This window comes from Salmo salar, chromosome ssa20 (genome assembly GCF_905237065.1).
Source record: "Salmo salar chromosome ssa20, Ssal_v3.1, whole genome shotgun sequence".
NCBI lineage: Eukaryota > Metazoa > Chordata > Actinopteri > Salmoniformes > Salmonidae > Salmo > Salmo salar.
This window is the reverse complement of record NC_059461.1, coordinates 57,560,973-57,633,061: the sequence shown is the minus strand read 5'-3', so window position 1 is coordinate 57,633,061 and position 72,089 is coordinate 57,560,973. Positions and strand designations below refer to the sequence as shown.

Below are 72,089 nucleotides of genomic sequence, written 5' to 3'. Positions count from 1 at the left end.
AGGCTGGTTGCATTTGTGTTAGCTAGATATCCCAGAAGTTGCTAATAACATATTTGCAAACATTTTAGAACCTGATCTCATTTCAAATGCTCACACAGACGTGTTTCCATTCGGTCAAACAAATAATGCCTTATTACCAGCGCGGTACTGTACAGCTTTGACAGTGATCGTAATGGTGGCGCTTTGCTTACACGTGCAAATTCAGCACACACAACATTATATAATATAATTGTGTTATTTGACATGTCAAATAGTGTTATTTGAAATTTATCTTTTTTGACACGCAAAGATCCAAACGGCGTTTTATAGAACGTGTCGAAAGTAACCACTGAGCTATGCCGCCGCAGTATTTTGTGTGGGAAATCTGTTTATTATCCAAATAAGCATCTTATATGCTCCAGGCGGTCAGCTGACCTGTTTGTTGGGGTAGGTAGTGCATTCAGGAGAGGATATTCCATAGTGACATGAATACCACAGGCCATAGCAGGGTGGGAGCTTGATGCAACATCAACCCCATGGTAGAGCAAGCTTTGATGTGTTCTGGGGAGAGGAAGGTTATTGTGTTCATTAACATGTACAAAGTCATCCACTTGAGGAAAATTGTCAGGATGATTTCTCTCTGCAGCAGTGGGCCTAATCTTTGTTCTTTTTACAATGACGATTTTAGCATGTAAATCTTGGTGGGGCAAAAAAAAAAAACATGTTATAGATGCATGCCAGCAAAGCCACTACACAACACAACACTAAACAATACATTAATTGGACTATAACGTTGACAAACGGTGCCCACAAACTGTTAGAGCCTACATAAAGCTGTCCTAACAGTAGAGTCCCAATTGTAGTCCCACATCTTAGCACTGTCTGGCAGCGAAACAGTTCATTTAGCCTCATTTACTGCCTTTAAAAAAAACATAGATGATATGGCTGACTTGCTTTAACAAATATGGTTTATACTGACAATTACAAACTATGGCATAAGGGGACGATGAGCGGATAAGAGGCAATCCGTAATTTCGATTAAGACAGTAATGAGCGAGTTAGGACGGACATAGTCAATATAACTATTTGTTCAGCACTTTTGAAATGTACAGAGACAGAATTCAGAACATGGGCCGTTCTTACAGTATTCTCCCTGTACACCAAGTCAGAACTGTAGGATAAATAAAGGCAGCATATAAGCAGACAATGAAAGCTCATATAATATTAAATTATGAAATTTCTCTAAAACAGACTATAGGCTACATGTGCACCACCAAGTCAGAACAGTAGGCTAAGTCAAGAGGGGAAAAAGGACAAAATTAGTAGGGTGAGGCACATGGGCTACTAACAGCTTACTACACAATGTACACTGAGTATTACTTTCTTGGCTACAGTATACATATCTCCCTGGCATATTGGAAAACTTGGAAAAAATATGGTCGAACCATGACGTTAGTGATCTTCAGGTCAGAGCTTTAGATAGAGGCCCAAGTTCCCGACTTGGATTTCCGAGTTGGATGACAGTTCAAAACGTATTTTCTCAGTCAGAGATCATTTTTTGCCGAGTTCCCAGTTGTCTTGAACTTACTGAAGTTGGAAATTTCCCAGTTCCGAGTTTCCAGTTGTTTTGAAAGCGGCAGAAGTCATGCTGGACTAACAGCATGGCCAATGTTGAATGTTTATCCTTTTAAACTTGGAAAAGAGACCCTTAAACCCAGACTTGGACCACACATTCACTCCACTGAATAGCAGGCTAGTGTTGCTTTGCAATGTAACTCTTTGGCAGCACCCAAGGGGCCAGAATTTTCAAGCTCTCCTCGTAGATTCTGCGGTGATGTGGTTTCCCCATGAGTGACAGAACACTGAGCCAATCACGGCGCAACTAGAGAACATTACCAACCCCTACTCTCCGTATTTTCTGCTGGCTGCCCCACCACCACAGAAAGCACTGAGTTAGGCTGAAACACCTGCATTTTGGAGCTGCCTTACTCAAGAAAGAAAAAAAGAGACCATCTTTGTATGCAGCCTAATTAACTCAGTGATTATTATTTTTTTTTTTACATTGTTTGCAAACTGATATGTGACACGTATTAATGCTAAAATAACATGCAAAACAGGAACAACAAAAAAGTTATATATACACCTTTTTTTAAAGCTAAACTGCCCTGAATGATGTGTCACTGCTGTCCTGTTATGTGGTGGACATTTGTATTTTTTCCACTCAGCTAACACTATTTGTTTTTATTCAACTCATTTCATCAAACTTTTATGGCTGCATTGCAACTTTCCCCAGTCATATGTGCTTTTTGCCAAAGAACAGGTCCCCATTCTCTGCGGTGAGGATGTCACAATTAAAGGACACGGACCGGGGACATGCTGGGTACGTGCAATTCAACCTGAGACTGTTGTCTTCATTGATACAGGCAGTCAGTTTTCCAAAATTCCATTTCTTTGCTGAACAGGTGACTGAAACTACAAGACAAACAAAAACGTATAATATTGCTTCATTTGTTTTTTACAACAACGCCATGTATTGATACAGTAATAAGTCAAAGCGACATTTCACTCATAAATGAAAGTTTGTCAGATGTTTTTAGACTTCAAAAGTAGGCTAATGTGGAAATACAGTACATATGTCAACACCCCAGCCATCTGTTCTGTGGATCAATATATATGCCTCAATCCCAAATGAATGGAAAAGATGAACACCATCTAATTCCATGGTTTTATTCAGTGCTTATACAGTGCCTTGCGAAAGTATTCAGCCCCCTTGAACTTTTCGACCTTTTGCCACATTTCAGGCTTCAAACATAAAGATATAAAACTGTAATTTTTTGTGAAGAATCAACAACAAGTGGGACACAATTATGAAGTGGAACGAAATTTATTGGATATTTCAAACTTTTTTAACAAATAAAAAACTGAAAAATTGGCCGTGCAAAATTATTTACAAATGGAAATAGATATCCATGAGTTGTATTTATGACTTGTACAGCATCTCTGAAAAGCATGTTTTCCATAATATGATGCCAAAGAGTACGTTTGAACGTATTGTCTTGAATTTGGCCGGAGTGTTTCCAAGAGTTCCTCCATTCAACCGGTTTAAAGCCATGCTATATTTCAGGTGGGAAATGTATTGTCTTACCGTTGTCACTGACTGTATTTCAGGGTTGTCTTCGATGTTCTAGCTTCAGCAATGCAATACGTACAGTATATTGTAATATAAGAGCCCAGATATCTGAGAGTCACTGTTGTAGGCTGAGCAGGGCAAAAATGAAGAGAGCAAGAGGAAGAATGAGTTGGAAGGGGGTTTAAAGAGCTACTGTCCAATCAAGTGGGCTTCTTATCTTCTCTGAGCAAAAAAAACAGGATGTATTGACATCTGAAGTGGAGTGTGATTGAATACTCTTTCTTGATATCAGATCAATATGTACACTTGTCAACCCATAACAAGGACGTCTTTCATTTCCCTTTGCTAAGTCATAAGTCTTGCTGCTCTTCAAAAGTAGTGTTTTTCACAGCATACTCATATGTTCATAATTCTCATGTTTTGATATTTAATATACTGTGATATCTAATATACTGTATTTAGTGAGCTGTGCTGTCAACAACAGAGCTCTATAGTATCTGTTATCTAAATTGTTCTGTTACTCTTAATCTAAATGGATTTGTGAGGTGTTTTCATCTACTGCTTTGTCCACACCATTATCTTAATACGTTATTGACATAATGCATTAGGAGATATTCATAATGGAGATTAAAGCCAGGACTCATTATGGGTATGATCAGGACAGGACACATCCCCTTGTAAATTGTTTGTTGATGGGATTTAGAGTGGATTTCCTGGAAATCATTCCCTGATGAGAAATAAAAGAGAACCACGCCTTGATTATTACTACAGGGGGCCCATGATGATTACAGATGGAGGAAGAAAAAAGCTGAGAACCAAAAGCTTTGAGCAAAATTGAGAGAACATTTGCACACCTTCGTACAGTTGGCAACACCGATTAACAGCACGTTGCAGCTTAACAAATACAATCATTTGTTCCAGAAGGTATAGTGTTTTTGCCCTTTGATGTGGTCTAGAACAGTGCTTCGCAACCTTTTTTTGTTTACTCTACCCCCAATCACATATTGCTCTGCTCATAAGTCTTCCCAAGTATCCCCTGTGGATAGGCCATGTACCCCTATGGGTACTAGTACCCCAGGAGGAGATACACTGTCTTACATAAAGCATTTCACTATTCACCTTGTCTTCTGAGCCTACACCTTGGAACTCATTTCTTGCCACAGTGTGACGTCAAAACCTACACGCAAAACAATCTGGAAAAAATGCTAAAGAATTTAGTTTACTAAAAAAACTTTAATTCCAGTTACATAGTTTACTTTAGTGCTTGAAGGATGTCTCAGGGGTTGCAGGTGTGACCTCTGTGAATGTAATTGTCTTCTTTCATCTGCAGAGGGGCATATACAATGATAGATAGATATGTAAGGAATGAACGCTTTTAACTGAACGGCATTTAGGTAAACGGAATGAAGGAATATTGACTCAGTTCAATAAAATAATTTAAATTACATGTATAGAGTGTACATGTATAGCATATGGGTCAGTTATAAAAAATGACCAATAATTTGAGATTTAAAACAGCTCATTAGTTTGTAACCCCTACTTGCAAGGGAAGACATATTCTTTCTCAATTTGGTCACCTGAATAAAGCCATACGACACATCAGTCTCAGTAAATTAACACAAGTTAGCCAAATGTTACTAAAAACAAGAGGGAAAATACTTTTGGGGGAAGGTTAGACCTAAACTTACATGGCTGGTTGTAGATCTTGACCACCGTTGGCTTTAGATTCTGTACTGGGAGCTCCTGTATGATGTCCAGGGTGTGGTTGAAAGTTAGGAATAGTGATGGGAACTTTTGGGAGAAAAAAACTGATAAAAGGATTTATATGTCTGAGGTTTTGACTAAAGTAGTCCACTCTGAAACCATATAACTTTGTGAAATGTATTAGAATTATAAGTATTATTAATGTGTTAAAAACTATAATCCAATACTGTGTGTGAGTAGACTGTTTAAGACTAAGACACTGTTACTATTTCAAAATGAACAGGGCATAGTTGATAAGACAACCTTGTGAAAGGAACAGGAAAACGGGCCTCCCTAAGTTAGGGAGGGGAACAACTGCCCGAAAATGGCTAGGCTGGCAAAAGATAAGGAGACAGGTGGTCTGGGTACTGTGGAAAAATACAGCCGCCTAAAGCGGGGTGGAGTTCTCTACTGATGTAAGTTCATTTGTGTGTGTGTGTGGTAATATAAAAGGCTGTGTGCATTGTATGAATTTTAGAGCTCTCGTAAATAAAGATTCTGATCATTGTAGGCTGGGTCTCAGTCTGTTTCTTTCAACCGAAACCTTACACCTTCCGGTATACAAACTGAGTAGTTAAATTGAAGTTCGGTTTAAGAACATTGATAACTTAATTCCCGTAACAAAAACATATTGGGCACAATTATTTAAACGCTCTAATCAGAAGTGTAATTTCAGCTTTGCTGATTGAAGGACATTCTACACAAATAATAGAGTAGAGATATTGAGAGGACAGACGCTGGGAGACAAGCAGCAAGTACAGGGAGTGAAAATGTAATGAATAACGGACATGAAACGAAAGAAGGACAGCGTCTGACAAGGGAAACATAATGACAATAATCCTGACACAGGGATGAAACCGAGGAATAGACACATATAGGGGAGGGAATCAAAAACGTGCAGGAGTCCAGGTGAGTCCAATGAAGCGCTGATGCGCGTAAAAATGGTAACACGCGTGTGTAATGATGGGCAGCCTGGTGCCCTCGAGCGCCGGAGAGGGAGCAGGTGTGACAGTACCCCCCCCCTAGGGGCGCCACCCGGCGTCCCACCTGGGCAAGCCTGACGAGCCGGCCGAGGCATGGGAGCCCGACAAGCCGGCTGAGGCATGACGGGGGGTGGGAGCCTGCCGAGCAAACCGAGGCAGGGAAAACGTGAAGGAGTCCAGGTGAGTCCAATGAAGCGCTGATGCACGTAACGATGGTGACAGGTGTGCGTAATGATGGGTAGCCTGGCGCCCTCGAGCCCCAGAAAGGGGGAGCGGGAGCAGGCATGACAGTATCCCCCCCTCTAGGGGCGCCACCCGGCGTTCAACCTGGGCAAGCCTGACGGACTGACCGAAGCATGGGAGCCGGCCGAGGCGTGGGAGCCCGGCGAGCCGGCTGAGGCATGACGTGGGGTGGGAGCCTGCCGAGGCAAGGAAAATGTGAAGGAGTCCAGGTGAGTCCAATGAAGCGCTGATGTGCGTAACTATGGTGACAGGTGTGCGTAATGATGCCTTCGAGCCCCAGAGAGGGGGAGTGGGAGCAGGCATGACAGTATCCCCCCTGTAGGGGCACCACCTGGCGTCCCACCTGGGTAGGACTGACGGGCCGGCGGAGGCATGGGAGCCGGATGAGCCGGCTAAAGCTTGGGAGCCCGACGAGCCAGCTGAGGCGTGGGAGCCCAACGAGCCGGCTGAGGCGTGGGAACCCAACGAGCCGGCTGAGACATGACATGGGGTGGGAGCCTGCCGAGCTAACCGAGGCAAGGAAACCACTGAAGCCAGCTGAGGCACCACCGGTTCCTTCGGCAGCGGCACCTGGACCCGACGTCACCAACCAAAACAAAACTCCCTGATGCTTCCAATATTGGTGTCAGAATTCTGAGAGGACAGACGCTGGGAGATGAGAAGCAAGTACAGGGAGTGAACATTTGAATGAATAACAGACATGAAACGAAACAAGGACAGCGTCTGGACAGATATAGGGGAGGCAATCAAAAACGTGAAGGAGTCCAGGTGAGTCCAATGAAGCGCTGATGCGCATAACGATGTTGACATGTGTGTGTAATGATATGCAGCATGGCACCCTTGAGCACCAGAGAGGAAGAGCGGGAGCAGGCGTGACAGATATGTTACCACAAGTACATCAAAATACATACACTACCAGTCAAAAGTTTTAGAACACCTACTCATTCAAGGGTTTTTCTTTATTTTTACTATTTTCTACATTGTAAAACAATAGTGAAGACATCAAAACTATGAAATAACACATATGGAATTATGTAGTAAACAAATAGCCACCCTTTTCCTTGATGACAGCTTTGCACACCACTGGTCATCTTTAGTATTAACACGATCCACTAAAAGTAAACCCCTCAGCTGTGAAGAAAACCAATTCAACGATTATTCATAATGCATGGACAAAAACGTTTCAGAAAGGTTCACAGATGAAAGAGGCAAGAGCTAAACTCAGCATAAAAAGAAACATCCTCTCACTGTCAACTTCATTTATTTTCAGCAAACTTAACGTGTAAATATTTGTATGAACATAAGATTCAACAACTGAGACATAAACGGAAGAAGTTCCACAGACATGTGACTAACAGAAATGGAATAATGTGTCCCTGAACAAAGAGGGGGTCAAAATCAAAAGTAACAGTCAGTATCTTGTGTGGCCACCAGCTGCATTAAGTACTGCAGTACATCTCCTCCTCATGGACTGCACCAGATTTGCCAGTTCTTGCTCTGAGATGTTACCCCACTCTTCCACCAAGGAACCTGCAAGTTCCCAGACATTTTTCGGGGGAATGGCTCTAGCCCTCACCCTCCGAACCAACAGATCCCAGACGTGCTCAATGGGATTGAGATCCAAGCTCTTCACTGGCCATGGCAGAACACTGACATTCCTGTCTTGCTGGAAATCACGCACAGAACGAGCAGTATGGCTGGTGGCATTGTCATGCTGGAGGGTCATATCAGGATGAGCCTGCAGGAAGGGCACACCGCTGCCTCGTTTTGTATCACACTACATTGATAAAACACAATTTCAGAATGTGTGGGGGACATGTGGGGGACCAGTACAAAAAAAAGTATGTAAATGTATGCGCTCTACTGTAAGTCGCTCTGGATAAGATCCTCTGCTAAATTACTAAAATGTAGAAAGTTGCGCCTCTGATGCCATCTATAGTGTAGCTCTGTCATTTACATGATAGCAGGGTCATAGTCACTGTGATGAAACGTTTTCAAAGGTTCTTCAATGGAAAACAAAAACAAAGGACTCCTATTGGACAAATCCAGCCCTGTATGACCCATATTTTTAGGACCTCTCATACCACTAGTGAGGAACTTGGTGGCCGTGTCTCGGATGGCTGGGGTGAGCTGCTCTGTGTTCCTGAGGTACTCCAGGATGTAGATATTTTGGGGCGAGGAGGGCCATATTCTTCTCTCCACACCCATACGGCATCAGCAACAGTCCATCCAGGTTCTTGAGGGCCCGACCCAGGACGTGACCTACAGGTAAACATGGGACTTCTTTAGCGAACAGCAGCATTATCATTGGATAACGGCTGCTTTTCCCACCACTACGCCTTTCTAAACTCACCACGCCTCTCTAAACAATATAATGATTGATTATACCCAGGACTGAGAGAGAAATTCCATCTGATCAATCCACCACATTATTGGGGACTTGCAGTTCAGGTCCACCTCCTCTGTCAGAGCTTCTGCTGTAGACGTACAGATGATAAGATGAATGAAGAGTATCAGTTCAATCAAAGTGAACATTCGATGTGTCCTCTATCCAGTACGTTCACAATCTCATTGTCACACACAGCGTGGGACTGGACAGCCTCTGCAATAATGGACACATTCAAAACCCCTTCACACACATTGAAAGACCGAGTGCAGCACAGGTTACTCAAAATCCAAAATGGTACCAGAGTACACAACTCAGGCTGACATCCATTCTGCTGTTTGAATGGTTGAATGAAGACTGGTGATTTACCCAGGATAGAGGGTGCCATCGTCCAACTGAAGGTCTTTCGTCCATTGGCACACAAGCACGATGAGTACTGCACATCCTTCAAGGGTGTGAGAGTGTAGTCTAAGGAGTGAGCTGGAGTCACAGAAACCTGCCAAATAGGAACACTTGTAAGATAACATGGAAAACCCAAGACTGATACATTGGGTGTAAAAAATAAATACAAAATAAACACTGACTAGACAAACTGCAACAAAACAAAATGCAAGAGTTTAAGAACAACTCAAGAAACAGTTGAACACAGTGGCCTTTAGCTCAAAGTGCTCTCCACGGATGATGGAGTAGGGCAGGGTTAGTTCCAAATTCATGCTGTGGGCGATGACAGTCTCACTGGGTAGCATACTGTACACAAGCACCTGTACCACAGGCGCCATCTCTGGAACCACTGCCAACTTCAAAGTAACTTCACCCTCAGTTGCTGTAATGCAAGAGCATGTCACACTGTCATTGTCATCAAGCACCTTCAAGTACGTTCATAATTAATTAATGAAACTCCCTCACCAGGACTCCCGTGCTGCACGGTAACCTTCATGTGTCCATGCTGAACTATCACTCCTCTGGATAAGGCCTGGAGGAGGGAAAGGGAAAAACACTTGTCCCGGTTATCCCATCAAGTCAGCAAGAAGGAGATGATGAGAAGTACTGGTTTTGTATAGAGACATCCTTCCTTTGAAGATGAGATGTTGGGACTGTCTGAAATGACCCTGGTCAAAAGTAGCACACAAGAGAATAGGGTGCCATTTTGGACCCCCCCTGGGTTTGCATGTTGTCACAACTTGTTCCTGGTTCTACTCACCAGGTAGATGCCATCCACGGAGCCCTTTGGGACGGTCTCCCCTACGATGGCGTACTGGATGGTGATTGACACTTCCTCCCCACGTGTCAGTGGGTTCTCCATCTTCTGAATAGCCAGAGAGCTGGATGTTTTACTGTGAGGGGCAGTGGGCTGTGAGAGTTTGTGTTGCCCTCTTTTGAAATAGGGGACCCTGTATCTAATGTTCTCCACTTGAGGTGTGTCACTAACCTGGAAAGCAACAGAAGAGAGAGAGAGTACAACTAAAGACCCAATCCAAATTCGACCCTTAGAGCTCCACCTTGCACTCTGATAGGCTAGGTGGAAGTTTCACCATATTACTTATTATACCAATGGAATCTTCTCAGATCTCCACAAGAGCATGATAGACCCTAGGGCGTAGGGTCAAGGGGGTAATTTGGGATTGAGCATAAAGAATCTTTAGAGTCTCAGAGTCTTTCAAAACCTAGAAGGACTTTCAAAACCTCATACTTACTATGAGGTTAATATTCTCTTTGGGCATACTGGTTGTGTTGAGGGAGAAACTGGCAGTACCGTGACTGTCCATTGGACTCCTCTCCAACCACAGACACATGATGATCATAAAGAAAGTGATGGAATACAGAATATTAAAAAGACACAAAGTAGACTGACATTTCAGAGCCAGGTGTCTTGTTGAAGTGAACATAGTTTCTTCATGAAAGCATACAGACCTCTATTGACTCTTTATGGCAGGAAGTCCTTCTGGATTTTTCTCATCAGTTCTTATTGGTATCAATACATTGTGCACTACGGGTTGGCACAACTCTACCTCTGCTTTACCAGGCCCATAAGTGTATCTGATTTTATTTCATAATAAAACACATAAAAAACATCAAACCTACATTTCCTATAGAAAGCATACTGCTCAAAAAAATAAAGGGAACACTTAAACAACACATCCTAGATCTGAATGAAAGAAATAATCTTATTAAATACTTTTTTCTTTACATAGTTGAATGTGCTGACAACAAAATCACATAAAAATAATCAATGGAAATCCAATTTATCAACCCATGGAGGTCTGGATTTGGAGTCACACTCAAAATTAAAGTGGAAAACCACACTACAGGCTGATCCAACTTTGATGTAATGTCCTTAAAACAAGTCAAAATGAGGCTCAGTAGTGTGTGTGGCCTCCACGTGCCTGTTTGACCTCCCTACAACGCCTGGGCATGCTCCTGATTAGGTGGCAGATGGTCTCCTGAGGGATCTCCTCCCAGACCTGGACTAAAGCATCCGCCAACTCCTGGACAGTCTGTGGTGCAACGTGGCGTTGGTGGATGGAGCGAGACATGATGTCCCAGATGTGCTCAATTGGATTCAGGTCTGGGGAACGGGCGGGCCAGTCCATAGCATCAATGCCTTCCTCTTGCAGGAACTGCTGACACACTCCAGCCACATGAGGTCTACCATTGTCTTGCAATAGGAGAAACCCAGGGCCAACCGCACCAGCATATGGTCTCACAAGGGGTCTGAGGATCTCATCTCGGTACCTAATGGCAGTCAGGCTACCTCTGGCGAGCACATGGAGGGCTGTGCGGCCCCCCCAAGGAAATGCCACCCCACACCATGACTGACCCACCGCCAAACCGGTCATGCTGGAGGATGTTGCAGGCAGCAGAACGTTCTCCACCGTGTCTCCAGACTCTGTCACATCTGTCACGTGCTCAGTGTGAACCTGCTTTCATCTGTGAAGAGCACCGTGCGCCAGTGGCGAATTTGCCAATCTTGGTGTTCTCTGGCAAATGCCAAACGTCCTGCACGGTGTTGGGCTGTAAGCACAACCCCCACCTGTGGACGTCGGGCCCTCATACCACCCTCATGGAGTCTGTTTCTGACCGTTTGAGCAGACACATGCACATTTGTGGCCTGCTGGAGGTCATTTTGCAGGGCTCTGGCAGTGCTTCTCCTGCTCCTCCTTGCACAAAGGCGGAGGTAGCGGTCCTGCTGCTGGGTTGTTGCCCTCCTACGGCCTCCTCCACATCTCCTGATGTACTGGCCTGTCTCCTGGTAGCGCCTCCATGCTCTGGACACTACGCTGACAGACACAGCAAACCTTCTTGCCACAGTTCGCATTGATTTGCCATCCTGGATGAGCTGCACTACCTGAGCCACTTGTGTGGGTTGTAGACTCCGTCTCATGCTACCACTATAGTGAAAGCACCGCCAGCATTCAAAAGTGACCAAAACATCAGCCAGGAAGCATAGGAACTGAGAAGTGGTCTGTGGTCCCCACCTGCAGAACCACTCCTTTATTGGGGGTGTCTTGCTAATTGCCTATAATTTCCACCTGTTGTCTATTCCATTTGCACAACAGCATGTGAAATGTATTGTCAATCAGTGTTGCTTCCTAAGTGGACAGTTTGATTTCACAGAAGTGTGATTGACTTGGAGTTACATTGTGTTGTTTAAGTGTTCCCTTTATTTTTTTGAGCAGTGTATATTATAAGCCTCATAAGAGATATTATAAAGGCTCATACATGCATGTTTATAATGTGTGATACCTGCAGGCTTTAAGTAAGTTAAATTTAGACCTGCATTCATAAAGACTCTCGCTGTGTGAGTGCTGATCTAGGATCAGTTTAATATTTTGGATCACAATGAACAAGGTTACATGGACAGGGGGAGACCTGATCCTACAGTCTTATAAAAAAAAGGTGCTATCTTGAACCTAAAAGGGTTTGTCGGCTGTCCCCATATGAGAACCTTTTGAGAACCCTTTTTGTTCCAGGTAGAACCCTTTCCGCAGAGAGTTCTACATGGAACCCAAAAGGGTTCTCCTTTGGGGACAGCTGAAGAATCATTTTGGAAACCTTTTTTCTAAGAGTATAAGTCAGCAATCCTTCACTGAGATGCTTTATGAATACAGGCCCAGCTGTTCATGTAAATGCTAAATGTGTCCCAAAGTCTCAGAGCCTCATAGGAGCAGTTACATTGTAGGTCTTCAATTAGTATTTGTCAGTAGTGCAGACCTGGGTTCAAATAAATGCATATTTAAGTATTTAAATACACATTTTCTGTGTATTTTAGTATTTTCAAATAATATATGCAAATTAACTACTTCTATTTGAACTATTTGAAACTATTTTCAAATACTTGTTTCCAAATACATTATTTCAAATATCCCTAGGACCAAACAGACCTGGGTGCAAATGCATGAAGTATTGAAATTGATTGGACATGAGTTGGAAAGGCATACACCTGTCTTTACAAGATCCCACAAGTTGACAGGGCATGTCAGAGCAAAAACCAAGTCTTGAGGTCGAAGGAATTGTCCGTAGAGCTCCGTGACAGGATTTCTTCGAGGCCCAGATCTGGGGAAGGGTACCAAAAAATGTCTGCAGCAAGAACACAGTGGCCTCCATCATTCTTAAATGGAAGAAGTTTGGAAGCACCAAGATTCTTTCTAGAGCTGGTCGCTCGGCCATACTGCGCAATCGGAAAAGAAGGGCCTTGGTCAGGGAGGTGCCCAAGAACCCGATGGTCACTCTGACAGAACTCCAGAGTTCCTCTGTGGTGATAGGAGAACCTCGCAGAAGGACAACCATCTCTGCAGCACAACGCCAATCAGACCTTTATGGTAGAGTGGCCAGACGGAAGCCATTAATCAGTAAAAAGGCACATGACAGCCCGCTTGGAGTTTGCCAAAGTTTGCCAAAAGGCACCTAAAGGACTCTCTGACCATGAGAAACAAGATTCTCTGGGCTGATGAAACCAAGATTGAACTGTTTGGCCTGAATGCCAAGCGTCAAGTCTGGAGGAAACCTGGCACCATCCCTACGGTGAAGCATGGTGGTGGCAGCATCATGCTGTGGGGATGTTTTTCAGTGGCAGGGACTGGGAGACTATTCAGGATCTCAGACTGGGGCGAAGTTTCACCTTACAACAGGACAACAACCCTAAGCACACAGCCAAGACAATGCAGGAGTGGCTTCTGGACAAGTCTCTGAATGTCATTGAGTGGCCCAGCCAGAGCCTGGACTTGAACGTGAGCGAACATCTCTGGAGAGACACTGCTACTCCTACTGCTCTCTCCTCGTCTGCCCACGTGTTCTCGCACACCCCGAGAGCTTCTGGTCAGCGGGGTGGTGGCACTGGGATCCTCATCTCTCCCAAGTGGACATTCTCTCTTTCTCCCCTGACCCATCTGTCTATCGCCTCCTTTGAATTCCATGCTGTCACAGTTACCAGCCCTTTCAAGCTTAACATCTTTATCATTTATCGCCCTCCAGGTTCCCTTGGAGAGTTCATCAATGAGCTTGACGCCTTGATAAGTTCCTTTCCTGAGGATGGCTCACCTCTCATAGTTCTGGGTGACTTTAACCTCCCTACGTCTACCTTTGACTCATTTCACTCTGCCTCCTTCCCACTAATCTCATTGCAACTCCCCTCCAAGTCTCCGACCACTACCTTGTATCCTTTTCCCTCTCGCTCTCATCCAACACTTCTCACTTTGCCCCTACTCGGATGGTATTGCGCCGTCCCAACCTTCGCTCTCTCTCCCCCGCTACTCTCTCCTCTTCCATCCTATCATCTCTTCCCTCTGCTCAAACCTTCTCCAACCTATCTCCTGATTCTGCCTCCTCAACCCTCCTCTCCTCCCTTTCTGCATCCTTTGACTCTCTATGTCCCCTATCCTCCAGGCCGGCTCGGTCCTCCCCTCCTGCTCCGTGGCTCGCCGACTCATTGCGAGCTCACAGAACAGGGCTCCGGGCAGCCGAGCGGAAATGGAGGAAAACTCGCCTCCCTGCGGACCTGGCATCCTTTCACTCCCTCCTCTCTACATTTTCCTCTTCTGTCTCTGCTGCTAAAGCCACTTTCTACCACTCTAAATTCCAAGCATCTGCCTCTAACCCTAGGAAGCTCTTTGCCACCTTCTCCTCCCTCCTGAATCCTCCTCCCCCCCTCCTCCCTCTCTGCGGATGACTTCGTCAACCATTTTGAAAAGAAGGTCGACGACATCCGATCCTCGTTTCCTAAGTCAAACGACACCGCTGGTCCTGCTCACACTGCCCTACCCTGTACTTTGACCTCTTTCTCCCCTCTCTCTCCAGATGAAATCTCGCGTCTTGTGACGGCCGGCCGCCCAACAACCTGCCCGCTTGACCCTATCCCCTCCTCTCTTCTCCAGACCATTTCCGGAGACCTTCTCCCTTACCTCACCTCGCTCATCAGCTCATCCTTGACCGCTGGCTACGTCCCTTCCATCTTCAAGAGAGCGAGAGTTGCACCCCTTCTGAAAAAACCTACACTCGATCCCTCTGGTGTCAACAACTACAGACCAGTATCCCTTCTTTCTTTTTTCTCCAAAACTCTTGAACGTGCCGTCCTTGGCCAGCTCTCCTGCTATCTCTCTCAGAATGACCTACTTGATCCAAATCAGTCAGGTTTCAAGACTGGTCATTCAACTGAGACTGCTCTTCTCTGTGTCACGGAGGCGCTCCGCACTGCTAAAGCTAACTCTCTCTCCTCTGCTCTCATCCTTCTAGACCTATCGGCTGCCTTTGATACTGTGAACCATCAGATCCTCCTCTCCACCCTCTCCGAGTTGGGCATCTCCGGCGCGGCCCACGCTTGGATTGCGTCCTACCTGACAGGTCACTCCTACCAGGTGGCGTGGCGAGAATCTGTCTCCACACCACGTGCTCTCACCACTGGTGTCCCCCAGGGCTCTGTTCTAGGCCCTCTCCTATTCTCGCTAAAGACCAAGTCACTTGGCTCTGTCATATCCTCACATGGTCTCTCCTATCATTGCTATGCAGATGACACACAATTAATCTTCTCCTTTCCCCCTTCTGATAACCAGGTGGCGAATCGCATCTCTGCATGTCTGGCAGACATATCAGTGTGGATGACGGATCACCACCTCAAGCTGAACCTCGGCAAGACGGAGCTGCTCTTCCTCCCGGGGAAGGACTGCCCGTTCCATGATCTCGCCATCACGGTTGACAACTCCATTGTGTCCTCCTCCCAGAGTGCTAAGAACCTTGGCGTGACCCTGGACAACACCCTGTCGTTCTCCACTAACATCAAGGCGGTGACCCGATCCTGTAGGTTCATGCTCTACAACATTCGCAGAGTACGACCCTGCCTCACACAGGAAGCGGCGCAGGTCCTAATCCAGGCACTTGTCATCTCCCGTCTGGATTACTGCAACTCGCTGTTGGCTGGGCTCCCTGCCTGTGCCATTAAACCCCTACCACTCATCCAGAACGCCGCAGCCCGTCTAGTGTTCAACCTTCCCAAGTTCTCTCACGTCACCCCGCTCCTCCGCTCTCTCCACTGGCTTCCAGTTGAAGCTCGCATCCGCTACAAGACCATGGTGCTTGCCTACGGAGCTGTGAGAGGAACGGCACCTCCGTACCTTCAGGCTCTGATCAGGCCCTACACCCAAACAAAGGCACTGCGTTCATCCACCTCTGGCCTGCTCGCCTCCCTACCTCTGAGGAAGCACAGTTCCCGCTCAGCCCAGTCAAAACTGTTCGCTGCTCTGGCACCCCAATGGTGGAACAAGCTCCCTCACGACGCCAGGACAGCGGAGTCAATCACCACCTTCCGGAGACACCTGAAACCCCACCTCTTTAAGGAATAGCAGCACTCGGGACAGCACCAATACGACAAGCATTGGAGTCATTACAGTTCATTATTAAAGGTTAGAGCAGTCATATATATATATATGGCTCAGTTGGTAGAGCATGGTGTTTGCAATGCCAGGGTTGTGGGTTCGTTTCCCACTGGGGGCCAGTACAATTTTTTATTTTTTAAAATATGAAATGTATGCATTCACTACTGTAAGTCGCTCTGGATAAGAGCGTCTGCTAAATGACTAAAATGTAAATGTAAAATGAATACCTAGGATAGGATAAAGTAATCCTTCTAACCCCCCCCCCCCCCCCCTTAAAAGATTTAGATGCACTATTGTAAAGTGGTTGTTCCACTGGATATCATAAGGTGAATGCACCAATTTGTAAGTCGCTCTGGATAAGAGCGTCTGCTAAATGACTTAAATGTAAATGTAAATGTAAAATAGCTGTGCAGCGACGCTCCCTATCCAACCTGACAGAACCTGAGAGGATCTGCAGGGAAGAATGGGAGAGACTCGAGACTGTAAATGCTGCCAAAGATACTGAAACAAAGTACTGAGTAAAGGGTCTGAATACTTATATAAATGTGATATTTCCTTTTTTTCTTTTTATAAATTAGCAAAAATGTCTAAAAACCTGTTTTTGCTATCTCATTATGAGGTACTCTCAGTAGTAGAAAAAGTATCCAACTGTCATACTTGAGTAAAAGTAAAGATACCTTAATAGAAAATGACTCAATAAAAGAAAATGTCAACCAGCAAAATCCTACTTAAGTAAAAGTCTAAAAGTATTTGGTTTAAAATATACTTAAGTTTAAAAAGTAAAAGTATGAATCATTTCAATTTCCTTAAATTAAGCAAACCAGATGGCACCATTTTATGAATTTATGGAAAGCAACATGCACACTCCAACATTTAGACATAATTTACAAACAAAATACTTGTGTTTAGTGAATCCGCCAGAACAGAGGTAATACGGATGACCATGGATGTTCAGTGAATAAGTGTGTGAATTGAACTATTTTCCTGTCCTGCTAAGCATTGAAAATGTAATGAGTACTTTTGGGTGTCATGGAAAATGTACGGGTTAAAAAGTACAGTATTTTCTTAAGGAATGTTGTGAAGTAAAAGTAGTCAAATATATAAATTATAAATAGTGAAGGAAAGTACAGATACCCCAAAAAACGACTTAAGTAAAAATACTTTAAAGTACTACTTAAGTACTTTACACCACTGGGTATTGTGTGTAGATATAGGAGGGAAAAATACAATTTAATCCATTTTAGAATAAGGCTGTAATGTAACAAAATGTGGAAAAAGTCAAGGGGTCTGATTACTTTCCTGATGCGCTGTGCATTCCAATATACTTGTATTTTCTCCAAAAGACATATCCAGATACTTACTTTGAAATTTAGTGAAAGTAATGTAAATAATGAAAATAGTATTTGAATCCAGGTCAGCATAATTGGACAGTGACATTTGGTGGAGTTCCACATTGTCTTGTAACTACAGTGCATTACAAAACAGCAATAGTGTTGACTCACGTTGCACACACTTCCACTTTATACTCCTCTTGAACAACGCTGATCTCGTCGGTGAGGTTCATTTTGATCTCAAACTTTGGCAAAACTAGATATAAGAGAACAGCAGTTAACTCATGAATGTTCCAGGATTGTGATGCATTGATTCAACTGTCAGATCCATAATATTGCCTAGCATGAAAGGTAAAAGAAAGAAGCTCAAACTGAAATACTTTTCTATCTTGAAGTGATGGTATATTTTGTTTTTACCAATCCACACTACAATAGCATAGGATCCTACGGGTGCTTCAGAGTTCAGGGGGTGAGAAAGCTGCAGAATGTTGCCACTAGATGTAATTTTGACCCACTGTCCAATCCTGTTCTGATGAACAACCTGTTGGTTCATAGAACGAACACGTTTAGCAGGGCGCAAAATTGTGGAACTGTCACGGTTGTCGTAGGAATGAGCGGACCAAAGTGCAGCGTGTGTGTCGTTACACATTTTATTTATACTGTCAAATTATGCAATACATAAATAAACTTGAATGACAAAAAAACAACAGTGACGCAGAGGTGAAACAGACACTACTCAAAACTAATGTCCCACAAACCCAGGTGGGAAAAAAACCCTACTTAAGTATGATCTCCAATTACAGACAACGAGGACCAGCTGCCTCTAATTGGAGATAATCCCAAACAAAACCAACATAGAAATACAAAACTAGAACATGAACATAGAAATACAAAACATAGAAAAACACCCCCTGACATGCCCTGACCTACTCTACCATAGAAAATAACATCTTACTATGGTCAGGATGTGACAGTACCCCCCCCCCAAAGGTGCGAACTCCGACTGCACCTAAACAAAACAACCCCCACCCCCAAAAAAAAGAAAACAAAAGGGAGGGTAGGGTAGGGTGGGTAACTACTGTCTACTGTACTCTGCTGCAGTACACATAACCTTCTTATCCCACGGATCCTCCAACAGAGGAGGCGGCTCTGGTTTGGGGCGTAACCCCCGCTCCGCCCGCTGATCCCTCTGCTTCTGTGTCACCGGACCGTGGATCATCGCCGGAGGTTCCGGGCTGCAGGCCGTTTCAGGAGGTTCCGGGCTGCAGGCTGTCTCAGGAGGTTCCGGGCTACAGGCCGTCTCAGGAGGTACCAGGCTAGGGAACGTCACTGGGAGCTCTGGACTAGGGAACGTCGCTGGAGGCCAGGTGCGCAGAGTAGGCACAGGGTATACTGGGCCGTGGAGGCGCACTGGAGGTCTGGAGCTTATGGCTGGCACAACCCATCCTGGCTGAATGCTTACTTTAGTCCGGCAAGGGCGGGTCGCTGGCACAGGACGAACTGGGCTGTGCAGGTGCCCTGGCGACACAGTGCGTAGAACTGGCGCAGGAGATACTGGGCCTTGGAGGCGCACTGGAGGTCTGGAGCGTATGACTGGCACAACACGTCCTGGCTGGATGCCCAGTCTAGCCCGGCAAGTGCGGGGCGCTGGAACAGGAACAGGAACGCTGAGCCGGCACAATCCTTCCTGGCTGAATGCCAACTCTAGCACGGCCACTGCGGGGAGCTTGCACAGAGTGCACCGGGCTGTGGCTGCGCACTGGAGACATAACCCAGTGCCTGACCAGTCCTATTCTCCCCACGGTAAGCACGGGGAGTTGGCTCAGGTCTCCACCCTGACTCTGCCAATCTTCCTGTGTGCCCCCCCCCCCCAATTTTTTTGGGGGGGGCTGCCTCTTGTGCTTGCCTCGTTGCCGGGCTAGTTACGCTTCTCGTCGCTGCTCTGCTCTCGCTGCCTCCACCTGTTCCCATGGGAGGCGATCCCATCCAGCCTGGATCTCCTCCCATGTCCAGGATCCCTTGCCGTTCAGAATGTCCTCCCAGGTCCACTCCTGATCACACTGCTTGGTCCTTTGGTGGTGGGAGATTCTGTCATGGTTGTCATAGGAATGAGTGGACCAAAGTGCAGCGTGTGTGTCGTTCCACATTTTATTTATTCTGTGAAACTATGCAATGCATAAATAAACTTGAATGACAAAAAAACAACAAACCGTGACGCAGAGGTGAAACAGACACTACTCAAAACTAATCTCCCACAAACCCAGGTGGGGAAAAAAACGACTTAAGTATGATCTCCAATTAGAGACAACGAGGACCAGCTACCTCTAATTGGAGATCATCCCAAACAAAACCAACATAGAAATACAAAACTAGAACATGAACATAGAAATACAAAACATAGAAAAACACCCCCGTCACCACTGACCTACTCTACCATAGAAAATAACTTCTTACTATGGTCAGGACGTGACAGGAACGTTCAGATACAAATTATGTTATGTAGGCCAAACATGCCTGTCTGATATGAAGAGTAAAGAGTCACATCAGCTCTATTCATGACATTTCTATCTGCAACGTTCTGAAGTTTGCTTGCTGAAGGTAGCCCAGATGTGATCACACAAAGCTGATAGGGAGTCTTCTCGTAACTGCCATGTGGAAATGAATGATGACCTACAGTACCTAGCTGGTGGAGTCATTGTCTTATAATGTAGTACTATTTATAGGGACAGTCATCATACATTGATAGACTAATAAGGGTCTTACCTGCAGTTCCACAATGTTGTACTGTGAAAGGCAAGACAAAAGACTGGTTAATGTTTTATGAACTCTCAAATTCCCCCAAAATTAAAAGAGGAGCAAAACTGTCAACAACAATAGGAACTAGACAGTTGCTTGGCTTTGTCTCTTAAATTAAACATAACATGTTGCTTTTGCAATAGATTAATTGAATCTCAGGAAAAAAACTCCAATACATTCCAATCTGACCTATATGAGTGGAAAACACCATGACTTGTGGTGAATGTTTGAGGACCTTGAAATCCACCTACGCAGGTTTAATTAGAGAACCTCTGCAGACATGTACAGTATGTTTGCCCTGAGTGATATGTGTCACAACTGTTTGTGTAGCCTTATCACACACAGGCTACACAAACAGGCTAACTTTGCCCAATAGTTGTTTGAAACATTTCCCATTTCCAAAGCCTTATTGTTCATGAAGTACAAATGAAATCAGTATGACATGTGGTGGATAGTTTCAAATAAGATTTGACAGTATATTGTACTTAATAATCCTTGTCCTTGTCCATAGGGCAGGAGCCCATCTCCAGTTTCTGTAGCGTGAGGAAGCCTGGACAGGACGCTAGTCTATCGCAGGGCATTAACCCCAACCCGTCACACAGTATTATGATGTGTTGATCCTTGTGATTCCTCTGTATCTGTCTTTTCATTTGAAATAGTGGAGATATCATTCTAAAGGAAGACCAAATAAGTCATTGTTTTCAATATTCAATGTTTCACATTTTTAACACTCACCAGCTGATTGACAGGGCTAAAACTGGTATCCAAGGTGATGACTCTAAACTGCACTGTAAAAAGACAGAGAAAAGAGAAAGACAAGCACTCAATGAGAGCTTTAGAAGCATAACTTTGAAGGATTTCCAGATACCAGGAATCCTTCAACTGGGATTTCTGGAAAAGCAGGGATTTTAGGGAGAGTTACCTGAATTTTGGAAGACAAACTTTTGACAGCTACTCTGGATAATATTTTACACTGTTGGTACTAAGGCCCCAATACAATCAATTGCAGATAAAGGAAAACTGCACTGCAAGTTTACTGAAAATATTTACACTCTCAATACCAAATGATAATGTCCAGGAGAGGAACACCTTACAACATGTGGTATGTTGGTTCAAACTCCAGTGTACATATCCTCAGTGAACCCACAGTGTATTTTATCTTTATGATGGTGCTGTTGCAGGTGTCTCTTAAGAGCAACATGTGGTGACAGAGCAAACCATCATAGAAACATGATAGCACCTAATTGTCCTGTTTCTTAGCAAGCATGACCTTTCTCTCCTCTATCAATAGAAATGTTTCACCTCGAACCTCCACTTTATATGTGTGCACTTCATCACTCTCCACATGAGGGGCTTATCAGCAAGACAATGAAGCAATAACATATAGTCCTTTGCGGTTCAGTTGGTAAGAACTAAAATTAAGAGATGCGTCACAAAGATGAGAACTACAGTACATTCTTATTGGAATTGTTCTGGATGTTGACCAGTGCTGGGCTGACCTGAAACTGGAAGCAGCGGTGAAACTCTTGGTCAGAACTCTCTTGGAGAAGAATTTTGTTCTGTCCATTGGCGATCAGAGATATACATGGTCATGACCAGGGTCTCGTTGGGCTGCAGAAGCATGGCACAAAGATTGACCTCTGAGCCTGCCCAGATCACTGTAGGAATGGCTACCATGTAAACCCTACAGAGAACATATACACGCACACACCAACAAACACACAGGAAACAGGATTTGAACGTTTAGTCCATAATGTTGCTTGATCAGTGGGTTACCTTACAGGGAAATATAAAACACATGAAATTCACGTGATCACGTAACTGAAAATATTTTTATTTAAAAGGCATAATTGACATTAATTCAATTAAACAGTCGTTGTCCCATGGAGGATTTGTGTTGTTCCACTTTGTCCAGGGACGTCCGCAAGAGCATATATAGGACGTTCATTGAACGTTGTGTCATTGTCCCCTGGAGGGTTTAGTATAGTTGTGGTGAAAATACAGTAAATCTACAAGTAAAAGGTATTTTTTACAGCGAAATGAAGGTGCTAATGTTAAAGAAAACTATGCTGCTGTACGCTGATTACTTGGGACTCAACCTGCCTTGCGATTTTAACTTTAGGTTGCTAGCTACCTAAAGTTGCTGCTGTGCAACCAGGTCTGTAGACATAACTGACGTTGGCTATACATATATTGCCAAGCACATATTTTTGCACTTTGCCTAAAGTATATACAAAAACTTGAAGGTAATTTCTATCAAATGACAGTATGCTGCTCTATTTGGATTTAAATTAATGTAAAAAATTGTGTATCATTTTGTACTGCGACCAGACTCAGCCTTAACTGTGATTTGAACTTACAACCTCTTGGTTGCTAGTAACCTACATGTCCAGCTACACCACCAGGTCTTTGAGCATAAAATATATACACTACCGGTCAAAAGTTTTAGAACACCTACCCATTCAAGGGTTTTTCTTTATTTTACTATTTTCTACATTGTAGAATAATAATGATGACATCAAAACTATCATATAACACATATGGAATCATGTAGTAACCAAAAAAGTGTTAAACAAATATTTTCTATTTGAGATTCTTCAAATAGCCACCCTTTGCCTTGATGGCAGCCTTGCACATTCTTGGCATTCTCTCAACCAGCTTCACCTGGAATGCTTTTCCAACGGTCTTGAAGGAGTTCCCACATATGCTGAGCACTTGTTGGCTGCTTCTCCTTCACTCTGCGGTCTGACTCATCCCAAACCATCTCAATTTGGTTGAGATTGGGTGATTGTGGAGGCCAGGTCATCTGATGCAGCACTCCAGCACATTCCTTCTTGGTAAAATATACCTTACACACCCTGGAGGTGGGTTGGGTCATTGTCCTGTTGAAAAACAAATGATAGTCACACTAAGCCCAAACAGATGGGATGGTGTATCGCTAAAGAATGCTGTTGTAGCCATGCTGGTTAAGTGTGCCTTGAATTCTATATAAATCACAGACAGTGTCACCAGCAAAACACCCCCACACCATCACACCACCTCCTCCATGCTTTATGGGGGGAAATACACATGCGGAGATCATCCATTCACCCACACCGCGTCTCACAAAGACTCGGCTGGATGAAACCAAAAATATCCAATTTGGACTCCAGACCAAAGGACAGACCTCCACTGGTCTAATGTCCATTGCTCGTGTTTCTTGGCCCAAGCAAGTCTCTTCTTCTTATTGGTGTCATTTAGTAGTGGTTTCTTTGCAGCAATTTGACCATGAAGGCCTGATTCACACTGTCTCCTCTGAACAGTTGATGTTGAGATGTGTCTGTTAATTGAACTCTGTGAAGCATTTATTTGGGCTGCAATTTCTGAGGTTGGTAACTCTAATGAACTTATCCAATGCAGCAGAGGTAACTCTGGGTCTTCCTTTCCTATTGTGGTCCTCATGAGAGCCAGTTTCATCATAGCGCTTGATGGTTTTTGCGACTGCACTTTAAGAAACGTTCAAAGTTCTTGAAATAATATGGACTTGGTCTTCAACCAAATAGGGCTATCTTCTGTAGACCCCCCCCCCCCCGTCTCAACACAACTGATTGGCTCAAACACATTAAGAAGGAAAGAAATGTCACAAATTAACACTTTAACGAGGCACATTGTTACACCCTGATCTGTTTCACCTGTGTTTGTGCTTGTCTCCACCCCCCACAAGGTGTCTCCCATCTCCCCTCATTATCCCCTGTGTATTTATACCTGTGTTCTCTGTTTGTCTGTTGCCAGTTTGTTTTGTTTGTCAAGCCTACCAGTGGTTTTCCCCTTGTGCCTGACTTTTCTATAGTTCTGGTTTTGACCATTCTGCCTGCCCTGACCCTGCCTGCCGTCCTGTACCTTGCCCCACCACACTGGATTATTGACCTCTGATTGCCATGACCCTGAGACTGCCTGCAGTTCTGTACCTTTTGGGCTCTGATCTGGATTACTGACCTCTGCCTGCCCTTGACCTGTCATTTTGCCTGCCCCCTGTTTTAGTAATAAACTTTTGTTACTTCGAAACTGTCTGCATCTGGGTCTTCCCTAAAACGTGATACACACCTGTTAATTGAAATGCATTCCAGGTGACTACTTCATGAAGCTGGTTGAGAGAATGCCAAGAGTGTGCAATGCTGTCATTGAGGCAAAGGGTGGCTATTTGAGGAATCTCAAATATAAAATATTTTTTGGGCTACTACATGATTCCATATGTGTTATTTCATAGTTTTGAAGTCTTCATTATTATTGTACAATGTAGAAAATAGTAAAAATAAAGAAAAACCCTTGAATGAGCAGGTGTTCTAAAACTTTTGACCGGTAGTGTATAGCCACAGACTTGTTGACAAGAATGCATTTCTGCACTTTGCTAAAACCTGCCCAGAATCAAGTAAGTAATTGTCCAATTATCACCACCAATGTAGATCTAGCAGTGTGCAAGGACATAGAATATACATAAATGCTTTGCGGATTTGAACTTGGTTAGGGTACAGTCAGGCTTGTCTCCAGGACGACATGCAGTGGTGTAGTGGTGCCTGAAGAAGTGGGTATACTCTAACATGGCCCTCCCGGCAAAGGAAGGGGCCCTGTGGGAAAAATGGTTTTCGTATAGTTTTTTTGAGTTTTCAGGTTACCATTCTCAAATCACACTTTATATATAGAAAAACGACCACAATTGTATGTTCTCAGTCCACAACAACGCTTAACCCACATCAGAAAACAATTTTTTTAGTTCTAGAAAAAAAACATTTTAACACATTTTTAGAGGATGTAGTTTTCATTAAATTGCCACCCAGCAAGAAACCTGGTTAGCAGTATTTCTGTACTGTACAATGTCCTACTGGTGACGGCAGTTTGCAAAACAAATGCCCTCCTGATTGATACAAATCATCATGATATCATTCTGCCAGTTAGGCTTACTTTGTAGTCAGCATTTAATTGGGAAGTTTAGAAATCTTTCTTCAAACAGCACCACTTGCTTATCAAAAATTCTTACAGGCTTCATAGTTTAAACTTCAATAATTACAACTATATCTGTCGAATTTCTGACACTACACAATGAGCGTAACCAAGCCGCCACATCACAAGGTGCAAAATATTTTCTGTGGGGGAGTTTCAGTAAAGCAAACTGCATATTCTATAGTCATAGCTTATGTGAAATGTCCTACATGGCAGTAGCTAATTTGTATCTGCTGCGAATAAGAGAAAATGTCCATTCCGAGAGCCACAGCAAGAGAGCAGGAAGGGGGCGAAGTAGTAGGCTGTGTCGGTTTCATAGCATTGACATGACTTTTACAGTAGCCTATCACACAATGACTGTGTAATGCAAGTTAATGATAACAGAGTGAGTTTCCTTCTTGTTTTAGTAGGCTACAAACGGTAATGATCCTACATATAAAAATGTAGGCCTATCTGAAATGCAACCATATACACAACAACTGTCATTTTGCACACAAGAAAGCACGTTGAAGAGAAGCCCCACGAGCCAAACGACCAGTAGGCTTACATGAGGGAAAACCAATCAATTAGTCATTCTGGCACGGCGGTCAGGGCCTTAAAGGTTTAGCTTACCATTTAGACGAGTTGCAGCCTCCTCCATGCTCACGAGAAGATTCTGATTCCATTCTCCTTCCTGGCGAAATGTACTTGTCAGGACCCTCTCAAATGCCAGCTGGACAAGCTGGGCTTTCATTGATGTAACATGCTGTGTCAGTGTTCACTGAATAAGTTCTTCAGAGTGGAGAAGGAATTTTTGCACATAGCTATAGATGTCCCAAATGATAATCATTTCTGCTAAAGGCCCGTCATATCTTTGAAGAACACTGAGTGGGGTCCATTTGTTGTTGCTGGCTGTGGTTGTGATTTCACTTTGTAAGAATCAATAAACTCTGCTTCCACTGGTTCAGTTTTGGTTAAGTCCAACAGGTCGTCAGGTGCATTGTAATTGATATATCATTTGTTATGTTTATAGGGAAACAAAACTGGGGAGGCACAAATTATTTTTGGTGAGTCCATGCCCAGCTTTACCACCCTGTAGAGCCACCTCTGTGTTGTTCCCCGAGGTACAAAAAAGGTACACTTCACAGGTACACATAGTACTACCTCAAGTGAATCTTCCAGCAAGACAATAACCCTAAGCACAAATCAAAATCCCCCCAAAAGGTTAATTGACCACAAAACCTACATTTTGCAATGGCCATCTCAGTCTCCAGACTTGAACTTCATTGAAAACCTGTGGTTTGAATTGAAGAGAAAAGGCCATAAGAAGGATGAAGGATCTCAAGGATCGGGAAAGATTCTGTATGGAGGAATGGTCGAAGATCCCTCCCAATGTGTTCTTCAATCTCATAAAGGAGGGTGCTAGAGATTTTTGGTATTAATTGTTAAACAAAATATCTAACTCTTAACAATTGTATTAGCATAAAATAATCTAATTGTTCCTTTTTTTCCGAGCATACCATACAGCTCAATATTTATATTATTTATTTTATAGAATTTTTTGCTCATTAATCATTTTGGACCCAACTGTATATTATGAACAAACAAAGAAAACAGGCATTGCATGCAATCTATTGAGATGTAATCAGGTTATAGTGCATGTCAATGGCATGCACAATGTACTGTATGCATATTAATGGTGCATCAAGAGAATCAGCCAATCACACCACTGAAAATCATTGTTATTGACACAAATTAGTCAAACATTCACAACGCTTTTACTTCAATCATGCTATACCAGTTCCTCTGCTTGTCCTCTACACAGTGCAGTAGGGAAGTCTTGCAAGTAGGAATACTGGGACATAGGCTGACTTGGTGTTTTTTATTTCTCTCCTTGAGTCATGGTTCCTTCTGGGCTTCAGGTTTGGAGATGGATACTGTTTGCCTGCTTTCACTGGCTTTGTGTCTGTCAAGAAACTCCAAGACCGTAAGTAAATCTACACAGTCAGTTAGAATTGAGTAATCAGATGTGGCGTCTCATCCTGGTGTAACATTCTCTCTGTGAGAGAGCAAATATAGAATTGTTTTTCATCTACCCTTTCTGCAGATATTTTTTTCTGTGTATTTCACCTACACCTACACCTTAATATTCTTTCTCTCTTTATTTTATTATTATTATTTTTGTTACATTTTTTAAATTAATATATTCACTGAAAACCTGCACTAACGCATGGTATATTAACAGTATTGCACTTTTCATGTAGCCTGTACCCTACTTTTGTCCAGCTAATAGCCGAACCACATATCAAGCAACATTATGGACAAAACGTTAAAATCCTGTTGCTGCAGGATTATTTTGCTATGACAATACTGGTCAAATTAAGATCCTAGTTTCTTGTTTAGAGGTGCCCTCTCATTTTGTATTGATTTTCCTGTCTGTTTGTTGGTTTGTGCGTGCGTGTGTGTGTATGTTCTCTGTAGGGTTTACATGGTAGCCACTCCTGCAGTGATCCAGGCAGGCTCAGAGGCCAAGCTTTGTGCCAGCCTTCTACAGCCCAACGAGACCCTGGTCATGACCATATCACTGATTGCCAATGAGCAGATCAAAATACTTCTCCAGGAGAGTTCTGACAAAGAGTTTCACCGCTGCTTCCAGTTTCAGGTCAGCTCAGCACTGGTCAACATCCAGAACCATTCCAATAAGAATGTACTGTAGTTCTCTGCTTTGTGATGCATCTCTTAATTTTCTATGTAATACCAGGTTATTTAATGGGAAATATCAATGTGGTGGCTTACAATAATTTTTCTGTGATTCAGGCTGAAATTTTACATAAAAAGATGACATCAGCTACTGAAGAAAAATCACTTTTAAAACACACTGATGAAAGAAAACGTGATTGAATCTGCACAACCTTGACGTTGTTAGCAGCACTTTCTTACCAACTGAGCCGCACAGGATCATATGTTATTTGTACATTGTCTCCCTTTCAGGCCCCTCATGTGGAGAATGACGAAGTGCAAAATTTTAAGGTGAAGGTTCAAGGTGAAACGTTTCTATCGACAGAGGAGAGAAAGGTCATGATTAAACCCTACAAACCGATGACATTTGTCCAAACAGATAAACCAATCTACAACCCGGGACAAACAGGTAATTTTACACAGAGCCAGTTCACAATTAGTCTGCTTGCTAAGAAACAGGACAATTAGGTGGTATCATGTTTCTATGATGGTTTGCTCTTTCATCACATGTTACTCCTAAGAGACACTTGAAACAGGATCATCAGGTGCAGATAAAGATAAAATACACTGCAGGTTCACTCAGGATATGTACACTGGAGTTTGAACCAACATACCACATGTTACAAGCTGTTCTTCTCCTGGACATTATCATTTGATTACAATTAGCTCATTCATCCCCCTCCTCTCCCATGTAACTATTCCCCATGTCATTGCTGTAAATGAGAATCTGTTCTCAGTCAACTTACCTGGTAAAATAAGGGTTAAATGAAAATAAAAAGTTGTGATCTCGATAGAGTAACATGATATCGCAGTGCAGTTTTCCTTTATCTGCGGTTGATTGAATAGGGACCTTAGTACCAACAGTGTAAAATATTATCCAGAGTAGATGTCAAAAGTTTGTCTTGCAAAATTCTGGTAACTCTCCTGAAAATCCCTGGTTTTCCAGAAATCCTGGTTGAAAGATTCCTGGAATCTGGGAATCCTTCAACAGGGATTTCTGGAAAACATGGGAAAGTTAGCAAAAGTATGCTTCAAAAATTCTCATTGAGTGCTTGTCTTTGTCTTTTCTTTGTATTTTTACAGTGCAGTTTAGAGTCATCGCCTTGGATACCAGTTTTAGGCCTGTCAATCAGCTGGTGAGTGTTGAAATTGTGAAACATTGAATATTGAAAACAATGTCCCGTCTCCACTATTTCAAACAAAAAGACAGATACAGAAGAAGGATCACAACGTCACATTGCTCTCTGATAGACATAGCAATCAGGTATTATGTAACACTATGTATGATATTGTCTGCGATCCTGGTTAGGGTGAGAATGGAAGGTTGGGGGTGTTGAGACATACCAAAGACTCTAAAAATTGGACCCCATGCCTCTCTGCTTAGCACTAAATATTAAGGAGATGGATTGAGGATAAGGTCCAGCAATAGATTAGTATCCTGTCCAGGCTGCTTCACGCTACAGAAACAGAACAAAGGTGCCTGCCCTATGGACAAGGACGAGGCTTATTATGTACAATATACTGTATTTATACTATATTTTAATTCAGCAATCAACTAGCCACGGCATGTCATACAAATCTTGTTAGCACTCCATAAACAATAGGACTTTGGAAATGGGAAATGTTTTGAACAACTATTGGGCAAAATCCCAAATCCAAATCTTTAACCAATGTTATCTGTTTGATAAGGCTACACAAACAGTTGTGACACATATCACTCAGGGCAAACATACTGTACATGTCTGCAGAGGTTCTCTAATTAAACCTGCGTAGGTGGATTTCAAGGTCCTCAAACATTCACTACAAGACATGGTGTTTTCCACTCAAAGGAATGCGTAGGAGTTTTTTTTCGTTACAGTCCCAATGCAAAAGCGACATGTTATGTTTAATTTAAGAGACAAAGCCAAGCATCTGTCACGTTCCTATTGTTGTTGACAGTTTTGCTCCTCTTTTAATTTTGGGGGAATTTGAGAGTTCATAAAACATTAACCAGTCTTTTGTCTTGCCTTTCACAGTACAACATTATTGAACTGCAGGTAAGACCCTTACTAGTCTATCAATGTATGATGACTGTCACTGTAAATAGTACTACATTATAAGACAATGACTCCACCAGCTAGGTACTGTAGGTCATCATTCATTTCCACATGACAGTTACCAGAAGACTCCCTATCAGCTTTATGTGATCACATCTGGGCTACCTTCAGCAAGCAAACTTCAGAACGTTGCAGATAGAAATGTCATGAATGGAGCTGATGTGACTCTTTACTCTTCATATCAGACAGGCATGTTTGGCCTACATAACATCATTTGTATGTGAATGTTCCACAATGTTGCACCCTGCTAAACGTGTCCCTTGTTCTATGAATCAACAGGATGTTCATCGGAACAGGATTGGACAGTGGGTCAAAACTACATCCAGTGGCAACATTCTGCAGCTTTCTCACCCCCTGAACTCTGAAGCACCCGTAGGATCCTATGCTATTGTAGTGTGGATTGGTGAAAACAAAATATACCATCACTTCAAGGTAGAAAAGTATGGTAAGTAGAGCTTCTTTATTTGACCTTTCATGCTAGGTAATATTAGGGATCTGGAAGTTGAATCAATGAATCACATTTCTGGAACATTCATGAGTTGCCTGCTGTCTCATCTCTAGTTTTGCCAAAGTTTGAGATCAAAATGAACCTCGCCGATGAGATCAGCGTTGTTCAAGAGGAGTATAAAGTGGAAGTATGTGCAACGTGAGTCAACACTATTGCTGTTTTGTAATGCACTGTAGTTACAAGACAATTTTTAACTCCAATAAATGTCACTGTCTAATTAATTGCATTACGCTAATGCAGACCTTGATTCAAATTCAAATACTTGAATACTCCATGCATTTCAACCCAGGTCTGTTTGGTCCTGGGGGTATTTGAAATAGTGTATTTAGAAACAAGTATTTGAAAATAATCTAGGAAATAGAAGTTCTTGATTGGGCCATATTATTTGAAAAATACTAAAATACGTGGAAAATATGTATTTAAAATACAAATACTTAAATATGCATGTATTTGAACCCAGGTCTGTGCTAATGACAAATACGAATTGAAGACTTACAATGCTACTGCTCAATGTCATAATCTGTTCTTATGAGTACCCTGAGAATTAAAATGTTTGGGACAGTGGCATTTACATGAACAGCTGGGCTTATATTCATAAAGCCTCTCAGAATGGGATTGCTGAACTACGATCAGGTCTCTCCTGTCCATGTGACCTTGTTCATTCTGATACAGAAGTTTACACTGATCCTAGATCAGCACTCATACACTGAGAGACTTTATGAATACAGGTCCAGCTGCATTGGCAATGTTGAAAACACTTGACTTAAAGAAAGCCTGCCGGTATAATGCATTGTAACTTGTAAGATGCATGTATGAGCCTTTGTAATGTCTATAATATAAGGTTTATAATATACTACGCCTCTCTAAGTAGGAAATGTATGATGTTTTATGTTTTTTATGTTTTATTATGAAATAAAATCAGATACACTTATGGGCAGCCTGTACCTGGTAAAGCAGAGGTAGAGTTGTGCCGACCCTTAGTGCCCAATATAATAATACCAATAAGAATTGATGAGAAAAATCCAGAAGAAGTTCCTGATTATACACCCCCCTGCCATAAAGAGTCAATAGAGGTCTGTATGCTTTCATGAAGAAACTATATACTTGTTTTTACCATCATAATACATTTGAATGTGATCTGGTTACATTTATTTAAATCATTTCTTAATGTGGTTTTGCTTGCTTTTCCCAGATGGACCTAACTGGCTGTGCTTCTCATGTCTTCAACATGTCAATTTTCACAAAGGATGCTGGCCAGAAAATGCTCATAGACAGGCTGAGTTTTAATGCAAAAGTAGAGGAGGAGGGGACAGGCAAGTCAATTATCACAAGAATTTGAAGATGGTAGAAGTGATGATAACATTTGCCTGAAGTCAAATGAAAACAGTTTTTCTTCTTGAGAGTGAATTACATAATGTCAAGATTGCATGTTTAATTAGATCATGAAGATTGGCGTGACCTGCGTATTTGACCTTTGGTGCTACATCCTCATATGATGCTGTTTTTATTCATGTCTTCTGTTTGTAATCATGTTTTTAATACGTTGAGTAAGCTGCATTGGAATTCAGCTTCTGCATTGTGAGCTGCCATTGTGCATCATGGTGGCGTGTGTAGTTGTGAAATAAAACATCCTATTTTCATTTGTTTTCCTTTCACAGGTATTACACAGTCAAAGGAAAAACACATTGAGCTCTCCTATGTGGTTGGAAAACTCACATTTGTTGACACACCCAAAATCTATGAGCATGGATCAATTATCGAGGGCAAGGTGCATCCAAATACAGTGATATTGTTTATTACACTTAGTTGAATTGTAGATGCCATTTGTCTTTGACATTCCTGTTTACTTAACTACCAATGGTAGGTAACAGTGACACGTGTAGCATCACTACTTACAACTTTCCCCCCCTTTTTCCTCAGATAAACGTTGTTCACTTCAACAACACACCTATCTCAGACATGTCAGTCTACCTTTTGGAGAAGAAAGGCTGGTCCTCACATCATCTCCAGAACCTAACCACGGACAGTCACGGTATTGCCAGTTTCTCCCTCAACACAACCAGTATGCCCGAAGAGAATATTAACCTCATAGTAAGTATGAGGTTTTGAAAGTCCTTCTAGGTTTTGAAAGACTCTGAGACTCTGAAGACTCTTTATGCTCAACTCCAAATCACCCACTTGACCCTACCCTCTAGGGTCTATCATGCTCTTGTGGAGATCCTAGAATATTCCATTGGTATAATAAGCAATATGGTGAAACTTCCACCTAGCCTATCAGAAGGCAAGGTGGAAATGTTAGTTACCATATTTACAACTGTCAAATCCTCTCAGATCTCCACAAGTATATTGTACAGGGTCTAAGGGTTGATTTGGGATTGGGCCTTTAGTTATACTCTCTCTTCCCTCTGTTGCTTTCCAGGTTAGCAACACACCACAAATAGAGAACTATAGATACAGGGTCCCCTATTTCAAAAGCGGCCAACACGAACTCTCCCTGATCCAGCCCACTGCCCCTCACAGTAAAACGTCCAGCTCTCTGGCTATTCAGAAGATGGAGAACCCACTGACATGTGGGGAGGAAGTATCAATCACCATCCAGTACGCCATCGTAGGGGAGACCGTCCCAAAGGGCTCCGTGGATGTCATCTACCTGGTGAGTAGAACCAGGAACAAGTTGTGACAACCTGCAAACCCAGGGTGAGTCCAAAATGGCACCCTATTCTCTAGTGTATTACTTTGACCAGGGTCATTTCAGACATAGTCCCAGCCTCTCATCTTCAAAGGAAGGATGTCTCTATACAAAACCAGTACTTCTCATCATATCCTTCTTGCTGACTTGATGGGATAACCGGGACAAGTGTTTTTCCCTTTCCCTCCTCCAGGCCTTATCCAGAGGGGTGATAGTTCAGCATGGACACATGAAGGTTACCGTGCAGCACGGGAGTCCTGGTGAGGGAGTTTCATTAAGTAATTATGAACGTACTTGAAGGTGCTTGGTGACAATGACAATGTACGATTAAATGCACACAATAATGCGATTATTGTGGATACTCAGAATAAGATAATACTTATATTAAAACGCTTTGCAAGAAATACAATTTCCCTAATAATACTGTTTACATGGATGTCTGAAATCAGGCTACTGATGGCAGTCTGATGAATGCAGAAATTGTCAATCAAAACAAATGTTCTACCTCAGTGAACATGCTATTTTTGGGAAGCATTGTTGATTTTGAGGTCAGACATATAAAATGTCCATGTGAAAATTACTTCTAAGACACATACAGTGCATTCAGAAAAGTATTCAGACCCGTTGACTTTTTCCACATTTTGTTACGTTACAGCCTAAAATGGATAAAAAAATGTATCCTCAGCAATCTACACACAATACCCAATTATGACAAAGCGAAAACAGGTTTTTTGAAATTTTTGCAAATGTATTAAAAAGGTGCATCCTGTTTCCATTGATTATCCTTGAGATGTTTCTACAACTTGATTGGAGTCCACCTGTGGTAATTTCAATTGATTGGACATGATTTGGAAAGGCACACACCTGTCTATATAAGGTCCCACAGTTGACAGTGCATGTCAGAGCAAAAACCAAGCCTCCATCATTCTTAAATGGAAGAAGTTTGGAACTACCAAGACTCTTCCTAGAGCTGGCCATCCGGCCAAACTGAGCAATCGAGGGAGAATGGCCTTGGTCAGGGAGGTGACCAAGAACCCAATGATCACTCTGACAGAGCTCCAGAGTTCCTCTGTGGAAATGGGAGAACCTTCCAGAAGGACAACCATCTCTGCAGAAATCCACCAATCAAGCCTTTATGGTTGAGTGGTACACAGCCAAGACAACGCAGGAGTGGCTTCGGGACAAGTCTCTGAATGTCTTTAAGTAGCCCAGCTAGAGCCCAGACTTGAACCCGATCGAACAACTTTGGAGGGACCTGAAAATACTTGTGCAGCGACGCACCCCATCTAATCTGATAGAGCTTGAGAGGACCTGCAGAGAAGAATGGGAGAAACTCCCCAAATACAGGTGTGCCAAGCTTGTATTGTCATACCCAAGAAGACATAAGGCTGTAATCGCTGTCAAAGGTGCTTCAACAAAGTACTGAGTAAAGTGTCTGAATACTTATGTAAATGTCATATTTCAGTATTTTATTTTTATACATTTGCAATAAAATAATCTAAAAACCTGTTTTTGACATTATTGGGTATTGTGTATAGATTGATGAGTGGAGAAAAACATTTTAGAATAAGGCTGTAACAAAATGTGGAAAAAGTCAAGGGGTCTTTCTGAACTCCCTTCCCTTGAGCTAAAGAGGGCAGATCGCTGGGATGGTGAAAGCACATGCACAGATCAAATGCACAGCTCGAACACCGATTAGGGTGTTTACATGTCCTAATAATGTGAAAGATTGCTCAGAAAACCAGGGGCCTCATTCACAACCTTTGCGTAAATGTATCACTAAATATCCTCGTGCGCCATTTAAGAAAAGACTGCACACACATAAATATTGAGATACATAAACTAGGCGCACACCCGTTATGAGTCAGACCTGTCTTTAAACTGTGCGTGAACCAGCATTATAACTCCACCTGGAAAACGCTCATCATTCAACTTGTATGGTGACAGTAACGCCCTTATTGGCTGTATACTTTCAAAATATTGGAATTAGGCCAAGAGAGTATCTAAATTAAATAGCAATGGCGAACTTGATTAAATGTCTTTGGAGGTGTTGGCAGAATTGCTTCTTTGCAGTGACATTTGCTGTAGGCTAGCTGACTGTTTCTGAAAGACAAAAACAATAGCAAACTGTAGTGGACCTGTTTGAATGCAATAATGTTTTGCATACATTTTTTTCCCGAACTTAAATATGATGCACTGCCCACAAATTCTGAAACATTGTCTACAATGAAAACTACGGTAGGCCTACTTACAGTGGTAGCCTACACACTTCAATGCTAAAGATCAACTGCTGTTCACCTGTTAAGGGCTCCCTGCCTGATGCATTGAGTAAAAACGTGAAATTACAATATAATAGCCTATCTAATAGGCTCAATAAATGAGAGATGCGCATGGTAATTTGTTGTATGGCTACTTCGGGAATATGAGCTCATCATGCCAGGAAAAGTATTCTGCAATGGTTATGATATATGTATTATGTTAATAAATGGAATGTTGTCAACAAGAGAAATTCGACATTACTGAATTCAGACGCCTACAAAAGTCAAGGAAAAAGGTGAACCGTCTGTTCTATCATTAAACTGTGCTTCGAATCGGATCGCCTCCCGAGTGGCGCAGCGGTCTAAGGTACTGCATTGCAGTGCTAGAGGCGTCACTACAGATCCCGGTTTGTTCCCAGGCTGTGTCACAACCGGCCGTGATCGGGAGTCCCATAGGGCAGCGAACAATTGGCCCAGTGTCGTCCCAGTTTGGGGAAGGTTTGGCCGTCATTGTAAATAATATTTTTTTCTTAACTGACTTGCCTAGTTAAATAAAGGTTAAATTAAAAAAATACTTGAAATAGCTTATCTATTTATTCTGAAGTGGGTCCAATTAAATGAGAGATGGGATGAACGGTAGCCTATCCTAACTTGTTGTAGGCCTATGGGCTATTTTGCGAGTAGCCTATGAAACCATGTGGTCAGAAAAGGTGAGGGTTTATACTGCAATGATCATGGAAATTAAATGAAATAGGCATCTATTTCCTATTACTTTAGAATGCAAAGATAAAATAAATGTTTGGTCTTCTCACTAAGGGCAAGTGATTGCATCTTGTTATATATAGCTACCTGTTTTTTGTTATGAATATGAGCGTAATTTATTCCTGCACAAGGCCATAAACTACTTTTGCCTTCTTGCAATGCAATACTTTAACCACTAGAAACTGTACATTCACATGGTCTGGAGTTTGCAGGAGGATAATAAGCATATTCTCACTTCAAGATCAGTTTTTATAAATACCAACTTTTGCGTGAAAACTGGCGCGTGCATGTTTTGGGGCATATTTTGTGCATACCTAACGTTTATATGTCCTTGTGTTTTAATAGGCGTAAGCTTTCATCGATTTTGACCATACGCCGATTAAAATAAACAGAGTAAAGTGACTACTGCATAATCTGCGTATAATCTGCCATAATCAGTTTACTATCTAATTATTACTATGCATGTAAACGTACTCAGTGTGACATGCTCTTGCGTTACAGCAACTGAGGGTGAAGTTACTTTGAAGTTGGCAGTGGTTCCAGAGATGGCGCCTGTGGTACAGGTCCTTGTGTACAGTATGCTACCCAGTGAGACTGTCATCGCCCACAGCATGAACTTCCCCACTGAGAAATGCTTCAGGCACAAGGTGTGTGTATATGTGGGCATGCTTCTTCGTGTGTTATACCCTCTGACTTCTGCACATCACAAACATACTATGTTCATTTTATAGAAGGTATAAAAAGTGTCAAGTATTTCCATGCACATAGATATCATTCCTTGTATAAAGGTGTATAATGTACACATGTATGTCATATGCACCAGGTGTCGGTGGAGTTCTCACCCTCAAAAGCAGTTCCAGGGGAGGAGAACACCCTGCAGCTCTCGGCCCAGCCCGGCTCCCTCTGTGGCCTCAGTGCTGTGGACAAGAGTGTTCACATCATGGAGCCAGGGAAGAGGCTGGATGCTGACAAGGTAACAGAGCTCGGTGTAGTGAATATCAACGGTCATATGTAACCGATGTGAAATGGCTAGTTAGTTAGCGGTGGTGCGCGCTAATAGCGTTTCAATCGGTGACGTCACTCGCTCTGAGACTTGAAGTAGGGTTGCCCCTTGCGTTGCAAGGGCCGCGGCTTTTGTGGCGCGATGGGTAACGATGCTTCGTGGGGTGTCAGTTGTTGATGTGTGCAAGGGTCCCTGGTTCGAGCCCAGGTTGGGGCGAAGAGAGGGACGGAACCTACACTGTTACACATACAGTACCACCATATAAACAGCTTTTGTGGTGCTGGCAATACAACCAGCTTCGGGGGACTAAGAAGTGACAACGGCAGACTTGGAGTGGGTCTGTTCACTGTTGGCCATTTGGTGTACTTTCATCAACTGAAAAGCACCTCCCTTTTGGTTCATATTCTGTTCATATTCATGTTCATATTCTGGGTTGTGTTCATTAGGGCACGGAAAGCATTAAAAACGTTTAGCAATGGAAAACAAAATTGAGCATTTCTTATTTGACAAGTACAAGTAGTCCCTGCCTTCTGTTTGGTGCCCAATGAACAAGGTAATTTCACATCTCCTTATTGTCCCATTACAGATATTTGGTTTGTTACCAGTCAAGGCGACAACACACATTCCCTACCAGCTTGAAGATCCAGTAGCATGTTTACATGTAAGACCAAGGAGATACGTAATGCCATACCCAGGACAAACTGAGGAGAAAAATGAACCATATGAAGTTTTTAAGGTAACTTCTGCCTTGTCTTCTCTTAACTTGAAGCCTCTTTTCCCCTCTCGTAAGAATCAGTTACCATACTGTTACCATGCATTCATCTCCTTAAATTATCAATTTCTAAAATAGCCAGTTTGAAGCAAAAAACACACATTTAGAATAGAAAAATAAAACTGAGACATTCATTAATATCGAGCTCACATGTTTGTGATTTCTAGAAACTGGGACTGAAGCTGGCAACTAATCTGGTTCTAAGAGTACCTTCCTGCCTAAGTTATAAGGGAAACCAGTACCATCGTTCCCATGGTGAGATGTCCTTCTTACCATCTCTTACTCTTGTCATTGCCAGAAGTCTTTGGTGAATCTTTGGAAATGTTATTCTAACATAGCGTGGTTAAAACAGTCTGAACACTGCATGCATCACCAGTGACCACAGGATTCAGTCTGGTTTGATCAGGTTGATTCTAACACGAGAATAATGACTATGTTTTGTTTTAGTATACCATGTAGGCTTCTCTAACCGTGGAACCGTGAACAGACTTGTAATGGGTCAAGTTGGAGGATTCGGTGGCTCTGCACCTCCGTCACCCATACAGACGGTCCGTACGTTCTTCCCTGAGACGTGGATATGGGATCTTGTGGAAGTTGGGTAAGAGCACTGCACAGTGAGGCTGTTGCCTTATAGACGGGTTGGCTGACAACGTCATAAAAATAATGTGCACATTGATGAGGCAGAAGGTGATGTTATGATTCTGAACGTCAGATAGCAACAATAACAAGAGGCTGCCATGTGGGGAATCGTAAGTGTCTCGTTTCAGCTCGTTTTATCTTGTTATTGATGCCATGTCTTGTTTTGAGGTGTTTTGACTCATGTCATGTCTATGCTAATATGGCAAAACATTTGCTAGCTAGCTAACCAACAACTGTAACGATGTATTTGAGAGACAACAAGTGCTCATTGTGCAAATGTATTTATGTTTTCAATAAACATTTGAAGGTAAAATATAGTTTAGATGTTGTCAACAATCTAAGCCAACCCCGTCTGTTTTGCTCCATAGTTGCGCACGTGTCGGTTTTGTTGCTAAACAACCAACTGGTCTATATCAAAACATACAGTCGTGGTGTAGATTAGGAACCTGTACCTCATTAAACTGCATTACAAAGTAGGGGAGAGTGTGGTAAATTTAGATTTTATTTACATTCAGCATCACACTCTTAAGGGAAATATAGTGTTATTTCTAACAAAGATATTGACATATATTTCAGGATGTTGTTTATCCCTGGAAATGATCAGAATTAATGTATACATTACAGATTGAAAACATAGCTTGTCCAAAAAAGTGGTATGGGGTAACACTCTACTCAGCAAATTAGATCCAGTCTATCACAGTGCCGTCCGTTTTGTCACCAAAGCGTTTGACATGCTTCTAAGTACGGTAATGGAACATTTTTACTTTTCGTCTCTGGTTCCACGCTCGCGAACAAAACGGAGGTATTTGTACATAAATATGGATTATTTCGAACAAAAACAACATTTCTTGTGAAAGTAGCAGTCCTGGGAGTGCATTCTGACGAAGATCAGCAAAGGTAAGAGAATATTTATAATACTAATTCTGAGTTTAGGTTGCCCCAAACTTGGCGGGTGTCTGTATAGCTCTCTGTGATGGCTGAGCTATGTACTCAGAACAAAACATTTATCGAACAAAACATACATGTATTGTGTAACATAATGTCCTAGGAGTGTCATCTGATGAAGATCGTCAAAGGTTAGTGCTTCATTTAGCTGTGTTTTGGGTTTTATTGACACATGTCCTTGCTTGGAAAATGGCTGTGTGATTATTTTTGTCTATGTACTCTCCTAACATAATCTAATGGTTTGCTTTCGCTGTAAAGCCTTTTTGAAATCGGACAATGTGGTTACATCAAGGAGAAGTGTATCTTTAAAATGGTGTAAAATATTTGTATGTTTGAGAAAGTTGAAGTCACATCCTGACCAGTAGAGGGAGTATTAGTTATTGTAGTTTGGTCAGGACATTTGTTTTATGTGGTTCGGGGGTTATGTGTATGTAGAGGGGTGTTTTATTTATGTGTTCCGGGGTTTTGGTGTATGTTCTGGTTTTTGTATTCTAGGGTTTTTCTAGTGGTTATATTTCTTTGTGGTCTGTGTGGCTCTCGATCAGGAACAGCTGTTCATCGTTGTTCCTGATTGAGAGTCATATTTAAAGAGCTTGTTTTCACTTGTTTGTTTGTGGGTAGTTTTTGCACTGCTTTTAGTTAGCCTGAAAAACTGTTCTTGTCGTTCTTTGTTTATTGTTTTTTCGTGTTCACTTTAATAAATAAGTATGAGTATTCACATACCCGCTGCGCCTTGGTCTTTACATTACGACACCGTGACAGTTGAATTATGACATTTTGTTGTTTTTGAATTTGCTGCCCTGATATTTCACTGGCTGTGTCCCGCAGGTGGGACGTAGTGTCCCACGTAGCCCATAGAAGTTAAACGAATGTGGCTTCTACTGACAATTGACATGTACAAACTATGGCATAAGGGGATGACAAGCAGATAAGATGCAATCCATTATTTTGATTAAGACATTAATGAGCGAACTAGGACGGACGTAGTCAATATAACTATTTGTTCAGCACTTTTGAAATGTACGGCGACATAATTCAGAACATGGGCCATTCTTACAGTGTTCTCCCTGTACACCAAGTCAGAACTGTAGGATAAATAAAGGGGGCATATAAGCAGACAATGAAAGCTCTTACAATAGTCAATGATTACATTTCTCTAAAACAGGTTATAGGCTACATGCACCACCAAGTCAGAACAGTAGGCGAAATTAAGAGGGGAAAAATTATTAGGGTGAGGCACAAAGACTACAAACAGCTTTCTACTGTTAGGTTTTAATTCTCAGTAAAAAACTAAACGGACACTATGAAAGCTTAACCAAGTTTATTCTCCCAGAGGGTCAACACAGCTGCATCAGACAAAACATGTCTCCTCCAACACAGGTACATATACTCCAATTTAGATGCACTTCCTCCTTCTCTCCAACCCTTACATATTTTATGGTTCGACAGGAAGACGACGTGATGGGGTAATAAACCGTTCCTTCTCCCTTAAGGTGACCTGACCTGACCTCAACCCCCTTAATGCATAATCCAAAGCTCTCTCCCCTTATCAATGCTTGCCACATGCGATCACTTCCCTGCCCAACTCACGGCTGTCATGGTACCAGACGTAGTGTTCCCCATGAGTGACAGAAAACTGAGCCAAACACGGCACAACTAGAGAACATTACCAACCCCTACGCTCCATATTTTCCGCTGGCTGCCCCACCATCATATAATGCCAAAATAAAATGCAAAACAGCCAACCCCCCCCCAAAAAAAATAAATGAATTACTCAAAATGAGTAACATGGGTTTTTCCAAATTGGGGACTAGTCTTCTATCTATTCTTACTGTATGTGCAAGGGCATAGTCACATGGCTCCATACTAAAATGTTCAGTTGGTGGCACCAGCCCATGATTTGGTTGCGCCACAATTACTGTGGGGTCACGCAATAGAAAAAATGTATAGCCTCATCGTCAAAGTGTTTCATTAAGAAGCGGGGTGGCAGGTAGCCTAGTGGTTAGAGCGTTGGGCCAGTAACCAGCAGGTAGCCTAGTGGTTAGAGCGTTGTGCCAGTAACCAGCACGTAGCCTAGTGGTTAGAGTGTTGGGCCAGTAACCAGCAGGTAGCCTAGTGGTTAGAGCATTGGGCCAGTAACCAGCAGGTAGCCTAGTGGTTAGAGCATTGGGCCAGTAAACAAAAGGTTGCAATTGTTGTTACTATTTTACTATCAAAATAATTTTCCAGAATATTCAGATATTTTGTTCAATAGAGATTTATTTGTCTACATTTTTTTTGCCACTAATATCACATAGGCTAATTCATTTGGGGCCAATTCACCACCTGAGGAAATGGTTAGGAGATCGCTAACTCTAATTGTTGTTATTATTTGACTATAGCCTATTACAAATAGTTAGCCTTCTTACTGATATCTAACAGTACATTTAATGTATATGGCTATGCACACACCTTGAAAGGCCTATGCAACCACCTTTTTAATATTGCCCTTTGTTCAATATTAAATACAATTCAGAGCAGAAACCTGGGCCCATTATCTCTTGAACAGCAACAATAGGGGTTGCTTTCAATTGAACCTTTATTTAACTAGGCAAGTCAGTTAAGAACAAATTCTTATTTACAATGACGGCCTACAATACTGTGTTTTCCCGCCATTAGACCTACATTTTGAAGTATTGTGTGTTGTGTCTTTGGCTATGCCGGATTAAGTGATATGACATGCTAACTTATAAAATGATTTCTCTGTAATTAATATTACCTGATTAAGCTAATCATGTAAATGTAATTAACTAGAAAGTCGGGGCACCACGGAAGAACGTTTATAGAGCTGTTATCTTCCGAATAAACTCTTAAAATACTTTGTAATATTTTACATCGATAGCAGTCAATATTAACCCTTGTCTTATTTTCAGTCTCATAATGAAAGTTGTAAATTCTTGGCTATCTTCACGAACCCTGGCTAACAAGTTGAATCAGCAATACAAAATTGGGTTTAATTATTTATTTACTAAATACCTAACTAATCACACAGAATTACAAATACACAGAATACAATGATGTCATACAGAAAACGTCCCGGTAGACGGAACAGATATGACGGCTGGTTACACAAAGGAAAGGGGGTTGGGCTTGAATGAAAGAGCGGGAAGATTTAGGAACAGAGAAACAGCAGCTATGCTATCGTAAATACATTATCTTATGCATTCTAAATTACCGCCCATTTGGAAAAGGAAAATGCAATAAATATTTACTCTGAGCTGCGCTTCGGTAGATTGGTCGTAGATGCTGGCCGGGTTGGCCAACAGATCTTCCTGGCCGGAAGAATGTCAATGGTGGTCAATTGGATACGTGGTGGTATCTTCGTCTGGTTGTTAGACTGGATCCGTTGTCCGTCCTTTCCTAGCCCACGTAAGCAGCGGCCGCTGCTAACTCAACGGCTAGGAAGTATCACTTCTGTAGTGAATAAGCTCAAAGTTCATACCATTCGCCACCAAAGCTCACGCCGAGGTTGGCTTAGTTCTGTTCTTGACATGTGTGTCCTTCTAACGTAGAGGCTGCAGACCTCCCGTACTGGAACCACCTGGTTATCTTTTCATCAAAGGCTTATATAGTGGAGAGGGGGAGGGAGGTGTTTCATCGTTTATAACCCCTGTCTCTTCACAGGGTCATCAAACATTTCAATTGCATAACAATTGCATAACAATTCCATGTGACTCTGATAACTAGAGGGCGTATACTTTCTCAGGTACAGTTTATGTCGTCCTGTCATCAATCATAATGTCTCAGATGACAACTGAAATGAAATCCATACTCATTACGTTATCAAGCATATTTCCTTACCCACAGGCCAACGTCATGACATGTGCAATCTGAAAGCATTTCAAAAAGGAGAGAGCAAGAGAAACTGCACTGCTTCAAAGCAGCAAGCAGGAACTCTATAGTTCAGACGACTGTCTGATTGACCAGTGGGCCAGGTGTAAATGTTAGAAAGCCTTACCTTCAACAACAGAAGCCACCCACCCTTGATGGGCAATCAGCAGAACAATAGCATCTCTGAGAGCATGTTAGAAGTCTTGATGATGAGTAAATGAAAGCATTGAGTTTTATCAAATGTTCCTATTGATACTAGATGAAGTCATCCCGAAAGTAATCAGCTGTTTTTAGGAATGTAACATAAAATCTTTATTATTGTAATCGGATTACATAATCCCTATTAATCTTTTACTACCCAACCGTTCGCCTGGGAAGAAAACACTTCAATTTGCTCAACTTGCCATAGAGCTCACCAGCTATTAGTCCTAAAACCCGGAAATGAGTTATCTCAGGTTCGTTCAGACATTCATATGAGGAAAATGAATGGGGAAAGAATAGGGTTTTGGGATAAACGCCGAAAACAAGGTCTGAGGTTAACACAGGTTTAGGAGATCTTATACGTTTTGTTCAGTGACATAATATCAGTCAATTAACATGACCTTTATGAAATATGAATAATTTATGTAATTTATGTGCTTTTATTATTACATTACAAAATTCACAAGACTGACGTTAGCTGATGAAGATGATCTCATAGAGCAAAACATACAGTTCTAAGATCTCCTAAACCTGTGTTTACCACAGACCATATTTTCTGCATTTATCCAAAAACCCTACAAAAACTCTACTCATTTTCCCATAGGCTTTGTCCAATGTACCATGGAGAAGTTAGTGCCTACAAAAGACGCCATTACTATTGCTCTCTATTGACTAAACCATTAGCTCAATTTACCCCAAGGTAAACATTTAGACTATATTAGCCCACACAGCTACAAGGAGGCACTTTCATGCTAGGTTTAGGACCTCATATTGAAGCTTATAGAGACCCCAAATGACGTATAAAACAATCTTAATTATCTACTTTGGTTTAGATACAACAATCATGAAACCTCTAACACAACAAATTCTTGGTGAAATTCTTGGTGACTTGGTGAAAATCTGTTTTTTGGACCTAACTTCCTTACCACTTTTTCTATGTGGTTTCCTCCTTTATAGACTCCATGAAATGTCCTCTTCCTAAATATGTACTCAAATTATACATTTTGTGTATAGTTTCCTAGAAACAAGGGTGGTTCAATTTACCCCATTGGCTCAATTTTTCTCAATGGAACACTTAATGGCTTTCTGTTTGAACTCTGACCTCTGTATTACAGGGAATCTGGAAGAGCAGACATGCCCCTCACAGTTCCAGACACCATCACCACCTGGGAGACAGAGGCATTCTGCCTGGCTCCTAGCGGCTTCGGCCTGGCTCCTCCAGTGGAGCTCACTGTCTTCCAGCCCTTCTTCCTGGAACTCACCCTGCCCTACTCCATCATCCGTGGAGAGCACTTTGAGCTGAAGGCCACTGTGTTTAACTACCTGTCCAAGTGCATCATGGTACGACACTGCATCATGATCGTTTCTTGAGTTGTTTCATGAGTTTCTTGAGTTGTTTTTAAACTCTTGTATTTTGTTTTGTTACAGTTTATCTGGTCAGTGTTTATTTTTTATAATTTTTTACACCCAATGTATCAGTCTTTGGTTTTCCATGTTATTTTACAAGTGTTCCTATTTGGCAGGTTTCTGTGACTCCAGCTCACTCCTTAGACTACACTCTCACACCCTTGAAGGATGTGCAGTACTCATCGTGCTTGTGTGCCAATGGACGAAAGACCTTCAGTTGGACGATGGCACCCTCTATCCTGGGTAAATCACCAGTCTTCATTCAACCGTTCAGACAGCAGAATGGATGTCAGCCTGAGTCGTGTACTCTGTCACCATTTTGGATGTTGTGTAACCTGTGCTGCACTCTGTCTGTCAATGTGTGTGTAGGGGTTTTGAATGTGTCCGTTAGTGCAGAGGCTGTCCAGTCCCACGCTGTGTGTGACAATGAGATTGTGAACGTACCGGAGAGAGGTCGCATCGACACAGTCACACAGAGCCTGCTGGTGAAGGTATGCAGCCTATTGTTGTGACGGAACATACTGTTGTACAGATACCTAGTGTAACTGCTCCTGACTGAAAATAATATCCTCTCCTCTCAGGCTGAGGGAACAGAGAAGACCGACACCTACAACTGGTTGCTGTGTCCAACTGGTCAGTCAGTAATGAATGAACGTTGAATGTTCACTTTGATTGAATTGATCATCTCCATTCATCTTATCATCTGTGTGTCCACAGGAGTAACTATGACAGAGGAGGTGGAACTGCAACTCCCCAAGAACGTGGTGGTTGGATCTGATCGAATTTCTCTCTCAGTCCTGGGTAAAATAAACCATTGTATTATTTAGACAGGCGTAGTGGTGGGAAAAGCAACCTTTCTCCAATGATAATGCTGCTGTTTGCAAATTGTAGTTTCTATTTTTTTATTTAACTAGGCACTGACCTAAAGAGGATAATCTTACGGAAGTCCCATGTTTCTCTGTAGGGGACATCCTGGGTCGGGCCCTCAAGAACCTGGATGGACTGTTGCAGATGCCGTATGGGTGTGGAGAGCAGAATATGGCCCTCCTCGCCCCCAATATCTACATCCTGGAGTACCTGACGAACACAGAGCAGCTCACTCCAGCCATCCGAGACAAGGCCACCAAGTTCCTCACTAGTGGTAAGAGAGTCCCTCAAAATATGGGTCATATTGATTAGGCACAAAACGGATGAAAACTGACTGAAACAGTGCTGGATTTGTCCAATAAGAGCCCTTTGTTTTTGTTTTCCATTGAAGAACATTTTTAAACGTTTCACCACGGTATGCCCTAATGACTATGACCCTGGTGTCATATAAATTATAGAGCTACACTATAGATGACATCACGGTGTCTTATCAACAGAGCATCAGTGACCCAACACATGCAGGGACTTCCAGATGTTTTGCTAAAATCATTTGATTATAGATTATAGATTTTTATACCAAATGGCACTCTATTCCCCACATAGTGCACAACTTTTTTCCTGGCAAAAAGAGTACACTAGGGAATAGGGTGCTATTTGGGGCGCACACTCAGTGTCTATAAAACACACCTGGTTACTGTTGTTTGCTTTAAAAACTCACCGACAGGTTACCAAAGGCAGCTGAACTACAAGCATTTTGATGGTGCATACAGCACATTTGGACAAGGCTCAGGGAACACTTGGTGAGTACTTGGATGTGTTATTCACTTATTGGTAAACTGATCATAACTGTCTGTTTCAATTAAGTATTGACCAACCAAATGGCATTGTCTCTGACAGGGAGACCATTGATGTGACATAAGTTGACATAAGCTCTCATTGCATGTAGTGTCAAGCTCTAAGTCATGTTTATGACAACTTTATGTGGGTATTAAATCAAGTTCTCTTTTCTCAGGCTGACTGCTTTTGTTTTGAGATCCTTTGGCAAAGCAAAGTCTTTCATTTATATTGACCCGGCAAAAATTGAGCAGTCCAAGACTTGGTTGGAACGTCAACAAGACAAACATGGCTGTTTCGTCAGATTGGGGAAACTCTTTAACAACAGAATGAAGGTATTTATATTGATAATAAACTGATAGAAGATGGAAGAAGATGTCGTTTTAAGTCTCGTCAGACCATCCATAAATTTGGGAATTATGATTTCTACAGAATTGTATCAGGCTACAGTTTACACATGTTTTAGTATTTAACATATTGTTTTGTAGGGTGGTGTGACAGATGAAGTCACGCTGACGGCCTACATCACATCTTCAATGCTGGAGCTCAACATGTCAGTGTCGGTACGTAGCATTTCTCACTACAACAACGTCCATTACAGGAAACGGATTTAGCCTCCTGTATGAAGTCTGTTGTATACATCTTATGTCAACTGTCATTTAGAGATTCTAAAATGTAGTGAGTTCTGTGTAAAAAATTATCTGAAAGTAGCATATGGAATAGAAATAAGAATAGCTGTAACCATAAGCATTCCTGAATGACAGTGTGCTGTTAACAAATAAAGTACAGGCATAGTTATAATACTGTAAACTGAAAAACTAAAAGTGCTCCAGCATGAATGTGTTTAGCCGGATCCCAGATCTCTTTGTATTGCCTTGCCATTACAAACAGATCTGGGACCAGGCTAACGTGTCTCTTAATGTGCTGCTCTGTTATTTTGTGCTCCAGGATCCTGTTGTGTACAGCAGCTTGTCTTGCCTGAGGAACTCCACCAGTGATTTGTCCAACACTTACACTACTGCTCTGCTGGCCTACACCTTTACCCTGGCAGGGGACATGGAGACCCGGGCTCAGCTTCTGCAGCACCTGGACACGATCTCATTACAAGAAGGTGAGACATATCATGGTCCAACATCTTTTTGTGCTGTCTTGCTTTCATTGAGCATACCTGGGCAATGGACCCAATGGAGTAATCCCAAAAGTGCAAACCCTCCTCCGTCTGGCACTCCAGATAAGCTCAATCAAACACCCAAACTATTTTATAGAACACAAATACAATTTGAACTCAGGTGTCTGTAATATAATTCACTTTTCGTCATAAAATTAATTGGGTAGGTCAGATAAGAACTTTGTATCTTTTATTATGATGAATAAGCTAGTCCCTATTATCTGTGTGTTTGTGTGTGTGTGTGTGTGCACTCCTCGTCCCTTAGGGGGTCTTCTGCACTGGACTCAGACCTCCTCAGAGACCTCAGCCTCCCTGGCGGTGGAAATCAGCTCCTATGTTCTGCTGGCTTCCCTCAGTGCCTCCCCTCTGTCTACCACTGACCTGGGCTACGCCTCCCGCATCGTCAGGTGGCTGGTGAGACAGCAGAACGCCTACGGAGGCTTCTCTTCCACACAGGTATATTTCCAAAACACCTCCGTTCTGAACTGGCACCCTGTGCTGTGCACTTGTAGTGAGGCATTATTACCTTGACTTCACAACAGGCATGTATGTGCTTCTTGTCATGTCAAGCCTGGCAAGGATAACTTCCACTAAAATGGAGCCAAGAAATCATAATGGATGGAAATGGGGAATAATTACTCTAGGAACTGACCAATGTAAAAATCCCCCCTTTATGTAAAATGGGGTATTTTCATTCATTTTGAACACATTTGTCTGTGGTCTGTTGGTGTGTGTGTTTAGGACACAGTGGTGGCCCTCCAGGCCCTGGCTCTCTACTCCACCAGGGTGTACAGTAGAGAGGGTGCCAGCACAGTCACAGTACAGTGTCCCAGTGGGGCACAGCACCTCTTCGAAGTGAACCAAAACAACAAGCTTCTCTACCAGGAGAGGGCGCTGCAGGACACAGAAGGGAGGTACAGCGTGGAAGTAAAAGGCAGTGCTTGTGCCTCAGTGCAGGTCAGTGAATACACGCCTCCCAATACTAAAGTGCAAGATATGGTTTTGTATATTACTGCGAAGTTCAAACGTTTAAGAAACTTTGTCTGGCTTGATATTTAGTTTATGAAATGTTTATTTTTCGCTATCTTTTAAAATGTATATGTTGGACATGATGGTTTCCCTGACTTGTTCTTCCCTCTTTCCCAGGTGGCGCTCCACTACAACATCCCTACTCCTACTGACAGCACAACACTCAGTATCCAGGTGAAGCCAGAGGTGGACTGCAACAGTAACTCTTTGAGACCCAGAGTCACGCTGAATCTCCAGTCTCAGTAAGAATGAATGACTTATTTGCATTCACAGAAGCATTCTTTCAATCAGTTTATTATTTGAATCAGATCAATGATGACACTCCAGTGTTATTTTGGAGTATGTCTTACAGAATGTATCTGACCCAATTGAATTGATGTTATTATACCTATAGTGCCCTCTGTAATTATTGGGACAAAGAAGCATTTTTTCTTCATTTGGCTCTGTACTCCAAAAGTGTGGATTTGAAATAAAACAATGACTATGAGGTTAAAGTGTGGTATTAACATCGTGTTGAAGTTACAGTGCGTTTTGTACATAGTCCCCCCATTTTAGGGAACCAAAAGTATCGGGACAAATTCACGTATATGTTTATTAATGTAGTAAAAAGTTAAGTACTTGGTCCCATATTCACGGTACAAATTTGTTGGATGCATTTCCTTTTTGTTTCAGATTATTTTGTGCCCAATAGAAATGTATGGTAAATAAACTATTGTGCCATTTTGGAGTCAGTTTTATTGTAAATAAGAATAGAATATGTTTCTAAACACTTCTATATTAATGTTGATGCTACCATGATTACAGATAATCATGAATGAATTGTGAATAATGATTGAGTGAGAAAGTTACATACTCACAAATAGCATACCCCCAAGGGATGCTAACCTCTCACCATAACAATAACAGGGAGGTCAGTGTTTTTGGGGGGTTTGATATTTTTGTGTCTTTAACTTTCTCACTCATCATTATTTACGATTCATTAAGGATTATCCGTAATCATAGTAGCATCCACATGTATATAGAAGTGTTTAGAAAAATATGATATTCTTATTTATAATAAAAGTGACTCAATTACACAATACATTATTTACCATTCATTTTATTGGGCACAAAATAATCTGAAACACAACCAAACAAACAGAAAATGCATCCAACTAATTTATAGAGTCACAAGCTTGATGTAGTCATTGTGTGCTATGAATATTGGACCAAATACTTCACTTTGTACTACTTTAATACACATATAAGTGAATTTTTCCCAATAGCCTACTTTGGACCCCTAAAATGGGGAGACTATGTACAAAAAGTGCAGTAATTTCTAAAGCTGAAAGTCTGCACTTAATCCTCATAGTCATTGTTTGATTTAAAGAAATGCTTCGCTGTCCCAATAATTACAGAGGGCACTGTATGTATAGGTAATTTCACTTCCAGTTTGTACATAGGCATGGATCGGTAACAGTAAGAAAGCATATCAGGCAACCATGTCTTTTTATGGGTAAATAGTCAAAGTATCCATTCATTTCATTATTACAAGCACTTGTCAAAATCAAACTTTCGATATTTTGGCTTTCGACAGCCTTGGTTTCTCAAATGATTGGCTCGCCTGGTTCACCAACTACTTCTCTGATCGAGTTCAGTGTGTCAAATCGGAGGGCCTGTTGTCCGGACCTCTGGCAGTCTCTATGGGGGTGCCACAGGGTTCAATTCTTGGGCCGACTCTCTTCTCTGTATACATCAATGATGTCGCTCTTGCTGCTGGTGAGTCTCTGATCCACCTCTACGCAGACGATACCATTCTGTATACTTCTGGCCCTTCTTTGGACACTGTGTTAACTAACCTCCAGACGAGCTTCAATGCCATACAACTCTCCTTCCGTGGCCTCCAACTGCTCTTGAATGCAAATAAAACTAAATGCATGCTATTCAACCGATCATTGCCCGCACCTGCCCGCCCATCCAGCATCACTACAATACGTGGATAACTACAAATACCTGGGTGTCTGGCTAGACTGTAAACTCTCCTTCCAGACTCATATTAAGCATCTCCAATCCAAAATTAAATCTAGAATCGGCTTCCTATTTCGCAACAAAGCATCCTTCACTCATGCTGCCAAACATACCCTCGTAAAACTGACCATCCTACCGATCCTCGACTTCGGCGATGTCATCTATAAAATAGCCTCCAACACTCTACTCAACAAACTGGATGCAGTCTATCACAGTGCCATCCGTTTTGTCACCAAAGCCCCATACACTACCCACCATTGCGACCTATACACTCTCATTGGCTGGCCCTCACTTCATACTCGTCGCCAAACCCACTGGCTACAGGTTATCTACAAGTCTCTGCTAGGTAAAGCCCCGCCTTATCTCAGCTCGCTGGTCACCATAGCAGCACCCACTCGTAGCACACGCTCCAGCAGGTATATCTCACTGGTCACCCCCAAAACCAATTCCTCCTTTGGTCGCCTTTCCTTCCAGTTCTCTGCTGCCAATGACTGGAACGAACTGCAAAAATCTCTGAAGCTGGAGATTCCCATCTCCGTCACTAGCTTTAAGCACCAGCTGTCAGAGCAGCTCACAGATCACTGCACCTGTTCATAGCCCATCTGTATACTGCCCATCTATCTACCTCATCCCCATACTGTATTTATTTATTTATTCTGCTCCTTTTCCACCCCAGTATCTCTACTTGCACATCCATCTTTTGCACATCTACCATTCCAGTGTTTAATTGCCATATTGCAATTACTTTGCCACCATGGCCTATTTATTGCCTTAATTCCCTTATTTTACTTAATTTGCACTCACTGTATATAGACTTTTTTTTTTTTTTTCTACTATAGAATTACTGACTGTATGTTTTGTTCATTCCATGTGTAACTCTGTGTTGTATGTGTCTAACTGCTATGCTTTATCTTGGCCAGGTCGCAGTTGCAAATGAGAACTTGTTCTCAACTAGCCTAACTGGTTAAATAAAGATAAAATAAAAATAAAAATATGACAGGCAACTCTTTGCTTTCACAGATATCATGGAAAGGAGCTGACCACCAATATGATTATAGTGGATTTGAAAATGCTGTCTGGGTTTGTCCCAGACCCAAAGTCTTTGGGGAGGGTGAGTTTTTGTCATACCATACGTTAGTTTATGGTGTTACCTGTGACCTTTTTCCATGTATAGTAGCTCTTGCCTCTTTCACCTGTGAATCTTTATGAAACTGAACGTTGTTGTTAATGCAATATGAATAACATGTATGGCTTGTCTTCACAGCTGAGGAGTTCCCTTTTTGTGGATCGTGTTGATGCTAAAGATGACCATGTGTTAATGTACTTGACAGAGGTGAGACCAAAATCAAATCATCCATTCTATCAACTTTGCACAACTCTTAGGGCAACATATGCCCATTGTTTCTGTCAAAATTGCTTTGGTTGGGAATCATTGATCGAGAGCAATATTCAAATCTTGTCTCTGATTTTCACATTTTAGACCACTCAGGAACACGCTTAACACCTTTTGGTAAGCAATTCTGGTCTTTGGCATAAACATTTGTTTAATTGTCTCTCTGAACAACAGAACTCTATCCCAGGGTTAGGTTTTCAGAAGATTGAGGGGAGTTTTCTTTTACCTGGGCCTTTCCTATTTATTTTGATCCTGACAAACTCTCCAGTCCCTTCCAGTGACAAGCATACTCATAACATGATGCTGCCACTACTGGAGAATATAGAGGGTTTCTCTCTGTGTTGTATTGGATTTGACCCAAACCTGTAGTTTTTCATTTAGGCCACAATGTTAATGTCTTTGCCATGTTGTCTTGCAGTATTACTTAACAGCCTTGTTTCAAACATAATGGATGATTTGGAGTGGATTTTTTAACACAGACTTTCTTTTTTTCACTTTCTCATATAGGCCAGTAATGTGTTGTGAATGCAATGTTGTTGTTCCCTTCATATTTTCTAGTATTGTGGTGGCAGCATCATGTTATGGTTATGCTTGTCACCGGCAGGGAACAGGAGTTTGTTAGGATCAAAATAAATATGAAAGGAGCAAAGTCCAGGTAAAAAGTTAGAGGAAACCAACCCACCCCCCCCCCAAACCTTACCCTGGGTTGAAGTTGTATTTTTCTGCGGGACAATTACACAATTTGTAATGCCAAAGACACAACAGAATGTCTTTCCAATAGGTGTTGTGTTCCTGAATGGTCAAGTCTCCATCCGGAATTAAATCTACTTAAAAAAAATCTGAGACAAGATTTGAATATTGCTGTCCATCAATGATTCCCAACCAAATGTACTGACCTTGAGACATTTGGACAAAAACAATGGATATGCAGTGCCTCCGGAAAGTATTCAGATCCCTTGACTTTTTCCACATTTTGTTACGTTACAGCCTTATAAAAAAAAATGACATAGTGTTTTTCCCTAATCAATCTACACACAATACCTCATAATGACAAAGCAAATAAAAAAAGAAAATATCACATTTACATAAGTATTCACACCCTTTTCTCAGTACTTTGTTGAAGTCCTTTTGGCATCGATTACAGTATCAAGTCTTCTTGGGTATGACGCTACAAGCCTGGCACATCTGTATTTGGGGAGTTTATCACTTTCTTCTCTGCAGATCCTCTCAAGCTCTGTCAGGTTGGATGGGGAGCATTGCTGCACAGCTATTTTCAGGTCTCTCCGGAAATGTTAGATCGGGTTCAAGTCCGGGCGTGGTCGGGCCACTCAAGGACATTCAGAGACTTGTCCGAAGCCACTCCTGCATTGTCTTTGCTGTGTGCTTAGGGTCGTTGTTCGGTTGGAAGGTGATCCTTCGCCCCAGTCTGAGATCCTGAGTGGTCTGAGGAAGGTTTTCATCAAATATCTCTCTGTACTTTGCTCTGTTCATCTTTGCCTTGATCCAGACTAGTCTTCCAGTCCCTGTCACTAATAAACATCCCCACAGCATGATTCTGCCACCACCATGCTTCACCTTTGGGATGGTGCCAGGTTTGTGACGCTTGGCATTCAGGCCAAACAGTTAAATCTTGGTTTCATCAGACCAGAGAATCTTGTTTCTCATGGTCTGAGAGGAAAACTCCAAGCAGGCTGTAATGTGCCTTTTACTGAGGAGTGGCTTCCATCTGGCCACTCTACCATAAAGGCCTGATTGGTGAAGTGCTGCAGAGATGGTTGTCCTTCTGGAAGGTTCTCTCATCCCCACAGAGGAGCTCTGTCAGAGTGACCATCGGGTTCTTGATCACCTCCCTGACCAAGGCCCTTCTCCCCCGATTGCTCAGTTTGGCTGGGCGGCCAGCTCTAGCAAGAGTCTTGGTGGTTCCAAACTTCTTACATTTAAGAAGGATGGAGGCCACTGTGTTTTTTGGTACCCTTCCCAAGATCTGTGCCTCAACACAATCCTGTCTCAGAGCTCTACAGACAATTCCTTCACCCTCTTGGCTTGGTTTTTGTTCTGACAATCACTGTGGGACCTTATCTAGACAGGTGTGTGCCTTTCCAAATCATGTCCTATTAATTGAATTTACCACAGGTGGACTCCAATGAAGTTGTAGAAACATCTCAAGGATGATCAATGGAAACAGGATGCACCTGAGCTCCTTAAACTTGACCCCAAAAAAACATCTGGGTCAGATGGTTTAGACCCTTTCTTCTTTAAGGTTGCTGCCCCTATCGTCGCCAAGCCTATCTCCAAATTTTTTAACATGTCTCTCCTTTCTGGGAAGGTTCCCATTGCTTTTAAGGCAGCCACAGTTCATCCTTTATTTAAAGGGGGAGATCAAGCTGATCCTAACTGTTATAGGCATATTTCTATTTTGCCCTTTTTATCAAAAGTGTTGGAAAAACTTGACTGGCTTTCTTGATGTCTTTAGTATTCTCTCGGGTACGCAATCTGGTTTCCGCTGGCTAAGGACTATTGCTGTCTCTGAGGGGTCTTTGGCCTGGTTTGCTAACTACCTCTCTCAAAGAGTGCAGTGTATAAAGTCTGAAAATCTGCTGTCTCAGCCACTGCCTGTTACCAAAGGAGTACCCCAAGGCTCAATCCTAGGCTCCACACTTCTCAATTTACATCAACAACATAGCTCAGGCTGTAGGAAGCTCTCTCATCAATTTCTATGCAGATGATACAGTCTTATACTCAGTTGGCCCCTCCCTAGATTTTGTGCTAAATGCTCTTAGTGTCCAACAAGCTTTCTCTGCCCCTAACCGTGTTCTGAACACCTCCAAAACAAAGGTAATGTGGTTTGGTAAGAAGAATGCCCGTCTTCCCACAGGTGTTATTACTACCTTTGAGGGTTTAGAGCTTGAGGTAGTCACCTCATACAAGTACTTGGGAGTATGGCTAGACGGTGCACTGTCCTTCTCTCAGCACATATCAAAGCTGTAGGCTAAAGTTAAATCTAGACTTGGTTTCCTCTATCGTAATCGCTCCTCTATTGTAATCGTTCCTCTTTCACTCCAGCTGCCAAACTAACCCTGATTCAGATGACCATCCTACCCATGCTAGATTACGGAGACATAATTTATAGATGGGCAGGTAAGGGTGCTCTTGAGAGGTTCCCAAAGTACACACATCCCTGTCTCACTTCTCTTTTCAGTTCGCTGCAACTAGCGACTGGTACGAGCTGCAACAAACACTCAAACTGGACAGTTTAATCTCAGTCTCTTCATTCTAAAGACTCAATCATGGACACTCTTACTGACAGTTGTAGCTGCTTTGTGTGATGTATTGTTGTCTCTACCTTCTTGACCTTTGTGCTGTTGACTGTGCCCAATAATGTTTGTACCATGTTTTGTGCTGCTACCATGTTGTGTTGCTCCCATGTTGTTATGTTGTGTTGCTGCCATGCTGTGTTGTCATGTGTTGCTGCCTTGCTACGTTGTTGTCTTAGGTCTCTCTTTATGTAGTGTTGTGTTGTCTCTCTTGTTGTGATGTGTGTTTTGTCCTATATTTATGTTGTATTTACTTCTTTATTTTTAATCCCAGGCCACTGTCCCTGCAGCATGCCTTTTGCCTTTTGGTAGGCCGTAATTGTAAATAAGAATTTGTTCTTAACTGACTTGCCTAGTTAAATAAACGGCTAAATAAAATAAAAATAAAATAAAAGAAGCTGGGTGTCAAGTAGAGTGTTACCGAAACAGAAACTTCTGCTTATAGCATTTAAATAATTGTGACCCATATGTTTATTACATTTTTGTTTTATCTCCCAACAGTTATCATCACGTTTTCCATACAACCACACTCTGGACATCATACAGGAGCTCCCAGTACAGAATCTAAAGCCAGCAGTGGTCCAGATCTACGACTACTACCAGCCAAGTAGGTTTATATCTAACCCTCCAAAACTTATTTTTCCCTCTTCTTTTTAGTAACATTTGGCTAACTTGTGTTCATTTACTGAGACTTATCTGCCTTATTTTTTTATTCAGGTGACCAGGCAGAGACAGAATATGTCTTCCCTTGCAAGTAGGGGTTACAAACTGGTGAGCTACTTTAAATATGGAATTATTGATGTTGAATTATTAGATTTACTATACATGTATACTCTATACTTGTTCTACAAATTATTTTGTTTAACTGTGTTGATATTCCTTAATTCCTTTTACCTAAATGCTGGTCAGTTTGTTAAAGCATTCATTCCTTACATGTACAGTACTGTATGTATTTACTCCTTTGCAGATGTAAGAAGAAAATGACATTCACACAGAGGTCACACCTGCAACCCTTGAGACAGCTTTCTCTAAAGTAAAATATGTAACTGGAATTAAAGTTTTCCATTATAACCATATTCTTGTGCATTTTTACCAGAAAGTTTTGTCACACTGTGGCAAGCAATGAGTTCCAAGGTCTAGGCTCAGGAGATAATGTGAATATTGAAAGGCTTTATGTAAGACAGTGGGTCTCATCCTGGGGTACTAGTACCTGTGGGGGTACCTGGCCTATCCACAGGGGGTACTTGGGAAGACTCATGGGCAGCGCAATATGTGAATGGGGGTGCAGTAAGCAAAAAAGGACTACTGTAGTAATAACAGAAAATCTACACAGAAGATTTAAAAGCATGGGTTTATGACCTAAATGTCAAAGGTCACGGACACGTACATCTACGTGTGTAAAGTAGGCAAGGTGGTTTAGACACTGGAGGGATTTTGTTCACCTAAGAATATGGGAGTATTCTGATGTATGTACGTACATATACGTTGTATATATATGTACACATGCACGGTGGAGATATAGGAGCATGTGCACGTGTTTGGTGAATTTGGTGAAAAGTATATTTGTTCACTCAAGAATGTGATTGTTGATGTATATACTGTCACGATTCTCTAAAGCTGAACCCAGAAGCAGACCAGGACAAGGTGAGTAAAATGACGGTGAGTATTTATTCAGGTTTGAGAGGGGGAGAGTAAGGTGGAGTCAATATTCAAGATTCAAGACTGTGTCCATGACCGAGATTCAAGTAACTGGGGAAGTTGACTTAACTGGAAAAGTTACCGGTGTCAAGTTTGTCCTTAGAGAGTTGGAGAAACTTTTACAGGTCTGGCTTTAATTAGTCTCTGTCCCAGGTCCATAAACAATATGTGGGGGTTTTCCTGACTTCAGCCCCACTGTCCAAACCAAGTTACTACTAACTTTGATTTTGTAGGCATGGTCGGACACATTTTGTTCACTGAGGAATGTGGGCATAACCATGATGATGAATGTACATATGTACAAGTGTACGTGCACGATAGGGGTGTGGTCCAATATTCAATGAGTAAGATTAGTCCAAAACACTCTCAAACCACCTGTAAAAATGACTCTCGGCTTTACATTATATTTAAAAAAATGTATCTGGGCCTCAGCACCGCTCTCTCTCCCAAGTGTTATATCTAAGTCTATGTCTTCATTGGCATATCAGTAAAAGCCGAGTCCTGACATAAACAATGCAGATTCTAGTTTTAGACCTAATCAAATAAAATATCCTTGTCAGGCATTAATGTCTTATATAGGGGCTGTCACGTTGGCATGAATGATTCGGGAGACAGGCGCAGGAATGCGTAATATTTTTTAAAAAACATGCCCAAATTACGGCGTGCCGTGTAAAGGCAGGTGGATGAAGACCAAACAAACACGTAACAAAACACAGGGTAGAAACCCAAAACAAACGAGAGTGGAGTACCTCGAATAAATAACACAAGCGCACAACGATTAACACACGGGACGAGACCCGAAATGATCTGCGCAATCCACAATGGCACGAAAGCCAAAACACAGCACAGGTACTCACACGCACCAACAGACATTGTACAATAATCGACAGCCCAATGGAAACCAAAGGGCACACTTATTTCAAGTACTAATCAGTGGGAATAGGGGACAGGTGTGTGTAATGAATGTTCCGGAGGGATCCGTGACAGAGGCTACCTAAATAAACTGATGCCTGTATAATTCCATGTGGTTGTTAGCAGTTGATGTTACTCTTCAATAACACAAACCCCAAAACAAATCAGGGGGAGGAAAATAGATTTATTCGAAGAGGACAAATCATGCGGGGAGGTAGATGGTCATTCTCCCCTTTCCTCAGTAATGCTTTCTCAGTGATTCTCTCCTGTGGTTCTCTCCCCAGAACAAAGGAACAGGATATAGTATATAACCCAGCCATAGCCTGTGGTTGACCAATTAGAACGTGCCACACGTTCAGAACTGACATGTCCACTCCTGAACCCCAGGATCATCCCTTTGGTTGGCGTCCTGCGGATGGAGCTGAACGCGCCGGGGAGGGGGCACCGTCATGTATGCTTTCTCTCCGGCGCTTTAGGTCGCCATGCTCCTCCTCAGCCAGATTGACAGGTTTCCCGTGCCTCAGCAGAGGTGTCCACTCCTGATCCCTGGGATCATCATTTTGGTCGGTGTCCTGCGGTTGGAGCCGCGCGTCGGTGAGGGGGTACTGTCACGTGTGCTCCTTCTCCGGCCTCTAGGTCCCCAGGCTGCTCGTTATGGCGCACACCTGTCACCATGGTTACGCGCACCTGCTCGTCATCAGACTCACCTGGACTCCGTCACCTCCCTGATTACCCTCTCCTCTGTATTGTTAGTCCTTCCATTTCCTTTGTTAATATGGACTTTATTGACCTAAATTGCTTTTGTTTTAGAGATGAGTACTGAATTGCATGGCCTCTAAAGGCACATTTAAAAGTGTCCCATACAATAAGGGGGATCTGCTGTACCTATGTTAATTCAGGAAAAGTCAGTTATAAATTCTTCTGTCCGAAGTTATCATCCAATAGACTAGCCAGTGTTTCTCGGTGGTGCTATTAGTTTGAGAGTTAGACCCTTCTTTTGCACCCTGGCTAGGGTGTGTGAAATCAGGACCAGTGGGGGCAATGTATACAGGAGGAAACGTGGCCCCTCATGCGCCAACGAGTCCACTCTCATCAGTGCATTCCGATCCCTTAGAGAAAAGAACAGTAGACACTGTGTATTCTCCATTGATTCATAAAGTGCATCCAAACCTGATTGGCTACCTCTGGGTAGAGCTTCCATTCCCCATATAGAGGGTTCCCCCTAGAGAGTAAATCTGCCCCCAGATTCAGTACTCTCGGTACATGAGTGGAGATGCACACTGCTGTACATAATCAGTCTGTGTGCCAGTGTGTGTAAGTGAGGGCACCGCAGTCCCCCTTGTCTGTTTATGTGGCTCAGTTGGTAGAGCATGGTGTTTGCAACGCCAGGGTTGTGGGTTCGTTTCCCACGGGGGGCCAGTACGGGGGGGGTGAAATGAAATGAATTGAAATGTATGCATTCACTACTGTAAGTTGCTCTAGATAAGAGCGTCTGCTAAATGACGTAAATGTAAATGTAAGACACAATGGTGGTATTGTCTGTTCTGAATAGAACATGACTACCCTCCTGAAATGGGAGAAATTACTTCCATGCTAGGGACACTGCAAGGACTTCCAGGCAGTTTATCTGAGTAGAATGGAGATGGGGTCCCCACACCCCATTGACCATTCTGTCCTTGCCTTGTGGGTCGCACCCCAACCTGAGAGAGACGCGTCCATCATGACTACTTTTCTGGATAAAACAGTGCCCACCTGGGCACCCTGTGACAGAAACGTCAGGTGTCTCCAGGAGTGCAGTGCTACCGTGCAATCTATGGAGATCTGTACACGGTGATGTTTGTGACATAATTGCTAGGCAATTCTGGAATGATCTTATATGTTCCACTGAAAGGCAAGCTTTGAATGATACCAAATCTATGGTTAAACCTAGGACAGAGATTGTCTGCGTGGGAATCAGAACGCTCTTTACTCTGATTATTCTGAAACCACTTGAACATTGTCTCTTCTCCTCTTTGGCCTGTACTCTGTGACCACCAACTTGGGCCTGGTATGCCGGAAAAGGGTGGTGCCTGGGAACTTGCACCCTGGAACAAGCTCATGATTGGTGGAGGAAATAGAACTGTGCTTGGAGGGGGCCGTTCTCGCCTTTCTAGCGATGGGGACACCTTTAGGCCATCTGCTTCTTCCCCCCTACCCCCTGGGTGGGGTTAGAGGCCCTCTGGCTCCTTGGTGCCATGGGTGGGAAGGGAGGCTTCTTAGACCAAGGGCCCTTAGGGTCCAAGGTTCTCTGCTGCCCTGGGCTTGCAGCCTGAGAGCTGGGCATCTGGGGATCTTAAAGGTTGAGGGGGGTCGACCAGCTGCAGCCTGGTCGACGGTGCGGTGAGGCACAGGGGAGACACTGGGCTGTGTCTTCCTGAGCAGACAGGGTTGGAGGGCTTCACCCTCCCTCTTTTCTCCTCGCACCGTTTCTGCATCATCTCAACAGTGGGACCGAAAAGGCCTTTAGGGTCTACTGCAGCATCCAGGATCTTCAGCTTCTCACTATCAGACACCGTGGATAGATTGAGCCAGCGCACCCTCTCCTGGAATATCATGAGCCTTATCACTCTTCCTGATGCCTGGATGGTGGCATTAAGCAAATGCAGGTTGAGGTTTGTGGCAATGCAGATCTTGTCCTATAAACCCAGCACCGGTGTGACCTCTTTCTCCTCCTGTAGTTCAGCTTGGTATGCCGAGAGAATTGAGGCGGTGCTGAGAGCCCTCACAACTGTGGCGACCGACCTGTAGACGTTCTCTTTCGCGGAGGACTGGAAGTGTTTGTACTTGGTTGGTAAGGTGGGGCTAGTCAAGGTCATGGAGGACTTCTGGCTGAGGTGTAGATGGAAAGCAATCAAGTGTTCGATGGGGGGCATGTGGGCAAGCCCAATCTCTTCCATGTCAACACAGTCCAACAACAACCCGTCTTGAACAGGGTTCTTGGAGGAGAAAGGTGTACTCCAGGTGTGAGTAACCTCCTCCATGCATTCTGAGAAGACTGGTAGTAATTGCCTGGCTGCCCGTTTGGCTTTGGGTAGCCTCTTACCCTTATATCGGGACGTGGTGTTCTCTGCTACTGCATTGAGCCAGGGAATCACCAGTCTTCATCTCCATCAGATGATTCCGAAAGGAGTCTGTCGGAAAACCCTATGGAGTCATTGTCGTCTCCAATCAGGAAGCCCGGCAGGGAGGTTGCCGGGTTGTTGCTGGAGTCAGCGGGGCAATGGCATTGAGCTGGTCGCCCCAGCTAGCGCTAACAGTCAGTCCAGTACTCCCCGTGGGGATATCCATGGCCTCTGTTGAGCCATTGGGGATGCCAGCCCCCATGTTAGGGTCCTGTTGACTCAGGCTAGCTTGGTGTGCTAGCCTGCGATGGAGGTTATTCACAGTGAAGAGGGCACAGTGTGGACAAAAGGCAGGGGAGGCTAACGCATCTTATCACAACTTCCGGGTATAAGAGCAATACCAAAATAATTTTAAAGCAGTCTCCGGTTGTTCATTACAGAAGGTACAAGAAACATCAATGTATTTTTTATTTTTTACTTGTCAAGATAATGTTTAGTAGGGTAGCACTTGTGGCTTAATTTCGATGAAAAGTATTCAATCTTATTAGTTAAAAGAAACTTCTGAGAAAGAGACCAAACATTTTTCCAATGAATATTTCTGATAAGGCCATTCCAGAAAGACATGACATATGGGACAGAAACAAAATCACATTAAAATAAGGCACGTATTTTCCTATTGTTGTTAAAAACATAAATATACCTTGCCTACTGGTGAGTCAGTTGGATCAAGAGATGGTAAAGAAGAGGGCATAGATTTGTCCGCATCCTTAACAAGTACGATAACTCTAGAGGTGATTGCATCAAAAACAACAACATTATCCTTTGTAGTTATTGGTATTTTATGAAAAGCAAAACCTTTAGCATAATTAAATAAAATACCTTCATCATTGATCAGTTGACTCACCAATAGAAGATTGTTTTCAACCCAAGACCAGATGCTTTAGAGAATTAATTAATCATATTAGGCACAATTGGTGGTGTTATCTGCTAATTGACTAATAATGATCTTCCTGTCTGCAATAGAAATACCCTTTAAAACATTTGTCTTAATATGAGTAGTAAAAACTGTGTGGCTAATAGGAAGAAATAAGGTGAAATTGAACACCCTTGTCTGATACCCCACATTAATTCAAACCTTGGAGAGGTACATGCTTTCAATTTGATAGAGCTATTACTATTTGTATACAGAGTTTAATAGTTTTACAAAATACATCTCCGAAGCCACATTTTGAAAGGGCATGAAAATAAAGCCATGTTTTACGGTAACAAAGGCTTTTTAAAAATACAAATGGAGCATAAAACTCATCCAAATCTGAGTAATCTATGATATCTTATACCAGTCTGACATTATTCAAGATGTGTCTATTTCTCATCAACCCTGACTTGGACTAATCTATAATGGCATCCAAAAAAGTGATTCATCGTTTAGCAAGGACAAGTGCTATTAGCTTATAATCGTTATTTAGGAATTTGAGTAATTAAACCTTATGTTAAAGTGGGAGGGAGTGCTTCATTGGCTACACTTTCAAAGTACACTTCCAATAGAAAGGGAGCCAATTCTTTGGAAAATAAACTTTGTAGAATTCTGCAGTAAAAGAATCAAACCCAGGGGATATGTTAATTTTACGCCCTGAGCCAGAGCCACCTCCGTTGCTGGAGAAGAGGAAGGTTCTGGGTGGGGCACCTGTGCCGCCATGGACTGTTGTCACCCTCCCTGCCCTCCCTTTGTGTTTGGGGTTGTTGTTGTTGGGTTTTTTGGTTTGGGGGGTGGGGGGGGGGGTACTGTCACGTCCTGACCCTGGTATGAGGTCATATTTAGTAGATTGGTCAGGGCTTGACAGGGGGGTGTTTTGTCTATGTGTTTTGGGTTTTCTGTTTTCTATGAGGGTTGTCTAGAGTTTCATTCTATGTTGTCATTTTTCTATGTTGTGGCCAGGTATGGTTTCCAATCAGAGGCAGCTGTCTATCGTTGTCTCTGATTGGAAGCCATACTTAGGCAGCCTGTTTTTCATGGGGTTTTGTGGGTGGTTGTTTCCGTTTAGTCTAGTGTACCTGACGGGACTGTTCTCGGTCATTAGTTTTGTTGTTGAAAGTGTATTCATTAAAGTCAAAGAATGAGCACTATACACGCTGCGCCTTGGTCTCCATTCAACGACCCCTATGACAGTCGTAAATTGTTTTGTTAGAAAATATCAAAAGTGTTCAAGTATGTGTCCTTAAAGACCCTGTAATCAAGGCATATGCTCACGTCAAATGTTTAAAGAATGTCACAAATGTTAAATTGTATAATTTAAAAAAATAACATTTATTGAATTTAATTATAGTCATTCAAAAGTCTAACCACCCTGAGGACTCCTCCATGATTGAGTTATCATCAGCCCTTTCAAAGGGGGCAGGGGTTGTTAGAACATCTTTAGGGGTGCTGTAGCTCGTTGACGGTTTTTGTTTTGAAGTTTGAATCTGTTGGCGAAGCTTATAGTTTCGTACACCCGATAGGGGAATGTTGAGGACTGCCAGGGCCTTAAGAAACTGACGCCACCCAGGAGGTCTTCTGTCATCAGCAACCTTGCGGGCTGCTGTGGTACTTTTAAGCAAGTCCATCATATGAGAACCCTTGACAACATCGCCCTGAAAGATAAACTCTCCTTTGTAATCCAAGTAGCGGCCCCCTTTGAGTCTTTTATCTTGTTCATAATGTATATAACATTTTTCCTGTTACGTGCCGGACATGTGTCAACATGTCATGCATAATGTTATCTTCAACAGGCATTTGACCTTCAACCGGTAAGATCGCCGGTCCAGGCATTACAGGGGCTTTGCTCTCTCTAGGCGCGTCACCTTTTAAAGGGTCCGGTAGGGAAAGTGATAAATGGTTGGTCTCTCTCTCACCTTGTTTTACCAATGCCAAATACCTTTGCAAGAGGTTTGTGTATTTTTTGACCTTATCATAGGGGTTCAATCCTTTTCGGTTCAAAATATCTTTCATGGCCGTGTCCAAATCATTTTCCGCTGTTTGTCTGATATTTTCAGGACCCTGTAATTGCTGTTTAAGTCTATCCAACTCTTGTTGAGGCTCCAAGTACATTTTATTTGCCATCACACTATGTGTTCAACCCCCACGTCTGGCAGTAATAAGGCTGGTGATGAAGGGCACGGCTATACTTAGTAAAGGTAGAAGAAAACCCCCAGACTGTTGTATGCTATGTCTTTTCTTTTGAAGACTGGCCCATTTATTGGCAAAGAGTTTGATTGCGGTCTTTTGTCTCTTGAATTTTTTTAATTGGGTCAGGGTGAGTAGAATGCATCCTTTGAGAAGATTCAAAGCAATCTCACATAGGGATAATATGAGATCTGAAGAACAGTGACCCAAGATGGCCTTCCTTTCTTTAGGGGTAGCCCCAACTAGGCTTCTCAAAAGCGGCAGGTTTCTTTTTAAACGCAGACATAGCGGTTACTTTTTAGGAATGTAAACCGCCGGCCACTCCCACGGAAACAAGCCTGTTCGGAGCCTCAGGTGTTCTGAAGTATTTCATTTTAAATCCAGCTCTTCATAAAGTAGGATTTCCTTTCAGGGTACATCTTCTGAGCTAGAGTGTTTATTTGTAGTTTGTCTTCAAGGTTTTTGAACAAAACCATGTAATTGGCGTTCAAACTAATGGTATTGTAACGACTGTCATATAGAGGGGACCAAGGCGCAGCGTTTTGAGTGCTCATAATTATTTTGATTTAAACTCAGAACACTAAAGAAAATAAAGAGAAAACAAACAGCTAACATGTCTGTCAGGTACTGAAGTCTACACAGAACACAACTAAACAGAATACAACTGCCCACAAACACAATAGAAAAAAAACAACTTAAATATGATCTCCAATTAGAGACAACGAGAACCAGCTGCCTCTAATTGGAGATCATCCCAAAAAACTCCAACATAGAAATAGAATCCTAGAACTAAACATAGAAATATAAAACATAGAAAACCACCTAAAAACACCCCCTGTCACGCCCTGACCTACTCTACTATAGAAAATGACATCTTACTAGGGTCAGGACGTGACAGTACCCTCCCCCAAAAGGTGTAGACTCCGAATGCAACTAAAAACAACAAAACAAACCACAAAACAAAAACGGAGGGTAGGGAGGGTGACAATTGTCTATGGCGGCTCTAGTGCAGTACCCAGAACCTTACTATCCAGCAGATCCTCCAGCAGTGGAGGTGGCTCCGGTTCGGGGCGTAACCCCCGCTCCGCCCGCAGATCCCTCTGCTTCTGTAACACCGGATCGTGGATAGTCGTCGGAGGAACCAGACTGTAGATCATCGCCGGAGGCTCTGGGCTGCCGGCCGCCGCCGAAGACTCTGGGCTGCAGACCGCCGCCGAAGACTTTGGGCTGCAGACCGCCCCCGAAGACTCTGGGCTGCAGACCGCCGCCGAAGACTCTGGGCTGGGGAACTTCTCAGGAGGTTCCGGACTGTAGGCCATCTCAGGAGGTTCCGGACTGTAGGCCGTCTCAGGAGGTTCCGGACTGTGGACCGTCACTACAGGCTCCGTGCCATGGATCATCACTACAGGTTCCGCGCCATGGATCATCACTGGAGGCTTCGTGCCATGGATCATCTCTACAGGCTCCGAGCCAGGGATCATCCCTACAGGCTTCTTGCCATGGATCATCTCTACAGGCTCCGGGCCAGGGATCATCCCTACAGGCTTCTTGCCATGGATCATCCCTACAGGCTCCGGACCATGGATCATCCCTACAGGCTTCTTGCCATGGATTATCCCTACAGGCTCCGGGCCATGGATTACCTCTGGAGGCTTCGTGCCATGGAACATCCCTACAGGCTCCGGGTCATGGATCATCACTGGAGGCTTTGTGCCATGGATCATCTCTACAGGCTTCAGACCATAGATTATCACTGGAGGCTTCTTTTCGTGGAGCTGGAACAGGTGTCACCGGACTGGGGAGACGCACTAGAGACTGGGTGTGCAGAACTGGCACAGGGCGTACTGGGCTATGGAGGCGCACTGGAGGGAGAGTGCGAGGAGCAGGCACAGGACGTACTGGGCTATGGAGGCGCACTGCAGGGAGAGTGCGAGAGGCAGGCACATGCTCACCACGATAAGCACAGGGAGTTGGCTCAGGTCTCACCCCGCCAAACTACCCGTGTGCCCCCCCCAAAAACGTGCTTCCTTTGTTGGCGCACTCTTACTGCCTCCACCTGTTCCCCTGGGAGGTGCCCTTCTCCTGCCCCTAAATCCTCCAAAGCCCTGGATATACTCCTCCTTATCTCCTCAAATGTCCAGAAGTCCATATCATGCTGCTTGGTCCCTTGGTGGTGGGCAGTTCTGTAACGACTGTCGTATAGACGGGACCAAGGCGCAGCGTGTTGAATGCTCATAATTATTTTGATTTAAACTCACAACACTAAAGAAAATAACAAAGAGAAAACAAACAGCTAACAAGTTTGTCAGGTACTGAAGTCTACACAGAACACAACTAAACAGAATACAACTGCCCACAAACACAATAGAAAAAACCCAACTTAAATATGATCTCCAATTAGAGACAACGAGAACCAGCTGCCTCTAATTGGAGATCATCCCAAAAAACTCCAACATAGAAATAGAATCATAGAACTAAAAATAGAAATAAAAAACATAGAAAACCACCCAAAAACACCCCCTGTCACGCCCTGACCTACTCTACTATAGAAAATGACATCTTAGTAGGGTCAGGACGTGACAGGTACAGCTATTTTTACCTTGGTGATACACATTCTGCACCAAGTAAAGCACGGACAGGTTTCTATGATGAGTATATTTGGTAAAAGCTCGTACAATTTCAGGATGCTCGCTACCTGCAAAGAGCATTTCGTCCAAAACCAGCAGATTGTTTTTATGAGGAGGTAAAAGTTCATCATCAGACAGGGATGCGGGTATTCCTTCAACAAACTTGATTTTTATTTTCTTCAACAGCTCATCATACAAAGGTTGATAACATGAATAACACCATACAATATTGTCAGGTTTCTGAGATAATACATGTTCAGAATTCTCTAAAATACTTTTTACAAAACAAGTTTTACCGCTATTGGATGGGCCTGCGATTAAGGCTGAGAATGGTAGTTGCAACCTGGGGTCAAAACCTTCTACGGCAAATAAAACCCAAATAAAACCCAAATAAAACGTAGGTGAAAAAATGTATCCTCGCCTGCCAAATCCTTTCGCCTGCCAAATCAGTTCTGTTAAATTCACAGACAACCTTTTATCAGTTTTAGAAACTTTAGAGTGTTTTCTATCCAATACTACCATGCATATGCATATCCTAGCTTCTGGGCCTGAGTAGCAGGTAGTTTACTTTGGGCACCTCAGTCATCCAAACTTTCGAATACTGCCCCCTATCCCTAACAAGTTAATGAAGGGGGCAGCTACATTCATATAGATTATTTCAACATAGTCTAGAACCAGTAAGAACAGAGATTGAATGATCTGCTTTGTACTATTAAGCAAGAGGCCTGACCTATTTCTATAGAAGAAGCCACTTTTTATATTCGGCATCTTAAAACCTGTTTGGGATAGGGGGCAGTATTTTCACGGCCGGATAAAAAACGTACCCAATTTAATCTGGTTACTACTCCTGCCCAGAAACTAGAATATGCATATAATTAGTAGATTTGGATAGAAAACACTCTAAAGTTTCTAAAACTGTTTGAATGGTGTCTGTGAGTATAACAGAACTCATATGGCAGGCCAAAACCTGAGAAGATTCTATACAGGAAGTGCCCTGTCTGACCATTTCTTGTCCTTCTAGGGCATCTCTATCAAAGATACAGCATCTCTGCTGTAACGTGACATTTTCTAAGGCTTCCATTGACTCTAGGAAGGCACCAGAAAGTGGAATGAGAGCTCTCCAGTCTCTGGGCGAAAAACTGCAGGGGTTTTTGTGAGTGGTCCTTCTGGGAACAATGACACTGGAGTGCGCATGCACGAGACGACTCCATTTTTTTCTTTCAGTGTTTGAACGAATACAACGTCACGCGGTTGGAATATTATCGCTATTTTACGAGAAAAATAGCATAAACATTTATTTTAAACAGCGTTTGACATGCTTCGAAGTACGGTAATGGAATATTTTGAATTCTTTTGTCACGAAATGCGCCGGCGCGTCACCCTTCAGATAGTGACTTGAACGCACAAACAAAACGGAGCTATTTGGATATAACTATGGATTATTTCGAACCAAAACAACATTTGTTGTTGAAGTTGAAGTCCTGGGAGTGCATTCTGACGAAGAACAGCAAAGGTAATCCAATTTTTCTTATAGTAGATCTGAGTTTGGTGAGGGCCAAACTTGGTGGGTGTCAAATTAGCTAGCCGTGATGGCCGGGCTATCTACTCAGAATATTGCAAAATGTGCTTTCACCAAAAAGCTATTTTAAAATCGGACACGCGATTGCATAAAGGAGTTCTGTATCTATAATTCTTAAAATAATTGTTATGTATTTTGTGAACGTTAATCGTGAGTAATTTAGTAAATTCACCGGAAGTTTTCGGTGGGTATGCTAGTTCTGAACAAAACATGCTAATGTAAAAAGCTGGTTTTTGATATAAATATGAACTTGATTGAACAAAACATGCATGTATTGTATAACATAATGTCCTAGGAGTATCATCTGATGAAGATCATCAAAGGTTAGTGCTGCATTTAGCTGTGGTTTTGGTTTTTGTGACATATATGCTAGCTTGAACAATGGCTGTGTGATTATTTCTGGCTGGGTACTCTCCTGACATAATCTAATGTTTTGCTTTCGCTGTAAAGCCTTTTTGAAATCGGACAATGTGGTTAGATAAAGGAGAGTCTTATCTTTCAAATGGTGTAAAATAGTCATATGTTTGAGAAATTGAAATTATAGCATTTTTAAGGTTTTTCGTATTTCGCGCCAGGCACTACCATTAGATATTGGTGAGGAGTTCCACTAGCGGAACGTCTGTCCATAAGAGGTTAACCTGTTGGGGATAGGGGGCAGTATTTGCATGGCCGGATAAAAAACGTACCCGATTTAATCTGGTTACTACTCCTGCCCAGTAACTAGAATATGCATATAATTGTTTGATTTGGATAGAAAACACCCTAAAGTTTCTAAAACTGTTTGAATGGAGTCTGTGAGTATAACAGAACTCATATGGCAGGCCAAAACCTGAGAAGATTCCAAACAGGAAGCGCCCTCTCTGACCATTTCTTGGCCTTCTTTGTCATCTCTATCCAAAACAAAGGATCTCTGCTGTAACGTGACACTTTCTAAGGCTCCCATAGGCTCTCAGGAGGCGCCAGAACGTTGAATGATGACTCTGCAGTTACTGGCTGAAAAACAGTAGCGCATTTGGTAAGTGGTCGATCTGAGAACAATGAGACGGGCGCACGCGTCTTTGAACGAAAACAACGACTCCCGGTTGGAATATTATCGCTATTTTACGAGAAAAATCGCATAAAAATTGATTTTAAACAGCGTTTGACATGCTTCGAAGTACGGTAATGGAATATTTTGAATTTTTTTGTCACGAAACGCGCCGGGCGCGTCACCCTTCGTTACCCTTCGGATAGTGTCTTGAACGCACGAACAAAACGCCGCTAATTGGATATAACTATGGATTATTTGGAACCAAACCAACATTTGTTGTTTAAGTAGAAGTCCTGGGAGTGCATTCTGACGAAGAACAGCAAAGGTAATCCAATTTTTCTTATAGTAAATCTGAGTTTGGTGAGTACCAAACTTGGTGGGTGTCAAAATAGCTAGCCTGTGATGACCGGGCTATCTACTCAGAATATTGCAAAATGTGCTTTCACCGAAAAGCTATTTTAAAATCGGACACCGCGATTGCATAAAGGAGTTCTGTATCTATAATTCTTAAAATAATTGTTATGTTTTTTGTGAACGTTTATCGTGAGTAATTTAGTGCTGCATTTAGCTGTGTTTTTGGTTTTTGTGACATTATATGCTAGCTTGAAAAATGGGTGTGTGATTATTTCTGGCAGGGTACTAATCTAATGTTTTGTTTTCGTTGTAAAGCCTTTTTGAAATCGGACAATGTAGTTAGATAAAGGAGAGTCTTGTTTTTAAAATGGTGTATAATAGCCATATTTTTGAAAAATGTAAGTTTTTGGATTTCTGAGGTGTTTGTAATTCGCTCTATCATTGGATGTTGGCGAGGCGTTCCGCTAGCGGCACATCTAGATGTAAGAGGTTTTTAACAAACGAGGATCGGATGTCGTCAACCTTCTTTTCAAAATGGTTGACGAAGTCATCCGCAGAGAGGGGGGGGAGGGGGAGGAGGATTCAGGAGGGAGGAGAAGGTGGCAAAGAGCTTCCTAGGGTTAGAGGCAGATGCTTGGAATTTAGAGTGGTAGAAAGTGGCTTTAGCAGCAGAAACAGAGGAAGAAAATATAGAGAGGAGGGAGTGAAAAGATGGCAGGTCCGCAGGGAGGCTAGTTTTCCTCCATTTCCGCTCGGCTGCCCGGAGCCCTGTTCTGTGAGCTCGCAATGAGTCATCAAGCCACGGAGCAGGAGGGGAGGACCGAGCCGGGCAGGAGGATAGGGGACATAGAGAGGCAAAGGATGCAGAAAGGGAGGAGAGAAAGCAGAATCAGGAGATTGGTTGGATAAGGGTTGAGCAGAGGGAAGAGATGATAGGATGGAAGAGGAGAGAGTAGCAGGAGAGAGAGAGCGAAGGTTGCGAGGGCGCAATACCATCTGAGTAGGGGCAGAGTGAGTAGTGTTGGAGGAGAGCGAGAGGGAAAAGGATACAAGGTAGTGGTCGGAGACTTGGAGGGGAGTTGCAGTGAGATTAGTAGAAGAACAGCATCTAGTGAAGATGAGGTCAAGCGTATTGCCTGCCTTGTGAGTAGGGGGGGGACGGTGAGAGGGTGAGGTCAAAAGAGGAGAGGAGTGGAAAGAAGGAGGCAGAGAGAAATGAGTCAAAGGTAGACGTAGGGAGGTTAAAGTCACCCAGAACTGTGAGGGGTGAGCCATCCTCAGGAAAGGAACTTATCAAGGCGTCAAGCTCATTGATGAACTCTCCAAGGGAACCTGGAGGGCGATAAATGATAAGAATGTTAACCTCTATGGGCTAGGTGGGACGCTTGCGTCCCAACTACTCAACAGCCAGTGTAATCCCGTGGCGCGATATTCAAATACCTTAGAAATGCTATTACTTCAATTTCTCAAACATATGACTATTTTACACCATTTTAAAGACAAGACTCTCGTTAATCTAACCACACTGTCCGATTTCAAAAAGGCTTTACAACGAAAGCAAAACATTAGATTATGTCAGCAGAGTACCCAGCCAGAAATAATCAGACACCCATTTTTCAAGCTAGCATATAATGTCACATAAACCCAAACCACAGCTAAATGCAGCACTAACCTTTGATGATCTTCATCAGATGACACCCCTAGGACATTATGTT

The 72,089-nt window shown here is 42.6% G+C and overlaps 1 protein-coding gene across 1 annotated transcript; it reads left to right on the top strand.

Annotated features, from left to right (window-relative positions):
- Positions 1-27,194: 27,194 nt before the first annotated feature.
- On the top strand, positions 27,195-56,989 carry LOC106580921 (alpha-2-macroglobulin). Its single transcript, XM_014162480.2, has 36 exons — positions 27,195-27,399; positions 27,894-28,074; positions 28,404-28,560; positions 29,235-29,287; positions 30,167-30,187; positions 30,527-30,692; positions 30,809-30,893; positions 31,678-31,828; positions 31,948-32,068; positions 32,414-32,523; positions 32,676-32,846; positions 33,175-33,408; positions 33,638-33,704; positions 36,966-37,111; positions 37,288-37,437; positions 38,054-38,203; positions 38,407-38,494; positions 38,687-38,837; positions 45,010-45,235; positions 45,418-45,544; positions 45,671-45,792; positions 45,883-45,934; positions 46,019-46,102; positions 46,266-46,442; positions 46,893-46,968; positions 47,181-47,337; positions 47,491-47,565; positions 47,951-48,113; positions 48,436-48,626; positions 48,912-49,127; positions 49,317-49,441; positions 52,227-52,317; positions 52,471-52,539; positions 56,415-56,520; positions 56,631-56,684; positions 56,881-56,989. Exons 1-35 carry the CDS (start codon positions 27,314-27,316, stop codon positions 56,669-56,671), a joined length of 4,386 nt encoding a protein of 1,461 aa, XP_014017955.2. The 5' UTR covers positions 27,195-27,313; the 3' UTR covers positions 56,672-56,684; positions 56,881-56,989.
- Positions 56,990-72,089: the final 15,100 nt, after the last annotated feature.

Coding starts and splice junctions, on each gene's coding strand:
- LOC106580921 (XM_014162480.2), top strand. CDS start 27,314: ATGGTTCCTTCTGGGCTTCAGGTTTGGAGATGGATACTGTTTGCCTGC. Junction 28,075..28,403: donor ACCGCTGCTTCCAGTTTCAG/GTCAGCTCAGCA, acceptor TCTCCCTTTCAG/GCCCCTCATGTGGAGAATGA. Junction 38,838..45,009: donor TGGGATCTTGTGGAAGTTGG/GTAAGAGCACTG, acceptor TCTGTATTACAG/GGAATCTGGAAGAGCAGACA.